General features: G+C 34.5%; 1 protein-coding gene and 2 pseudogenes across 1 annotated transcript; 1 reads left to right on the top strand and 2 right to left on the bottom strand.

Annotated features, from left to right (window-relative positions):
• Positions 1-18,143: 18,143 nt before the first annotated feature.
• LOC149543971 (cis-zeatin O-glucosyltransferase 1-like) lies at positions 18,144-22,842 on the bottom strand (annotated as a pseudogene).
• An 11,118-nt stretch (positions 22,843-33,960) lies between these two features.
• LOC149543970 (zeatin O-xylosyltransferase-like) lies at positions 33,961-35,869 on the bottom strand. Its single transcript, XM_089798605.1, has one exon. It carries the CDS (start codon positions 35,578-35,580, stop codon positions 34,111-34,113), a length of 1,470 nt encoding a protein of 489 aa, XP_089654731.1. The 5' UTR covers positions 35,581-35,869; the 3' UTR covers positions 33,961-34,110.
• Positions 35,870-46,241: 10,372 nt separating this feature from the next.
• On the top strand, positions 46,242-59,521 carry LOC149543969 (zeatin O-glucosyltransferase-like; annotated as a pseudogene).
• Positions 59,522-72,089: the final 12,568 nt, after the last annotated feature.

Here is a 72,089-nt window from a genome sequence, read left to right as displayed (position 1 = left end):
CCTGTCCTGAACTCTGATCAATCCATCTATCACCTCATAGCGATCATCCTATATGGTACCTGAAATCAATCCAGAAGCCCAAGCATCTCCAACATACTCTGCTATAATCCGATCTCTCCGATCTCCTGAAATCTTTGCCAGAGCACATAAGTGAGGTCTCCGAGATAAGGCATCAACCACCACATTTTTCTTACCTTTGACAAACTCTATGTCAAAGTCATAAGCCTGCAATTTAGTCACCCATTTTTGTTGCCGGTCATTAAGATCATGCTGGCTCATGAAGTATTTAATACTGTTGTGATTAGTCTTGATCACAAAATGTCCACCTACCAAATATGATCAAAATTTGGCCAATGCATGCATTATGGCCAACATCTCTTGGTCATAGATAGAATAAATTTTCTCAACTCCCCGGAGCTTCCTACTCTCGAATGCAATGGGATGCTTCTCCTGCATCAATACTACTCCAATCCCATCACCTGATGCATCACAATGAAGCTCAAAAGGCTTTGTGAAATCCGGTAGAGCTAGAATTGGACATGAAGACATTACCTGCTTGAAATGCTCAAAACACCTCTGTGCTGCCCCTGTCCACACGAAGGCTCCTTTCCTGGTAAGATCTATCAAGGGTGTAGCAATCTATGAGAATCCCTTAAAAAACCTCCTATAAAAACCACATAAACCAAAGAATCCCTTAAGCTGTGTAAGGTTTGTGGGAGTAGGCCACTCTACAATAGCTCTAATCTTTTTGGAATCAACCCGAATGCCATCTGCACTAATGATATGCCCAAGGTAAAGGAGCTCAGTCATGCCAAACTCACATTTAGATTCCTTGGCATACAATGACTCTCTCCAGAATAGATAACACCTCCTCCAGATGATGTAAGTGCTCCTCCCAGGTCTTACTGAAGACCAAGATGTCATCAAAGAAGATCAAGACAAATCTCCTCAGCTGCTTCCTGAATACCTGGTTCATACAACTTTGAAATGTAGCAGGTGCATTGGTTAGACCAAATGGCATAACCATGAACACAAAGTGGCCATAGTGACATCGGAAGGCTGTTTTCTCAATGTCCTTTGCTCTCATCCTGATCTGATGGTATCCGGATCACAAATCAATTTTGGTGAAGAAGCATGCCCCATGCAACTCATCAATCAACTCATCAATCCTAGGAATGGGATACCTATTTTTAATTGTTTTCTTATTCAGTGCCCTGTAATCGATGCACATGTGCATCGTCCTATCCTTCTTCTTTACCAATACTACTGCTGAAGCAAAGGGGCCCTTACTAGGCCTAATATGCCCCATCTCCAACAAATCCTTAATCGCCTTCTCTATCTCATCCTTGTGTTTCTTAGGATGACGATAGGGAGTAATCATAACTGGTTTGGCTCCCTCCTCGAGCTCAATAAAATGTTCCATCCCTCTGTCAGGAGGAACCCCATGAGGGATATCGCTAAATACTTTAGCATGTCTATCAAGTATCTTCTGGATATCTGGTGGATGACTCTTTTCTTATGGCTCTGGTGAAATTGGCATAATGTAGCACTCTGCCGCCCACTCTATGTCATCATGACGAAAAAGTCTCTGCATTCTCCTCAAGGATACTACTCTGCAACCTCCATCTAAAAGTCCTCTAAGTACCATAGTTCTGCCCTCATGCTGGAATCTCATCTCCAATTTCGCTAGATTGAGTGTGAACTCAACTAGTGAAGCCATCCATGTCATGCCGAGGATGACATCATAATCTCCCATGTCCACAACATAGAACTCATCCTCCAACTCGTAGCCATCTCCAAACCTGATGCAAAGATTAGATATCTTTTGAGTGCATAATAACTTATCACCGTTAGCCACCATGACTCTAAACCCATCATGTTCCTCTGACTGTTACCCTCTCCTGGCTACCAACTGTGCATCTATGAAGTTATGTGTAGCCCCAGTGTCAATAAGAGATATCACTTTCTGCCCCTGGATAGTACCCCTGACCTTAAATGTGATTGCCTTTTGGGCCCCTATCAAGCGTGCCAACGATCTATCATCCTTAGGAATGTTGCTCTCCTCTATAGTGTTACCCTCATCTGAATCGGAGTGCTCATCCTCCCCTTCTGACTCTGACTCTTCTGCTGAAAAATAGTCCATTTGATTTGCCTTAGCCTTGAGGGAACATTTATGAGATAAGTCCCAAGGCTCTCTACAATGGAAGCATAGCTTCTTCTTTCGAAGTTCATTCAAGGTTTCATTGTCTAGTCCTTTTGATCCTTCTTTGGGTTTGCTATACTCTTTCTGAAATGATTTTTTGTCTTTGTCCTTGCGGTAGGAAGAATCTGTTGAATGGTTTTTTCCTTTGTATACCGAAGGGGCTAAATCTCGTGCCTTTTTAGTTGCTTCAGCTAAGGTGAGTGTATCATGTCCCTTCACCCAACCTCGTAATTGATCAGCAAGACCATCACAAAATAACACCACCAATCTCCTAGGAGAGATATCAGTAACAAGTATAGACAAGCGCTGAAACTCGACAATGTAAGCATCCACAGAACCTGACTGTTTTAACTATGCTAGCTCCTTGAAATGTAACTCAGGATCCCTAGTGTCAAATCTCTCAATCAATGTTTCGGTGAATTCCTCATAGAATGTAATTTGATTATGCCCCAAAGTCACCATGCCATGATGCCACCATTCATGTGCAACGCCATCCAAGTGTATAGCTGCATACTTGATAGCCTCCTCCTCAGGCATAGGATTTAGCTGCAAGTATGTATCTACCTTCTTCACCCAAGCTCATGCAGTCATCTTCCCTGAAGCATCATAATAAGGTAAAGAAAGTTTTCCAACTTTCTTCCTCAGCTCAAAGTTTTGATTCCTCCCTCCTGCTCTAGGCATGTGTCTCATCCTTAAGTCCATATAATCTTTGAGGGAAATATCTGCCTGAAACTCTGGTCCACTAGCCTCCCAGTCGCTCTTGAACTGATCTTGTAACTCGATAATCTGCGGTTCATTTACTGGTTGAATCGGATCTCTGGGTGGGAAAGTGGGTAGAAGAGGTCTTGAGCTCGCAGTTCGCGCTGGGCGTGCAACGTGTCTAAAGTTATCAGCCTCATTCCCATTGTTTCAGTGTCCATTATTACCATTAATGTTATTCTCAAGATCATTGTTGTTGCCTTGGCCTCCATGGTTATTGTTTCCCCCATTATTATTGTTTCCCTTGTTGTTATTTTTTCTGTTGTTGGCATCACCTGGATTAATATTGACACCCATCTGTCTAGCCATGAGCTGCAACATCATGTCCATTCGCCTATTCTACTCCTGTTGCATACACTGCCCCTGCTCTAATGTATCTAATAACTGTTTGAATAGTACCTCCCCCTGATCTAGACTAGCATTTTTGCCTCTGCCTAATCTTGTATTCCTGTCATCTCGATCACCCATATTATTGTCCTGATCAAAGAATATCTCCTCTGTGTCTGTATGGTTGGATTCAATGTCCACCTGCACGGACGTACTAGACTGTTTACTTTGCAAGTTTGAAATCCTATTTTGTCCTGCTCTGGTATCACGAAAATTATAAGACCCCTGTCGCATGCTCAAACATAAAAGCTTAGCCTATGTTTTTACTTATTTCTGATTTTAGTGTTTTGACATTTCATCAAACACTTTTTCCCTCTATCTGGCTGTTCCAAATTCCCTATAAGACCTCCACAGGATGGCAAGACTTATAGCTCTGATACCACTGTAATGAGCACCCCTGGATGTCCCAAAAAAACTAAACCAGATTGCTGAAAGGAATTATGTCAAACAGTTTGCATTCAACTTCTTATTTCTCCGTTTAATGTTTTAAACCCCTTATAACTCCGAAAATCAAACGTTTATTGTTTGTTGTGTTTCGTGCATGGAATTGGTATCATACAACATAAACAAGAAAGAAACTACAATGATATGCAAAGTGGAAATGAACTGCTGCTAATAAAATGTTATTTTCAGAATTCATGAAACCAAATACATGGCAGATTTATCAACTCACTCATTACTTCAGCAGTATTGACATAATACTCCAGCCCATGCTTATGAACTTGCTGCTACAATTCTTTGTCCTTCAATCAGTCCACTACCTTCATAATACCATTCTCTCCAAGTGGCATAAGCGTCAGACAAGTAGTGAAGAAGATATGAGCAAAATACCAAATTTGCCTGTAGCCGAAAATGCAACTAAACTGCTTGATAATGAAGCCAATAACAAAGAATTCCAAAGGCCAAACCCCAAGGGAATGACGTCTAGAATGTTACAAGAGAGGATAGACGTCCTCAAATGCCAAGAACAGAGCTGCAACTCATACACCAATTTCTTCTCATATTCAACCTGCCTAATGAAGCCACAAATGCTTCCTTTTATTCTATTTACAAGGGTCCGCTCAACTCATATGGGCAATGTGGGATAAAAGATGTGTAATATATAAAACATATATTAAAATACCCCTTATGTCTCCCTTGGGTACACATCACCATAAAATAAATATTAAAGTAACACTTTAATATTTTACAATTAAATTAGACATTACTTTAATAAAACTTCAGGCATTAAAATGTATTAGCAATCGGACTCCGAATAATGCGAGTGATAGCTCATCAAAAAGCTCTCACCGAGGAGTATCGAATTCAATCACCAAAATTGACCTGCATTGTGTCCTGCTAACTTACTAAAAATAGTGAGTATGCATGAAACTGAGTAAATCAACTTTGTTTTGGCCCAAACTGGAAATGACTAGGCCAAAACACTCTAGGATCCCATTAAACCCTTCGTTAGCCCTTAGGACCATGTAGAACAAGGCTAATGTGCACACACTTGGTCAACTACTAAAATGGGTACATTACAGTGTCATCAAGTATATTGTCAATACATCATTTTACCATTGTCTTAACTGATCCTTGCACTTCATTACAAAACCATAACTCAACCTTTCCTTTAGGTGTTGTTACATCTTGTTGATTAAATCCTCTTCATCAATCAATCAAGTGATAGTACTTGGATCTTATAAGCACTTGTAATTCCAGCAAATAGCAAGTTTGACATCAATGACAAAATAATGATTGAAAACATTCTTTATCAACAATCTCTTTCTTTGCAACTATCTTCTTCTTTCAATAATCTTTTCAATTAGATTTCCAATAGTTGCTTCTGTAGAACATAATTTTTTCTTAAAGAATAGCATTGTGATAAATGTCCAGAAGCCTTCAAAATCATTACAATATATTTCAAGAATACTTTGGATATTGTGTTCCTTCTCTCCAATTGTGATTTTATAATATCCTTTTCCTAGGTGGGGGAGGAATGCTCTATTTTTCTATTCATGCATGAGTACTACCAAAGGATTGAATGAACTGATATATGGGATAATGGTTTCACTTTTTAGTTAATAAATTTTAATATGTGTTCATTTTAAAAGAAAAAAAGATTTGCAATGTAAAAGGTAAACTCATTCATTAACTATGAACATCCACACTAGCCCCTTTGATTGACTACAAGGGACCCTAAAATGAAACCAACCTACAATGAAAACATTCAAAGCTAGAATTTTTAGTATCTAGCCTTGCATGTCTTAGTAGTAAATTAAATGCTTGCAATGCTCAATGCATTTACAATATTTTGAAAGTCTTCAATAATGTGAAAGACAAAAATAGAAAAAGAATATATATGCCTAGTTGTCATGGCTACACTAAGTTTAGGGAGATTATGAGGAGTGCATTTGATTTGGTGATTTTTTTAATATCATACTGATTGTGTGATGCTAAGAAAATGATCAAATTGATTCTATGAGATAGATGTATTAGAGAAAAAAAATACAAAAGTTTAGAAAACAATCATGGTACAAATATTAGATACATAATATTATAGTACACAAGATATATCCACAACTCTTTAGAAGAAAAAATAAACCTTCTAAAAGAGTTTGTATTTAAAGTGTTATTCAATAATAAAAATATTAGAATTAACTTGCAAACTCTTCATGGGCATTTCTTAAAGATAAATCTTGTTTAATGCATCCTCCATTTGTCCAAAATGTACTCACATTCTTTTTCCCATGGCTTACATATGCACTCAACAAGAATAACAACTTAGCCAAACAAATAAAAAACTACCTAGCAGACACCAACCACTAAAAATGTGTTTGTTTTTGTATATACAAGCATAAAGAACTTATTGAATGGTAAAAATTAACTAAGTACACTTTATTATTGTGAGAAGAATTTTCTAATATTCCCACACGTAAAATATCTAACCAGAGCCAAATACAAACTTTGAAGTAGATAAAAAGAGATTTTTAATGATTTAAGTTAAACACCTAGATAAAGATCAAAATACATTTTCCTCATGCAAGATGTACAAAACCCATGTTGAAAAGTCTACCATTTGTTACTATAAGATTAAATCTATAAAATGAATTGTCACAACCAACTACAAAATCACATTAATCACAAGAAATGACTTGTGTTCCATTAAGATACTTTAAATAATACTCAATGTGAGGTCACCATATCAAAAAAGAAATTATTTAACCCTCCACGTGAAACCCCTTTCAAAAAAATGAATAATAAATATTGGAAATTCATCAATCCAAATATCATAAGCACCAAATCCAAGTGAACAAAAAAGACTGTAATTACCAACAGAGAAAAAATTCCATATGATTAGAAACAAGATCTACAATAAATATTTTTCATTAGAGGAAAATAGGTTTTGAAGGGATTTGAAACCATTTCATAGAAAGAAAAAATTTGCAAAAGAAAACAACAATGAACAAATTAGAGGAAAAAAAAAACATCAAGCAAAGGGGGACCAAGTCTCCAAAACCCTACTGGTTTTCAGTAGACTTTCATTGTTTTGTACTAGTTAATCATTTATGCCATGAACCTTGTTAACAATAGTATCAATTTAGGTGTAGCACCTTTTTATTTTTTGTGGATTCTTGTGGCCAAATAAAGAATAGAACCAGATGCCACCATAGAAAAAATATTCTACTTCTTTGAATTCATATAGTCAAGGATATAGATGCACCCTTTGACAAACCATGGATTGCCTTTGTTGAGGTATTTAACTTTTTTTGTCCAATTTGTATTATTCTTCATAGTAATATGACCGACCACCACTAAAGTGATTGATTTTTCATTAACTTAAAAAATATCATCCTTCAGTGTTTTAATTCTTTGTACATGTCCATGTTTTTGAATCTTTCAACCCTTTTGACGAATCTTCTGTATTGAAACAAATTTTCTTATACACCCTATAAATCAAGGGTTAGGAAACTCCTATCCTTAAAGGCAATAATTTATAAAGCTATCCACATATGATTGAATCAATAACCATTTATTATTTCCTTGAAATTATTACCCATATTTACATTATCATTAAATGATGAGTCCTTTTTCCCAAGATTTCCTTTCTTCACATGGCTTTCAAGATGAAGGTTCATATCATTCTCATTAGTACTTGAAGATTGTATAATGGGATCCTCAACATACTCAATATCCTTTTCAAGGGTTTTCCACATAGGAAAAATCAGAATCCAAAGGGAATTTTCCCTTTTCATTAGGTGAAATAAACAAGGAAAGCCCAACCATCCTTATTCTTTTTATAACACTACTCAAGCCTGAGAAATCAGGGACATAATCCCCATAAGAGGTATAGTTTGAGTCTTCATTAAATAAAATGAAAAAATTAAAGTGGGCCTTAGTGTCTCCATTAGTGTTTTAACATTTATAAAAACCTGTCCCATCCTCATCCTCTAGAACCAAGGAAGGATCCTTTAAAAATAGATCAATATCTGTCTTGACCCAAACCATTTTCAAGTTGTTTTGAAAAAAAAAATTCTTTAGCAAATCTCATATTCATTAGCATTAACGTCTTGTAGAAAACATATGTTTAGGGATTCTTCCTATACATCTTTATACTATTAAAGGAGAGAGAAGGACAAACTAATGCACTTGTTATTCCTAAAGTGATTCATAATGACAAACTTCTAGCTGAATAGTCTATAAAGTTAGTTGTCAAGCATCACATACCTCATGTTGACTATATAAGCTTTTATCCGCAAAGGATTTAAGAAAGCACTTCCATATCTGCCATTAGAGATTTTTTTTAAAATTTCATCCCTCTCATCCTTTTCAAAGAATTTTTCCATTGCCTAATCTAGGATCTTTTATTATGTAAGAATGTCCTTAGATGTCAACTACAGTATATGAAACCTTTACAACTAACTCTTTAGAAATCATATCTTTATGGGAAAGACCTTAAGTATCCCTTCCTCCTAGTATTACATACAAATTATTTTCACCTAATGATCTAACCTATGACGTTTCTCATTATAGGGAGTAAGTACCCTACTAACATTCCATGAACATCTTTTTTTCCTATGTATCTAGACCATGAAGTTTCTTAATATAGGGAGTAAGTACCCCTACATATAATTATCTCTACACTTTGTCACTCACATGCTAATTTTGATAGTTAATAGGTTCCACATGGTTCGTATCTCCACTCATAATACTAAAAATGAAAAAAGAGGAGCCTAACCACCATGAAATTGAGCCATCATATTATATAGAGTTCATAAATTTGTCTATATGGACGATATTTTTATCATGCTACTTTGCATGTGTTTGGATTTCAAATCCATAATTTCTAATTAACACTAAGGTAAATTAGTAACCTTTACAATCATTTTGGGGGATGATGGTGTTTACTTTCATCTTTTCTAAATAGTTTGATTGAAGTTTGCAAACCAATAAATGGAAACAATCCCTTCTCTATAAATATGCAAAATCTTATATATTTGGAAGAAATTCTATAGGCCTTAAAAATCAAGTATCAAGGTTCTAATGCTCTATGTAGGGAATTGATTACCTTTTAGAAAATTTGTAATATTCAATTAATTAGACTCATGTTAGACATTATTATTCCCTAAGAAGTCACCAATGTTAGAGTTATGTAAGATGTATAAGCCTCGGCATAATCGTTTACCTATGAACTAAATGAGAGGGCCACCACCTTGATAACTTAGAATTGTGGTCACAAAAAATCCACTCTCCTATAGCTAGTACGTCCAAAATCTCCTTTCTCACACCCATTAGTATTTTTTTTTGAGCCACCCTTTAGGAGGTTATTTTCAGGTCACACCCTCTCTAATTTGTTGTTTTTAGTCAAATAAAGCTCAACATGTTGAATAATTATGATAATATTACCATTCTTGTCATTAATAATTGACATTGATGTCAACATATCCTATGCTTGGACTTGATTTAATTAATTTGGTGATTTAGTATAAGTGTTCTCTAGATGACGTGTCATAAAGATCCATCTTTAGCTATGTTCACGATAGTCACATTTATCTTGAAATATAATATAGTTATGTTTATGTTGTTTATGTCTTTAGGTTTTGTCCTTTTGGGAATATGTCATTGTGATTTGATTCAAGTATTTTAATTAGAATATACAGATCTTATCTGTTGGTTATGAACATCTCATTCATTTTATAGAGTTTTGTCATGATTGAGGCTAGTGTATTAAGTGACAGTGTATATGTTCCATTCCTAACCATAATGGAAATGCTTCAATGTGACCTATTTAAGAAAAACCCTATCGTTGGAATGACATGGTAGAAGAGATCAATGAATATATTTGATGAGGTATGCACCATGTAAGAAATATGTGAAGTGTATGCATATATGACAAGAAAAGATGTATGTTATGATGTATTTGCAAATATGGGCAATTAGTAATAGATTGTAATATAATTTCTATCAATGCTATTTTTTTGGTGACAAAGATTTTAGCAGCAAAATATTTTTACTTCTTATATTTTAATAGTGAATCCTATTATATTTTTAGTGAGCCTTATTATATCTAGGTAGCAATCTCAACTAGCTATGATCCTATCAACAGTGATGTTGGTGATGGTGAACCTTACCCACAATGTGAAAATTAATAATGATCCTTTGTAAAAATGACCTTAATTAGTGTGAGGTTCACCAGTATTCTGTTCCCACTATTATTATATTCATGAGAATTATAACATTTTTGCATGACTTTTACCATCTTGGATTTCTATGTAAATTCAAGTGTTCATGGTTTTTTTTGTTTTATGATTTCGTGTTCACATCTAGTTCGAGTTTTTGATTGCTTAATTATTCACTAGATAAAAAATAGAAAAAATATGTTATGATAGATAATTTAGCACCCCCTTTTAGTTATTTGTGTCATTTAATAGTTGGTATTAGAGCTTTCATGTTTATTTAATAAGAGCTTAACTACGACGTAGATCTTATGGTACATATATAGACTATTCCTATGTTTGACCCTATTTATGGTTACTGGGTTTCGTGTATATGAGAGGCTATACAAATTCTATTAGTGCACTATATGGAAATTTATGCTGATGGATGTTGTGCCTTGGAATTTGATCCTACTACTCAAGATGAAGTTTCTTGCTATGAGGATAATGAAAGATCAAGGCATATGAGGGGTAAAATGGGAAGTAATTTAAATACATAACCTTACTTTTCACAATTTTCACATTTGAAAGGAAGATTCCCTTAGTAGGACCAAGAGAAAAATCATATTCTAAATGGGGAAAATGATTCCTTTACTAAATATATAATGTAAAAGTGGAAATAATAGGATGATGTAATGTAGATTATTGACTAGGAAATTACTAAAATACTATTCAAAATAGATAGTTTTTATTAATGAGAAAAGGTGGATTAATGAGTAAAAACATACTATTATAAGTAAATAGTGAAAATAAATTCATAGAAATGGAAACTAGAATAAAAATCTACCACGTTGTTGAAATCTAAGCTCAAAATAGTAGGGAGATGATGATAATTACAATATTTTCCCAAGACATGATTATAATGGTTATGTGCTCTTGGTGTTTTCGTCTACCCAAAAAAAAAATCATAGATTTTTTGGTTTCTCCTAATCTACCATGATCTTGTAACAGATTTCTACATAGAAAAAATGGAGTTGAAGGTTGAAAAAAGGATTTTCTTGAGCCAACCCCTATTTAGAAATCAAACTTGAAATAAAATACAATAAACAAAAATGTATTTTAATATAGTACAAGTTAGATCTAGAAAATGTAGCATATCATACCTTATAGATGTAAACAATTCTCTATATATGATCTAATATGTTGATACAATAACTTTATTAAACACAAAAAACCTAAAGGAAATCATGAAAGACATAACCTTATGGAATAGACTTTGTAATTTACCACAATGTTTGATTGAGGAGAAGAGAGAGAAGACTTGAATGAGGGTAAATGGATATGGATATCCTTGATATAAAAATCTTTTTCTTGTCCTCTAAGTTGCAACAATCTACATCTATGAAAAAATACATGTTGAATTTCTTGAATAATTGAACTTGATGGTTCTTTTCTTCTTGATTTCCTTTCCTGCTCTTGATAACTTGACCTCAATAATGATGTGCACTTGATAGTAGATCATATATTGATAATAATGGAAAATGGATGAAAAAATAAGGAGAGATAATGGGTTTTTGTATATCTTACATAATTTTGAGGGTTAAGAATTAGGAAAGCTAAAAACAAGGCTAGATCTCCCCCTCAAATATTGGCATAGGCCTCCAAACCAAATTTGGTCCCCATTCTCCTAGGGCATGTCATCGATGGTGACATGTCCTTGGAAAAAATAGATCAAATTAGATCTAAGATCCAATAACATAATGTACATGTAGGATTTTTGTGCACAACTCAATCTAGAGTTGCAACATATCACAAAGGCCAAAAATAACTATATAGGGCCTAGGCGAAGAAATAAGATATGAGATTGGATAAATAATATAGGAGAACACATATAAATAAGGTCTAGCCTTGGTTTAAAGAAATATTTAAGGAAATAAAGGACCTATACTTGAATCTAAGTATCCTTCAAGTGTCATATGAGGTCCCAACCTAGAAAATGTACTAAAGTAGGCACAAAATAATCCTTAAACTATACAAAAAATTGGTACTTAAAATTTAGGATATGAGGATCTTTTGAAAAACTTCATCCTCTATTATGGTTTCTCCTATTCTCTCTATCCCTTTGGTAAGTTTTATAATCCTCTGCACATATTCTCTAACACTCTCATCTTCTTGCATTTTGGCATTCCATCTTTGCAACTTTGTTTTCTTTGTAAAATGACCACCTTCACAAAATTCTCTAACTTAATCCAAATATTATTTGCTAGGTGAAGTTCCTTTAAATCAATGAATTTTGATTTAGATAGGGAAATAATCAATGCCTCCCTTGAAATCATATTGTATCGGAATATCTTGTTCTCCTCATCTATGTATGTAAATAGATCTCTCTATTTTGACATTAACTTTACCCTTTGTAAGATCAATTAGTAGTTAATTCCCATATAGATAATATGTGTTTGCATCTTGTTCTTCCAGCTATCATAGTTGTCACCATCAAATTAAGGACTCTCCTTTCTATAATCCATAGTAGATATCATCAAGATATTAATCTTCCTTCTCAAAGAGGACCTGCTACTATGATACCAATATTTAAGAAGTAAAGTACACACACAACTGGGTAGGGGGGTGAATTAGTTGTGAAAAAATATAATTAAAACTCTAAACTTATAAATATAATATTCAATAATTAAAGTAATGACATGCAATGACAAGAAATCATAGACTATAACATAATGATTTTTTTATTAGGGCAAACCTTTATTAGAAGGAAAATCTTGGTGGGGATGTTACCCATAAGATAATATACTAATATATAAGTTCCTTCTGAAAGGATATGACCCCTTTAGGCATCAATTATAATCTATTTAGTACAATAGTCCACGTTAGAGGAAATATCCCTGTTAGGAGATGTTGAACACTTGTTAGAAGGTTCTCACCATACTAAAGGATAATAGGAAACAAATAGATCCACTGCCTAAATATTCCTATAAGTGCGAAAGATAATCTTTTAGGATAACATATCCAAAAACATGAATTGACTAATATGCAACTTGCTTGCCAAAATAGTTTCTTTCAAGTCCACTTCAATCAACCAACATCATCTCTACTATGCTTTGATTATCCAACATAAAATATCACACAATATCAATGCATACATCATACCATCTATTCTCAACTAATACCCTACCAAGGAAAACATCTTTCCTTTATACCATTTACAAATAACTAATTAGGTCATCCTGTTAGAGCTTCCCCACTATAAATTTAATTAAATAAGATCAAACTAAGGGATACACACCTCCATAAGAATAATTATAACTATTACAATAAGGTTCCCACACTTTGTAGCATTAATATTGCATTTTCCAATGATAAAATACACACTTCCTCAATACAATCTATTATCGATAAGAAATCATACATATTACATAATGGTGACCTTTCTCAAATAATCCAAATGTTTTGCACTCTCATACATACACACATGAAGTTCATTATTCTACCATATCCCAAGCTCATTGACATTAGTTCTTTCTCACTAATAAGATATATAAAAAATGCTAACAACTATCTCTGTCGTGATTCCTTACTCACTGGTTTGCTACCAATCTTCATCAAACAAATTATAACCCATCCAAAACACAAAATAAAGCATACCGATCATAGACATGATATCTATACTCATTCAGATGTACAAAAGTAAGCTCACATATATAATAATATCACCAACTTACCTCGCTAAATAAATAATCAACTTGCTATATACATGATCTTGTCTACCATGAACATACAAGTATGTTATTTTTAATGAAAAGAGTATTCATTGATACAACATCTTAGATGCTCATCCAAGTACCAACAAAGATCTCAATTCCTAGCAAATCCACTTTGTGGAAAATAGGAAGATTTTTAAACTATTGATTAGATATGTCAAATGATTGAGCACACCCAAAATGATATGGCTTTTTGGTGTATTGTGTGATGAAAACTTTAGTTTATGTATTTACTTATAAAATAGGGCTAATGTCTCCTTTAATGTCTATCCAACTAGCCCCAGTTTTACCATTCAATGATGTAACCCAAATCTAATTATGGACTATGTTGTGTATCATAGAAAGGGGTATTTGAGATTTAAAACTTTTTATACCCTTTTATGGGAGGTATGCGAGTTGAAGTCATATTTTTATAAATATAGGGATACAAGAGTTAGGACCTTTTCAAAGTAAGTACCTAAAGAGCTCATTGTGGGTCTATTCAAAGTGTTCATTTTTTGTGATCTTAAGTCCAATAAGATATCTTTGGGGTCAACATGTCATGATGCAAGATTCTCATAGATCAAGTGTTGGTATCCATATGTAGCCTAAATAAGAGTCATATATTCTCAAGTTGTCATTAAAGGGAATTTGATGTGAGAAGTTGTGTCGTCCATGGTTGGGAGTAGTAGTGAATTATAAGAGGGTCAAATGTATATCCAAGAACTTGCTCCTTTGTACAAAAGGGCTTTGAAGTCCACATAAAATATTTGAGTCTCCAGGGTTAAGTGCTAGGATTTAAAGAGATAAACATAACAATTACATGAAAATATAACCAATATTAGAAGATAATAAATTGCACAAAAATTGAAACGTGGAACAAAGATTTAATGTAATTCACCCAATCCCTCAGGAGGTCCACCAAACAATGAGTCCAATATTCTTATTATCTAACAATAACAACCTGATTGCAATCTGCAACATGCCTTATGACTCACTACCACCGCAAGAAACTACTCAATCATACATTGTGAAATCCCTAACCCTAAGCCATTTAAACAAGATTTTTGACCCTTACAAAATTAGACCTAGAATAAATTGTCTAATAGAAAAATAGTAGCTAATGCCTTTTACAAAAATAATGTCAGTTGAGCTTTCAAGGGAATTTCCCCCCGAAACTCCCACGGGTGCATTTCCCCCCAATCCCACCCAATATCATAATAGAAAGTGTACCTAGGGCCTTTCCCCAGGACCCTAGAAGGGGTGTTGTCCCTTGACCTCGTCTTGTGGGTGTTGTCCCCAAACTCCCATACAATAATCTGGGGGAAATTGCACAGAATGAAGTAGGGAAAAATTAACCTCTTAATTTGATTAGGCTCCATATCACAATAGTAATGTTGAGTAAAACCTTGAACAAGGGATTCTGAAGAGCTTGTAGACCATTTCTCCAATCTCTACATCAAAAGGACATTAGGCTATTTTCTCAAATTCTAGTGTTCAAAGGATTCAAATTAGGAAGGTTATACAAATGATCAAAATTCTAGTTGTAGTTGTATGTTATCCTTAATTTTTCATTATTCTCTTACAATTTTTAAAGAAACAGCCAATTATATCACTTTCTATATCCAAGGTATAATATGAAGTTGCAACATTGGTGACTTATCAAAATATATGGTTAACTACTAGAAGACTTGCACCAAAAATAGCATGGATAGAACTTATTGTATTGAGCCACCAAGGGTGGTATAAGAATGATAAAGAGCCCAATATTTAATAGTGGAGCTGAACATAACAAGATACATCATCACTACACTAGAGAATTGATTCAATAAAGATTGATCAAAATCATGTTATATTGTATAGAGAATCATATTATTTAACATATCTTTAGAAAGACTTTGGCTTGTGGAACTCTCTAAAATATCAAAGATCTACTTCATGTTCTTTCAGCTAGTTATTATAGGGGATAGTCACATTAATAATTCCAATTAGGGCTATCTTTATTGACTTTGTAGTCTTTTATTAATATTGAAAATATATGTATTTTCTCTTATTATATATAGTTGGTGATATAATTGAACTTCGTGATGTCACCTCTCTTCTATTGTTCTATTTTTTATATTCCATCTATCTCATTTTTTAAAGATAAGATGTGCATTATATACCACATCATTGAGTACAAAAAAATTCTCATTTCTTATGATAATCAAAGTATAGAGTTTGAAATTATTTTAAAGATAATATTCCTACCTAGAAGCATTTTAATTGATGTCTACCAATACTACCATATTTTTCTTATAAAAATATGCACTCTCATATCTTTTCATCTTCAAATTCATTTATTTATGGTTGCATAAGTACATCGTAAATCTCAAGTTGCTATAAGTAATTAAGCAAGAATAAGATCCTTTATCTACTCACCCAAGTTTAAAACCATATAATCTACTATGTAATACCATAAAAGTTCTCTGTGTTGCATATTCATTATATAAAGATAACATAGAGTGTAAAAGTTGACCTTTGATGAATGAGTGTAAAATTGTTTTTCAATTAATATAAAGGGAGTTTACCCCTTGCCAATACTCACCCTTCTAAGAAATAAGTTATGAGCTTTCATGAACATGAAATTCGAGAAAAGTATAGAAAAATAAATGCCTAACGCATACCAGTACACAATGTTTGGAGAAACTTTTTCATGACTATTAAGAAGGAAAACATCTAATATCATGGGTAGAGGTTAAGGATTGAAAAAAGAAGAAGCTATATTATGCTATAAGATGGCCAAAGGATGTCTATTCATATGTAGAGTATCATTATTAGTATTAATGAAGAACATCAATGACACTCAGATCACATAGGGATGCTAAGATGGCAATTTATTGGCAATGCACAAGAAAATTTGGTAGAGAATTATAAAGAATTTTTAATCATTTAAACTATGCAGATTATACATAGAACTTCACTTAAATGGAAGTTGTTATTAAAGATGTAAGTTTTATTAGTTATAAATTGATTATTAGTAGCCAACTATTTTTTTTAATGATTGACAACCTTAGACTAAATGTTATGAGTCAATATTAAATTATAAAATATAGGAGGTCTATAATTTATTCATCCATCTGTATAACATAAAGAAGCATATACCTATTTATCAATGTGAGACACTTATTTAAACAAGCAAACATTTCAATGAAATTAATCCCTAAGGGCTCGCTTGGCAATGGGAATTAGATAGGAATAGGCACCCTTAAATTCAAAAAAATTCATATCCTCTATTTGGGTGAGCCAAATTGGAATTGAGAATAAGAATACATATTCTAATTTTGGACCAAAAATTAGCATTTTCTATTCCACTTAAATAGGTGGAATTGGAATATGTATTCCTATTCCAATTTACTATTTAACTATTTGATAAAAATTTCAGTTCCAATGAGAGCCAGAGATCTGATGAGCCTATGCACAAACATAACATACGACAGGGCCAACATTGATAATCATCCGCAACCACACATTGTGTAAAAATCCAGCAGCTAGAGGCTGCGTAGAGAGCCTATACTCTCAAAGCAGTGATGGGTATTCAATGAAGATTAGTCTGGGAATACCCCTAGAAGAATTGACTATGGTTATGGACATTGGCAATGATCTTGTGTGGGTTTCTTACACTGGCACCTATGATTGCGATCGCTGTAAGAACAACATTGATCTACAATTTTTGCCAAGAAATTCCTTGTCAAAAATGCTCATATCTTGCTCATATCCAAGCTGTGAAAACCTCTATGGAAACATGAAAGCGAGCCTATGTTTCAACTATGACAACTGCTGGGGAAGCTTGAGCAATTGCTCCCATGCCATTTGCTCCATTTATGTGGTTCAGTACGACAAGGGAAGCACTGTCAAGTTTCTTCTCTTTGAAACCTTCACATTCATGGGGAGCGAAAGAGAAATAAGGGAATTTGTAGTGGATTGTTCATTGGTTCATCTGAGCAGTCGAACATGGGAACAAGGATTCCAAGATTTGGTAGGGGAAGTACTTCTCTACCATCTTAGATAGGAAATAAGGACAACAATTTCATCTACTGTCTCTAGAGCCATAACTTCAATGAGGATAATATCAATAGCACAGAGACGCAATGTGAAATCCATGAAGGTAGTGAGTCAATTTGAGCCTCTTGTGACTGCACCTTTATAGTGGCCAAAAATAAAAAAGTAAGAACTAGTCTTAACAAAATTGAAATTTCACAATTCAAATTCAAATTTCATTATTATACAAACAAACAAGGTGGAGAATAACAAATCCAAAATACTAGATACCTATTCCTAATTCCTAATCTCGTAGCCAAACACACGTAGCTCATATGGCCACTAATATTCTGCATAACGAATATATTCTCGCAACGCTTACCACTAAAGCGGTCACAAAGTACGATCCCCTAAACACACGGAGCCCGTTGATCTAGTCGGCAATTGATGCAGAAAAGTGACGGAGAAGAGAATCCGTATCCTTCCACGAAGACCCTCCATCCCCTACGGCCCTCTCAGCCTCGCCTCTCAATTCTTGCGCCCTCTTTCTCACTTTCATTCCCTCAACACTCCTCATCAGTCGTTTCACCGCTTTGTCAACCTCCTCCGCACTCACCAACTCAATTTCCTCAGCGTTCTGCCATTCTTTCACTTTCACTCCTGCTTTCAACTGCCGTGTGATCAAAGCCGAATTGGTAAACTGATCGGAATGCAGAGGCCAGCGCTGATGCTCTCCACTGTAGAATTCCATCCGCAGTGGGTTAAAAACCCACCTGTCGACTTGTGTGGCAGGATGTCAAGCTGAGGCGCCCAATTCCTCACAATAAAACCCCGTCCCTCTAATCGCTTCTCGAATTCTTGTTCCAGAAACTTCCAAGCCGAATCAAACTGCGATTGGGTCGATGACTGGGCCCCGTCGGCAACCATGACTTTCAATCCCTCGGCCAGTTCTCCGATCTGTGTCGCCGAGAAACAAGATGTACTCCCTAACGAAACGTAGACAACGGACGCCGGAGCCTGTGAATCTAACCACCTCATCATGCACTCTGTCTCCGCTGTCAATCTCAACTGCCGTACCTCATCATTGAAGAAGGCCTGCGGAAGAAGAGGGCCCACACTCCACACAGGCTTCACGCCGAAGACGGATTCCTGTGTTTCTTGCTGAATGAATTCTGATTCCAGTGCGCTGAATGTGTTCATGATATATCCCTTTGCAGCCCCTAACAGAGTCCTTTGACGCCTCCAGCTATTTAGAAATCTTTCGGAAAGCAACGTTTCACTGATACGTTAACAGGGGACGAGACCGTTGTCTGATCACGTGTCCGCTTCATCCAGAGGTTACAGTAAGAGCTAGTGGGTCTGAACACATAGGCGGGGATAGAGTATTTGGCAGCCACAGTCTGAATCCATCCCATGGTCACGTCGTGGACAAGAACCACTGATCTATTACTCTTCTCCGAGCAGATTGTGCGCAATACCTGATCAATATGAGGGCCTAGCTGATCCTCCACGGCTTCAAACAAAGGAATTATGTGAAGCGGAAACAGATTAGTGCTGTGAGCATCGATATCTCCAGCTGAGACCCCAGGCGTGGCTAGTTCTGATGCGGAGCAATCATAATAATGACAATAAAATAATGGTAATAAGAATTGACAAGAAAACTAAATCACCATTAAAAAAACACATATTTTCACTACATATAACTATCTGCAGATCACAAAGTGGATGGCTCTCTGGCTGCCGTCAAAGAGCCATTTGCACTTCCTCTATTCATGCACTCTCTATCAAACTATTATCTTTTCACCCTTATCGATTCTCTGTCTTGATCACATTATGAAATGATTTATTTAAAGATCATCTTTAACGGTTACAAACCATTCTTCAACTACTCAGTCCGTTTTTGTTCCTTTTGGAATTTCGGGAGGTGCCCTTGCGTCATATTGCCAGACTTCAAATGTTTCCATGTCCCATGGAAACGAGGTGGAAGACAAATATGGGCCTTGTCACTCGAATCACTGCATCGACGCCTCTGCTGATTCCTTTTCACTATCAACCAACTCCCATCTACGGAGTTATGCTGGTCGCCTCCATGGTGCTTCCCATTCCTCTGTCCACTCCTCCATGCTGCATCACAACCTCTGTCCCTCACTTGGGAGTCCATCATGCCTCTCTCCCCAGTCTATTGGCGACACACAAGACTATTTCCTATGGCCTTTGGTAGACCTTCATGTCCACCACCTGCAGCTGAGCGAACTGGCACCAATCTGCAACCACAAACTTCATACCAAGAATCCAAAACAACCACAATACTGCCTGGTGTAGATCACCTTCCACCTACATGCTCAGAATCTTCTGAGCTTTGATACCAATCTGATGCGGAGCAATCATAATAATGACAATAAAATAATGGAAATAAGAATTGACAAGAAAACTAAATCACCATTAAAAAAACACATATTTTCACTACATATAACTATCTGTAGATTACAAAGTGGATGGCTCTCTAGCTGCCGCCAAAGAGCCATTTGCACTTCCTCTATTCACGCACTCTCTATCAAACTATTATCTTTTCACCCTTATCGATTCTCTGTCTTGATCACATTATGAAATGATTTATTTAAAGATCATCTTTAACGATTACAAACCATTCTTCAACTAGTCGAATTTTTTTTTGTTCCTTTTAGAATTTCGGGAGGTGCCCTTGATGAAAATTATAGCACAACACAACAAAGAAACCAAACAAGAGAGAAAGCCATAGAGAGGAGAAGCCATGGAGAAACCCAGAAAATGGGCTCTACTAAACACAGGCCCAATCCATTATATTTATAGAGAAATATATATTAAATGCCATTTACACTGTAGGAGGAGTTAGCTAGAATATTAATGAAAGGCAGTTGGAATGGACGGTGGATGACGGCTGCACATGTTGCATGTGTGTTTTTAAAGAGTTCTTTGGTCTATGCTAACCAAGCCTGAGATAATTAATTTAACATCTAACATCCCCCCATAAATTAATTATCATATTTTTTGTTTCTTAGAAATCCCTCCATAATCTAGAGATGATGGGTCCTGGCCTTAAGCCTTGTTAGGTACCCATTTACAATCAATTATCAAATGCTTTCATTCATCTTGTTTCCCTCATCATAATCACTCTAGGTTTTGTATGGATTACCCATAACCGATGCAATATCAAAGTGGTTTTAAGTTCACCAAAACTTCTCAAACATCACACAAGTGGTTTTAAGATCACCACAAACTTCAAGCACTCAAGCGGTTTTGGATTACCACAAACCAAGCACTCACTAGTTCTAATGACCACGAATCATCACTACGGAGAAACTATCATCACTCTGGGCCTTTCTCTTTTTGTACCTACATCAAACTAATTATTGAGTCCATATAAAAAGAAATCCATCTGTCGAGATACATGGGTACCCAGCCGCTGTACTCGCCAGTTCTATAGGAATCTTTTTCACATATATGGTTCATCAATATGTCAAACCAAAAATATTTGGGGTGTCGGGCACAACCAATAATGCACCTCATACATTCACATAGCCCATTAACAATCATTACTAATTCAATTTTCATCACTTGATTGGGGGATATCAATGCAATCAACTTCTATTACATGACCACTATCAAGAACATCATATCCTTCACAATTAGACAAACAAATTCTCACTTCCAATCCCAATACTTTTATCCAATCAGCACACACACAGACCTTTGCACCTTGACAACAATTCTAGCATGCCATCTCTTTTCATAATGAATGCTAACTCCTACAAATGACTTATAATACTCTACACATATTTCAAATAAAAACACATAATAAAGTACTATTAATAATAACAAAATTAGCTTTCACTTTCAACTTTAGCTTCTTTTTTTTCATGGCTTCTCTCTTTCTCATAGCACTCCCTTGATATTTTCTTGTCACATTAGAAATATGTATGCAATCTTTGGCTCTCCTGCTTGCACAAAGTTGCTCCACATCCCACAAACATATGAATAACAACTTGACATTCCCGCATTAATAGCAATCCAACACTCTTGAGTTGCTTCAAATCAGCAATACTTCTTTATTTTTGATTATCCACTCCAATTTCACACATTACCAACAATATCATACTTTCAATTTCTCTTCCTTCTAGCAATATCTTTCTTTGGCACAAGTTATCCTTTAACACAATATGCTGTCTCGTTAACTGACTACATCACAAATCACATTCTTTGCCCAAATACAACACCAACCATCTTCCATTCAAAGACAATATCAATCATCTTTCACAATGGCTTGAACATTCAATCTCACACATGATAACAATCTCTTTTGAGGAAATTTCTTTGGATCTCCTTTGCAACACTTTTTTTCTCTTACAGCTCACTTAACAAATTAACATTCACGGAACTTCAATCCAGCTCCATAATGGGCAGCCTTCTCACAACAGCAGCCTTCTTCACAAGACATTAGCAATCATGTCACAATCTTTCACTCCACATCTTTCAATCACAATATTTCAGTCATTGCTCTCTCAAGACTTTTGGATCATTTACCATAAGCTCTGATACCATGATGAAAATTACAGCACAACACAACAAAGAAACCAAACAAGAGAGAAAGCCATAGAGAGGAGAAGCCATGGAGAAACTCAGAAAATGGGCTCTGCTGAACACAGGCCCAGTCCATTATATTTATAGAGAAATATATATTAAATGCCATTTACACTGTAGGAGGAGTTAGCTGGAATATTAATGAAAGGCAGTTGGAATGGACGGTGGATGACGGCTGCACATGTTGCATGTGTGTTTCTAAAGAGTTCTTTGGTCTGTGCCGACGAAGCCTGAGATAATTAATTTAACATCTAACAGCCCTTGCGTCAAGTTCCTCGAAGCGAATATCGAAGCTGTGAAGATCCCATCCCTCGGCACGGCGACGGACTTGGTGAATATGAGCGCATGGGGCAACGAAGGAGACGATCGTTCCTCGTTGGGCGATAACTCCGGAGAAATGGAGGAGCGAATTGAAGCGGCTCTGTGCAGGGAGTGCCACCACCACCACATGGATTCCATCTCCAGCCATCGCTCCCAAAGCAATTTCAATAAAATGAACGCGGCACGATGACGTTACAGAGCTGGGCCGTCCAGCTCTCATGTGCACTTCTCTGTCTTTTTCGTAAAAAGTAGTCCCAGCCCTGTGTTCTTTTGTCCTGGCGGGTTATTAAAAGAACTGCCCCTCCAATGCATAAAGGGCAGGTGAGGGGAACTCTATTAAATGCACTAGGGAGCGGCTTTTCGTTGCAAATATGCTGCAGAAGTTGTACACTGCGGCTCTGTATATTTTTTGGAGTCGTATTGATTTTAAAATTTTACTTTATTTGGGAGGTTTATGATTGAGGGACCACATGGACAATTGGATCTATAATAAGAATATTCGTAATTGGATTATTATGTCAAATGGACATGCTGTTTCTTTTTAGCTATATTTTAATTTTATTTTTTTGATGAATAGTTCCTTTTTATTAATAAAGTAATATACTTGTTACATATATTTTAATTTTACTTTTATTTAAATGGTATGTAAATATAATAAGAAGTTTTGTCAACTATAAATTATATTGCTGACATGAAGTAGATCTTTTTTTTCCTTTTAAATTGTAGGACACTGTTCATGTTTAAGTTCCATCACTTTAAAATATGTTACAAAAGTAAGTAATAATTTTAATCAATGTAATTAGATTTTTACAATCTATTAGAAATGTAAAACAATTTTCTGAATTTTTTTCTTTTTATTAATTGTATAGAACTATTAATTATTTTACTATAAAATGCTCAGTTGATAAAACATTTAGGTTCATGTTCCTAACTATATCTTAATGCTATTGTCTTAAATCAATAGAGTGCATACAATTACCTCAACCATGAAAGGAGTTTTGTGAGATAAGCATTTCCTCCAAATTTTCTCATAAGGTTGCACATTAGTGTAAAACATACCATAATAACATGTAAACATATTTAGACAAGGATAATATACAAAAGAAATTATTGATTCCAATAATGTTTAAAATTCAAGAGAATGAAAAAAACCAAGGTTAAAGTATAATAATCTAATTGATTATAATAAAGAAGTGTATTTTAAAAATAATTCTATGATGATACAATGCATTTGCTTAAAGTGCCTAGATATGTATGTTAACTTATTATTTTGGTAATTACAAGTAATTAATTTTAGATTTTTTATTATTATTATTTTTTTAAAGCAATAAAATGATAGTAGATAAGAGGGTAATATTTCAATAAGCATGAATAAATTTGTGTTAATATATAATTAAGAAATTAAATCAATTTTATTATTCATAAAAGGTCAATAATTCAAAATATTAAACATTAGAAATCTAATACAAAGGATTGGGACCATGTTTCAAATGATTTTGATTGAATAGATACCTCTTGTTAATGAATCAAAATTATTGTCTAGGAAAATGTGTATTTTTATTTGGTTCACATTTCTAGAAATATTAATAAAGGATGGGGCTAGTATTGGAGTAGATACCCCATAGGCATTAACTCTAGTAGTAAAATTCTCTTTTTATTTATTTACTATTATATACACTAATTTTTGTTAGTCCATTTAATATTATTTTGAAGTTAATCCATCAAATATTTTTAATTATTATACATGTATATGTAAAGTCGATTTACATTTTTAAAAAAACATTATTTTTTCACATGTCAAATAAAGTTAGATGGATGATAAATTGTGTGTTTTAGAGCATAACCTTTATCAAATCTTGGGTTTATGTTCTTTCACTTTATCACTTCATTGAGTGATTCTCTCTTCCTATTGACTCATTTATGGCCTTTTAATTTTCCTAATGCATACACCATGGTTTATTGTAGAACTCTATTAATCAATCAATATTTACCCCCCACCCAACCTCTAGTGTCTAGAATTGTACTTTTGATTTATACATGCACACAAGAGAGAAGGAGAAATTTTTGGGGGCAAGGAGATTTCCTCGGTCAAACCCCAATATAGGAATTGACCTTGAAATATAATTGAAAATGCATGAGAAAATGCAATCTAGATCAATGGTTTTATGTCACTTTGGAGATGATCATAAGTGTTGATGTTGTAGCTTGGACTCCACAAAAATCCAATGAGAAATCATGAAACCAAACCCTCGAATGTGGAATCTTCTATTTTTCCACAATGTTGAATTGAATAATAAAGAGAATTGGAAGTCTTGATAGATAAATGTGGATTGTCTCCCTTGATGGCTAACTCATTTTTCTCCAATGAAGAATGAAGCTAGATCTATGACAGGAAATACATGGAGGCTTGATGGATGATGGATGAATGCTTCTTTTCTTACTTGAAATCCTTGAATAAACAATATGATTCTTATAGGAATTCTTGTGAACTTGATATGTTGAAATGAGAAAAAGAGGTCTCCTTTTATAGTGATCTTGGAGTTAATTTTCACAAAGGTCAACTATAGGAGGGAAAATTAAAATACTTTGCATCAAGCCATGAAATACTTAAGAATTAGTTCTTTAGAGCATAGTTCACCCCAGAAGGTGACCTAAACCTAGTGTTGGTCTCCCTAAGTTGACTTATATCTAAAATGTATGATTTTGAGGTGAAATAAGAAAGATTTGAAATTTTGGACAAAAATAATGAGGTGAGAAGCAAAATCAATCCTAAAAGATAAAATAGGTCCAAGAGGGATTGTGAATTACGTAAATGGATAGATACATGAGAAAGTGTGCATATATATTAAAGCCATTCATGTGTTTTTGCAAATAATGTTTATTTTGAGGATGCAAAAGGGATAGAAAGATGTGAATTCAACATGGGAATTTTTAAATGCAAAAATGGGGCTAAAAGTTAGCACCTAACATGGCAATTAATTTTAAGATGATACATATATTATTGATTATGGAGAGAGCCAAAGCTCTACACATTAAGAAAAACCCTCTTGCAAATACTAGGTTGGAGTTTAAAAAGGACATCTAGATTCATTACAATGAATTGGGAACCAACCATGATAGTGTTGATTCTAAGGGAGATGCATGTTACTATGTGTATTAAAAAAAGAGGAAAGCTTCCTTTCCTACCAAGGCTATTCCCTCTCCCTCTCATCCAAAAAATAGTGTTTCTTTATATGATAAAGATCTAGATTAATCCCCTCCCAAGACTTTGTTCTAGATTCTAGTGACAAGTCTGATGGATCCCCTCCTATCACTTTTAAATCCCCACCTAGAAAGAATTTCCCCCCTTCTTCTAATGAGAATATTTTTCTAATCATGTTTGAAATATTAGGGAGACAGATATTCATATTCACACCTCACTTTAGGTTGAATAGTGCACCCCAATTGTAAAAGGTTACTCTTCTAAGGATGAGGCCCCTATTGGTAAATTCTTTAGTTATATCCCTATAAGACAAGGGGATTTGTTTAATTGGGTAATTTTAAAGCTTTTGTTCACTAAAAATGGGTCCCCAACTGATAAAAATAATGATGAGATTCCTTCGAGTAAATGCAATTTGGCTAAGACAATTAATTATCTTAAATGTTTCACTCTTCTAGATACTAATGTTTTACCTAATAATAAAAATGTCTAGGCAAGGAAGGAAAAAAGTAGTGGTCCAAGAGTTGTGGAGGAGGTGAACTTGTATTTTGATCCTAAGAGTAGTTCTGGTCCATCAATGCACATGAGAAAAAAAAATGATTCTTATCCTTTAGATATCATTTTAAAATAGGTTAGTGACATTAAAGCTAATATAATTAGGAAGAACTAGTCTTTGGCCATGTGTCTGTAGGGATTTTTTAAATCTTGTTTATACAATGTCTTTTTCATCTTTTGAACAAGATATCCATTTTTATTTTGTATGATTTAGTGTTTTGATCCCTCTAGAATGAATTTCTTTCTTATAAAAAATTAATGTTAGTGTTAGCACCAACTAATGATGCATCTAAGAATGTTATGAATGCATGTAAAAGAGCCATATCTAGTGTTATTTTGTCATCTATGTCAAGTCTTAGTTGATTAGACATTATGCTAACTCAGTAGAGTGTTATACCAATTTGATTGATGAAGAGTATATGAAGAAAGTGTATGTTGAAGACAGAGTTGATAAGTGATATTCAATGGGCACTTGAATGAGTTGGACAATTATAATGTAACATTGGTTTGATTGCTTTTAAATCAAGTAATATTATAATGTACTTTGTGTTATACAAGTTACACCACGTAAAAAGGTTAAAGAAGGAAGACATTGTTCACCAAGTGATTATAATGTTTGCCAAGTGTTTGACTAATCAAGTTAAATTTTAGTGTTACTCAATCAAGTTCAGTATTGACCAAGTGATATATTGCTCGAGTAAAATATTGTGTTCATTGAGTAATAGAATGAAGAACTAGTTTGTAAAAATGGAATATGAAGATAATTTTAATTTTCCCTTGACCTACTTTCTCCTCTTTCTCATCTTCATAGTCATCATTTTCCTTGTTATCTAAAACCAAATTTGCATTGATTTTAATTTTATTCTTTTTGCTAGACCCAAGGGTTTCAAGCCCTAATCCCCCTAAACTTAGTTTCCCCTTCCTCAGTTTTTCCCCCAAGGTTGTCCTTTTATCACTTTAGTCATCGATTTTCTTTGGGAGTGGGTTAGAAACAAATATTTTCACATAACTGTGAATCAACCCCATCAATCCCTCATTCACAATAGGTTTGTTAGGGTTAGACCTCTTGGTACTGAGAGATAATGAGCACAATGGGTAAAAAGGGAAACATGTCTTTTTCTTATATCTAAAGTGATTTAATAACACAAAATGGTAGGTATGGGTCTTGTGATATTTCCTATCTAGGGTTACATACACCATCACCGTAATAAGAACATAGTTCACGATAATTATTTAATAGAATATGTAACCAAAATCCCACCCTCCCCTTTAATAAGCTAACCATCATTTTTAATAGGGAATTTATTCATAGCCAATTCAGAATACTTGAAATCTTGAAAGAAGAGCTTACCTTTTTTCGCTAAGCTCTGCTATTTTTGTAATTACAATAATGTCAAGCTTTAACTTCCTCTCTCCAAGATTGACCTCACCATTGTTCTAGCCTTTGATGAACCTATCAGTCACATTTGGTTTCAAAGATTTCATCCTTTCCATGTAAGGCATAAGACCTTCCAATTGTTCCCAAAATTATTTTTCCTTCTTCTATTTCTCATAGCTTTTAGGTTCCCTTTTCCTCACCTTTCCACCCATTCTCACAATTTGTAGAGCATAAGTCATAGAGAAAAATTTTTGAATAAGAAAATTGAAATGAAACTTCACAAAGAAGAGAGAACTCTAAAACAACCCATAAAATGTGTGACTTAATTATTAACACACAACTCTAGCTCAAGCTTATCCCAAAATTATTACAATTAATTTCCAAAAAATATTCCATCCTAGACTAAATTAAATATTTAATATTTCCACTTTTGCTAAATGTCTTATCATAGTAAATAAGTGCTTTGTCTTATGATTAATACTATCCCCATGACTCCAAAATGAGGTAATACTCTTAGTAACTGCCATATTCACAAATCAGTTAGGTACCTTATTTGCTTCTCTATACAAATAATAAATATACACTTTCTCAATAAACAATAAGAAGGATTTTATATTCCTTCATTATATTTTTGATTGTCCATGAAGGGATAACACCTTGAGAAAGGTAGTTGATAATATTGAGGGAGTCTCCTGCTATGAATATTCCCTTAGTATTGATATTACTTGCTATCATGATCCCATGGAGAATACCCATTGTTTTCACCACATGGTTGGTTTGCATACCTAGAAAAATAGCCATAGCTCTAACCATATTACCCTCTTCATCCCTAATAATAACACCACACCCACCAGGTCTAGAATTTCCCTTAGTGGCACTAACGAAATCCATTTTGATTCAGCCTAGTAGAAGATAGTCCTATCTTGTTTTTTTTTTTTTTTCTCTTTCGCCTCATCTTCATAATCCTTCTTTCAATTAAGGTTTCGTTCAGTGTCAAAATCCACCATCACTACATTTTGTTGAAATTTTCTATCACACTATGCTTTATATGATTAGCCAGAATTTGGAAGGGTTGGAATTTCTCCCCAAAGAGCCTATTATTCCATTCCTTCTAGAGGAACCAAATGACGTGAGGGAACACAAGTAACCAAAGGTTTTACTCAATGCTCCCTTCAAAATCCTTCCACAACCTCCACAAGTCTAATATTTTCTTTGGCATTGTCCAACTCAAATGCCAAGCTTTAAAGATTTCCATCCAAGTGTTCCAAGAAATAGGGAAAGCAATAAAGATGTGGTTAATTGATTTTTCTTGGGTCGCACATAGAAAAAACCTTTTAGGAAAACACATACCTCTCTTCGTAAGGTTGTTCAGAGCCAAAATTTTTTCTTGTAGGGCTATCCACTAAAAAATGTCTTTTTTTGGGAATAAGATTTTTGTTCCAAACTAAAGCCCAAATAGGAGGTGGACTTTAAGTATCTTGCATTGCTTGTGCTACTAGAGAATGGAGAAGACCCAAGAGGAGGCTCCATCCCAAATCACAGAATCATCGGTTCCTAGCTAAATAATAGTGGCATTGAGTTTGACTTGAACAGAGTTCTAAACAGGGTTGATATCGAAAACTCTCACCCATTGATCACCTCTCTAGTAGTCGTGCAACTTAGTACCTAGAAGTTGGATACATCTATCTATGAGTTAATTTTTATCCACTACAAAAATTAAAGGTTTATCTAGAATCCATCAGTCTTTCCAAAAGTCAATAGTTTGTCCATCTCCCAATTTCCATCTAGCATTAAGATTGATAATTACTTTAGCTAGTTGCATACCCATCCAGAAGGCAGAGCCTACCATCCTTTCATGACTGTTGAGAAAATTTTCCATAGAAGGGAAGCCTTTTAAGTATTTACTCCTCATAATAGTATTCCAATGTTTTTTTTTCCATAAATGTGCCAAATTTCTTAGCCATGAGAGCAAGATTCATGGATTTAATAGATTTGAGACCTAGACCTCCAGTCTTTTTGGGCCTACAAACTAGATCCCATGACATAAGAGCTAGTCTTTTCTTTTCTTCCACTCTTGACCAAAGAATTTTTTTTGGATTCTTTCTATAGATTCTTAAAAATTTTCCAAAATTTTGAACAAACTTAAGGTGTAAACTAGAAGACTTTGAAGAGTGGACTTTATCAATTGTAATTTACCACCTTGGCTAAGAAGTGAAACTTTCCATCCAACCAATTTTCTTTGAAATCTATCCACCAAGGAAGCCCACAAGGAATCGTGGGGTTTAATTCTAAGAGGAAGACCAAAATAGGTCATAGGTAAGGTCCTAATTCTATCTATTATTTCTTGTCTTTTAATTGGAATATTTAAGAAGAAAACAATGATTTTTTCCTAGTAAATTAGTTGACCCGAGGTTGAAGTGTAGGAATGAAGGAGTTTTTTACACTCAATAGCCTCCTTTATAGTTGATTCACACATAATCATTGTGTCATCAAAAAATTCTCATGAGAGCATACTAGATCCTCAAAAGAAGGTTTCATGCCCTTAAGAAAACCTAAAGTGACTCCTACTTTCCAAAGGAAACCTAGAGATTTAGCCATAAGATCAAACAGGATTGGAGAAATGGGGTCTCCTTGCCTCAGATCCCTTGTAGGCTTTAAAAAAACTAGAAGAAGAACCATTCACAAGAACTACAACCGAAGAGGTCGAGATAAGTTAAAAAAGAAGTTGGATAAATCAAACACAAATACCAAACAATCTAAGGATTTTGAGCAAAAAATCTCTATCCAATTGGTCATAAGGCTTGGATAGATCCAGATTGAGGAGGAAACCATTTGTTTTAGAACTATCAATTAAGTGGATAACTTCATGGACTTTAATAATAGAATCCTTGAAAATTTGACAACTTGGTACAAAGGTATTTTCCTCTCGAGAAATGAGAGAGGGCAAAAGAACTAGAAGGTGCAAAATCAACACTTTAGAGAACACTTTGTACACTGAGTTTCACAAGTTGATAGGTTTGAAATCATTAACAAAAGAGGCCCCAAGTTTTTTTTTGAATTAAGGCAATGAAAGTGGAATTAATTTCCTTGAAAAAATGTCTAGATCAAAAGAATTTGTTGTTAACATTATAGAGATCTTGCCCCACAACATCCAAAATATCCTAGAAAAAGAACATAGGAAAACCATCTTTCCCCAGAACCTTATCCCCTTCAAGAGAAAAGACCACTTTCTTGATTTCCATCATAGATGAAATAGCCACCAGAGCCTTGTTCTACTGCTCTTTCAAGATGCTAGGAATAGACTCCATTAGCTTTTCTTGGTCATTGAAGGAAAGAAAGTTTTCTTTAGAAAGGAGGGAAAAGAAAAAGCCAATAGACTATTCCAATATCTCTTTATCTAACGTTCTCATTCTAGAGTCATAAATGATTCTAGAGATTCTCTTGACCACCTTATATTTAGATGGAGTAATATGAAATAATCTCAAATTTCTATTTGTTGAGTAATAGTGTCATGATATTTTGACAAGGTGATATTTTCTTTATTCCTAAATCCTTGAAGATCCCCTGAATCTTGAATATACTCCTAAATCACATCTAGCTCCAATTTTATATCATTTTTTTGTTGGAATATATCCCCAAAGACCTCTTTGTTCAATCTTTCACCTTACCTTTAGTAAAACTCAATTTTTTCATCAACTTGAACATAGAAGATCCATCAATCTAGATATCCCATCACTCCTAGATTTTACCTCTTGAATCAAGATGTTCCGACCACATCTTTTCAAGCCTAAAAGGAGAATTTCTTTTAATAGTTGAAGGTTTCACTATCAAAGAAATAGGAAAATGATTAGAACCTATTTTAGGAAGGGCCACCAGGGAGGAACATAACATGTTTAGCCAGTTAAATGAGAGAAGAGCCCTATCCAACTTAACTTGAACAGGGTCATCCCCTATTCTATGGTTTGACCACATAAAATCTAGCCCTTGAATCTCTACATACGCTAAGGCTTGAAAATCAATGAACCTCATTAGACCAATCTTGCCCTCTAAATTGCTTTGGGTTAGAATGCCCCCAACCTTCTATGAATCACTTAGGGCAGTATCAAAGTCGCCTAAATGAGCCAAGGTTCTAAAGGAATAGAGTCTCTAAAGGTAGCCAATCTCTCCTTGAAACCCAATCTACCCACATTTTTGATGGGGGCATACCCATTAGAGAGAATACAAGAGAATTTATTTCTAATATGCATAAACTAGATACAAAAAAGGTTGTTCTCATACAAGATCAACTCACCTTGAACAATAGGCTTGTTCCAATAGATAGATAATGCTCCATACAGTCCTTGGGAACTATAACACAACACTTTACCACTATTGAAAAAAGAGAGCAATTTGACTTTTTCACTTGGCATCTTTATTTCTTGAACCAAAACAATATCTAGTTTATGATCTCAAACCACATTTCTCAAAATGTTCTAATTTTGAGAAGTATTAAAGCCTCTTATGTTCCAATACATAATATTCATTTAGAAAATTTAGTATAGCTCTCTTGGATGGTCAATTATTTTCCATCTACAATATCAGCTTTACATGTCATTTCTCTAGTTTCTTTATTGTTCTTCATTCCCAAGCCAGGCTTCTTCCCTCTACATTAGGTTTGGACTTTGTCTTAGAGACCATATTGAAGAATTGGTTGGAGGCTAGGGATTTCTTCTTCATCCTATTAACCTCTACCGATTGACTTTGAGCTTCATCTACCATTTTCAAGATTTTCTCATAAATACAAAAGAAATTAGGTTTTTAAAGTGAATGAAGGTAGAGGGTCCAAGAAATATAAGGAATCTCTAACCCCTTTGAAAAAGACATTTCAACTTGCTCAAACATCCCCCATTGCTTTGAATTAACCAAACCTCACAACACCATGTGGATGGAATTCTGGCCTTCCTCAACACGAATCTTCTTAACCTCTCCTTCTTCAAGATCTTCTATTAGAACTTCATTGACCCTTAAGCCTTTCAAAATCCCAATCTCAAAGAAAGGCTTCTCAACCAAAGGAATCAGCAGATCTAGTTCCTTAGGAGAAAGAGCTAGTGGATCCATTTTCCTAGTGACTAGATGGAAAATTGGGGAAACCATCACAATCAGTTGTGGATCTATAGACTAGGAGGGAATAAGACTTTCCCCCTATGTCTGGGATTCTACCAGAGCATTAATATCTTCTTTTTATTCTACTGACAATTTTTTCTATCGAAAACTATTTGGAAAAGGGAACAGAGGAGGGAGGCGCCAAAGAAGAAGGGTCACCCTGCTGAGCAACTTTCTTCTTCTTAGGGAAATTTTTAGCCCAACGACCAGTTTTGTTACAAACAAAACATGAGAAAGGGAGGGAACCAAACTCCACTTCGTGCTTTGAAATCTCTTGCTTTAAGTTAATGACAATAGCTAAGGGAAGATTCTCTAGTCTCATAGTGTTCACACATACTCTAGCATAGAGAAGTCTAGATTTAGCATAATCCGTATATAGTTGATTATACACATGAATCATATTTTCTTTTACAATTGTATGTTGGTTGTGTGTGTTTCCCTAAAGTTTTTCGAATTGTATGTTAACTTGTGTTTCTTTAAAATACATATAATTTTTCTAATAATTAGATTCCACCTTAATGACTATTTGATTGCACAAATAGTAATTTTTTTGTATCAATTGCAAGTTATTAATTTTGTATGATTGAAATTTTTGTAGATAATTTTTAATCTCAAAGCAATAAAATGATATTAGATAAGAAGATATTATTTCAATAAGTACAAATCATTTTTACAAATATATAATCAAGCTTATTTAGTCAAAATCTTGTAAAAAAGATCAATAATATAAAATTCAACAAAATATTTTTGTAGAAGATAATTTCGTTAAAGATAATTAATATAACTTAATAACTCCCAACATATAAACATTATTTTAATAACTGTAAAATATGTCAATTATCATTCAAACAATAACAAATATTAATATTTGAATAAAACTTGAAAATTTTAATTTTATAATTTGTTTCATTAGGGACTAATAAATTATCAAATAAGAAATTGATGGTAAACTATACAATTATTGTCTATTTCTAATTTTATATAAAAATAAATAAATAAATAAAGTACAACTGCTCAAATTTCATATATATAGCAATTATAAGAAAGTAAACGTCACATGAACCAGATTTTTAATTTTTAAACAAAGAGTCTCGTGGCGTGAGGCTGGCCCTAATTTTGATACAGTTCTTGTAAAACGAGAATTAATTAGGGCAGACGCTACCAATATTGCAGGGGCTGCTCGCAAGGTTCTCTAATCGGAAAAAGTACTCAGAGAAGTGATGGAGAAGAGAATCCAGATCCTTCCCCGAAGACCCTTCATCGCCAACAGCCTTCCGACCCTCGCCTCTCAATTCCTGCGCCTTCTTTCTCACTTCCATTCCCTCCTCACTCCTCATCAATCGTTTCACCGCTTTCTCAACCTCTTCCGCACTCACAACCTCACTTTCCTCTGTGTTTCCCCAATCTTTCACATCAATGCCGGCTTTTAACTCTCGTGTTATTAGAGCGGCATTGGCAAACTGATCGGTGTGCAGAGGCCACGCCAGCATACCCACTCCGGCGCTGATGCTCTCCACTGTCGAATTCCACCCACAGTGGGTTAAAAACCCACCAGTCGACTTGTGAAATAGAATGTCAAGCTGCGGCGCCCAATTCTTCACAATGAAACCCCGTCCCTCTAATCGCCTCTCGTACCCTTCACGTTCCAGAAACTCGCAAGCCGAATCGAACTGCGCTTCTTTGGAGGGATGAGCCCCGTCGGAAATCCTGAGCACCCACAAGAAAGGATGTCCGCTGCGTTCCAATCCCTCGGCCAGCTCTCGGATCTGTGTCCCCGAAAGAGAAGATAAACTGCCGAATGAAACGTAGATAACAGATGCAGGAGCCTGTGTGTCTAACCATCTCATGCACTCCGTCTCCGCCTGCAATCGCAACCGCTGCTCGTCATTGAAGAAGGCCTGTGGAAGAAGAGGGCCCACACTCCACACGGGCTTCCCACCGTATACTGATTCCTCTCTTCCCTGCTCAATGAATTCGGATTCCAGTGCGGTGAAGGTGTTAATGATATATCCCCTGGAAGCCCCTGAGAGAGCCCTTTGCCGCCTCGAGTATTTTAGCAATCTTTCAGGAAAGCAACGCCCCAGTGACACTCGGGCAACAGGGAGCACAACCCTTGCCTCGTCACATACCCGCTTCATCCACAGATTATAATAAGCACCTGTGGGTTTGAACGCATAGGCAGGGATTGAGTACCTTGTGGCCACACTCTGAACCCATCCGATAACTGCATCGTAGACTATAACCACTTTATTACCGTTCTCGGAGCAGATTGTGCGCAGCAGCTCATCAACGTGAGGGCCTAGCTGATCCTCCACGGCTTCGAACAAAGAAATCAAATGAGGCGGAAACATATGAGAGCTCTGCGCATCTTGCTCTTCAGGTGAGACATTCGGCATGGGCAGCTCGTGAAAACGAATATCGAAGTTGTGAAGCTCCCATCCCTCAACTCGGTGGCGGACTTGGTGAATATGGGCAGAGGTGGAAACGAAGGAGACGACTGCTCCTCGTTGGGCGATAGCTCTGGAAAAATGGAGGAGTTGATTGAGGTGCCCCTGCGTGGGGAGTGGGACCACCACCACTCGGATTCTTGTACAACTTCCATCTCCAGACATTGGTCCGAAAGCAATTTCAGCTCAGGGGTTCACAACAATAGAAACTTGAATCCCCTATTCAGAGCAGGGAAGACACTATGCCTAGGGCATCGAACGTTAAGACGGACTCTATGCCCTTGAAAACAAAGACAACCATCTAAGGAAAATATTGAAAGGTTGGAAGGGTATGAAGCGAAGTTGGGGATTATGAGGGATCAGGTATCACAAACGCACCGAATTTCATGTCAGTTCGTAAGGGTTCGTTTGGTTCCAAGCGTAGGAATTGAGAATTAGAATAGAAAATTTGAATGAGAATGGAGAATGAAGAATAGGAATGGAAAAATGCAATCCAATCTTGTCTATTCCTTGTTTGGTTATGTAAGCTTAAATTGGAATAGGGTTAACTTGCAATCAGCGCCATTTGAAAATATTTTTGAAAATGCAATCGGCACCATTGGAAAATCGCTAAAATATTTGAAAATATTGAAAACAAAGTTCCAGCGCTCACCCCAGGTCAAAGTGGATTTGAAAATTTAATCAAATTTGAAAAAGTTAAAATGAATGCAAGAATAGCAATTCCAATTACAGGGATTTTTTGGAATGGACAAAAGCTCATTTTGGGGCTAAAATGAGAATACGTATTCCTATTCCACACACCAAACAAAGAATACAAATCATCTTCTAATTTTCTATTCCTATTCCGGTTGTATTCTAGCAACCAAACGGGCCCTAAGGGAAGATCGATAAATGAAGGTATCGAGAATAGCAAATATTATTAACCTTTTTGTCATCTAGCTTCCTAATGTTGTAATATTGGATTATTTCTAATATTGGATTTGATTCTTTCTTAAACTATTTTTTTCTAAATTGATTCTTTCCTTTCCTGTAGGTTTCCTTTCCTATAGCTTTATGTATATGGCACACAATTATATATGTACATGTACAATTTTATGTGAATACAAGAATGGAAAATATTCTTCTTGATTTCTGAGTTTCAAGTTGGTATCAAAGCTTTGAAGCTTGAATCATTTGTATCCCTTCATTGAACCATGGCCAATTTAGATGTAGAAGTATTTGAGAGCAAATCTACTCCCATTATTATTCAATTTGAAGGTTCATCGTTTAAGGCAGAGATTACACTCGATGAAACAAACTAAGATTTGCAGTCCCAAATCATGGAGATGCATATTGTTGAGAAGGAGAAACTCTTTTTCATTCATGGTAACTCACAACCGCCTACCGAGAAGGATGATGGATATAAGAAGTGGTATGCAAAAGGTCAAAAGATGGTTGTTGATATCTATGTCCCAAAAAATTATGAAGCAATACATTCACTTACCCACTGCTCGAGACATTTGTAAAGCTCTTTCTAAGGCTTTTTATAATGGAGCAGATGAATTTCAACTATTTTTCTTGAATCAGAGGGCTTTCTCTACCAAATAGAATGGTAGAACACTCTCTGTGTATTATACAGAATTAACCGAGATCTTTGGTGAGTTGGATCATTGTGATAAAGTGATCATGGAAAGTGAAAACGATGTTGAATCTTACTGAAAATTAGTTTAGTGACAAAGGGTGCATATTTTTCTTGTTGGATTAGATGGTGACTTCAAACAAGTTCATGGTGAAATTTGGAGAAAGGATCTTATTCTCGAATTAGAAGCATGTTATGTATTGGTCTTCTGTGAATTTGTTTGATGCACAACAATGATTGGAGAATTAGAAAAGACTAATGCTTCAGCCATGGTGACTCGAAATTGATCTAATTAGAATGGGCCTCCTCAAAATCCACCCAAGATCACTAATGGTGCTAATAAATCCACCTACAAATGCACCCATTGCAATCAAACTGGTCATACCAAAAGTCACTGCTTTGAACTTGCTGGGTATCCAAAATGGTGGGGTTGTAGCCATGATTCACGAAAGAAGAATTCCAAGAAGACCTCTAGTGTAGTATTTGTTGAAACAAAGATAGAGGATAATATTGCTGGATAGATCTCGACATTAGCAGCAATGACAAGTAATGGTGGTAAGTCTTTAAATATCTCTACACTTGTTTCTAATAGTGCATGGATAATTGATTCCAGTGCTACATATCATATGATGTTTGATTCTAGACAGGTCTCATCCCTTAAACCGTCCTCAAAAAAATTTGTTTCCACTGCCAATGGCTCTCTGGCCCTAGTTATTGGAGAAGGATCCTTACCTCTCACTGATACTTTGAATCTAGATTTTGTTTTAGTGGTTTCATCTTTGGATTACAATTTGTTGTCAGTTTCCCAAATCACCACTACTTTACTTTGTGTTGTAATTTTTTGGCCTAATTTTTGTGTGTTTAAGGAAATTCAAACGAGGCAAATGATTGGTTGTGGTGTTAGGCAAGGGAAGCTATATTACTTGGACTTGGTGTCAAAGAGTTCAGACAAGCTGTGTCAAGCTCTAGCGATGGATGACCTTGAGGGGGACAAGCATAAATTTGAAATTTGGTTATGGCATCGATGTCTAGGACATGCTTCGTATGGTTACCTAAAAAAATTATTTCCTAGTTTATTTGCAAAATTTGATGTTTTTAGCTTCCGGTGTGAAGTTTTTGAACTTGCAAAAAGCCATCGTGCTTCTTTTCCATTAACTTTGAATAAAAGTCTAGTTACATTTATGATCATACATTTTGATGTTTGGGGTCTATCCAAAGTCACTACCTTGGATGGATCATGTTGGTTTGTTACTTTTATTGATGATTGTACTAGGATGACTTGGGTATGCTTAATGAAGTCTAAAAGTGATGTGAACTTGTTATTTCAAAATTTTCAACATGATTCATACTTAGTACAATGCACAAGTTCAAGTTCTTCATAGTGACAATAAAGACAAATATTTGAGTTCTAAACTTCAGCAGTATCTGGAAGCATGCAAAACTATTCATCAAACTACTTGTTCCAATACATCTCAATAGAATGGGGTAGCTAAGAGAAATTTTTTTCACTTTTTGGAGGTTGTTCATGCTTCAATGATTGAAGCCTATATGCCATTATCCTATTTAGACACAACACTTACCTCTGCAACATATTTGATCAACTGGGTACCCTCTAGCACTATTGATTTCTAGACACCATCCTAGGGTCTCGTTGAGGCGGTTGTTGCTCCAACTGTCCCAAATTTACCTCCTCATGTCTTTGGTTGTGTAGCTTTTGTACACCTCCATAAGCATCAGCACAACATGTTATCTCCACGAGCACTGCGATGTGTCTTTCTAGGATAGGCTTCTTATCAAAAGGGGTATCGATGCTATCATCCTCCAACCCAATGAATTTTTATTACATTGGATGTAGTTTTTCATGAAGACTTGATGTTTCTTCTAAGCCTAAACTTCAGGGGGAGTACAAAAAGGAAATTCAGAATCTAGACTATGATGATCACATCTCTAAGGATGTGGATGTTCACATCTCTGAAGGTGCAAGTAGCTTGGACATCTTTGAAGATGTGGATAACACCTTTGAAGATGGGTGTTCACATCCTTGAAGATGTGGGTGCCTTGGACATCTTTGAAGAAGGGGAACTCTCTAAAACTATTAATCAAGAAGTAGGTGAAACTTTGGATCAAAGTAGTGATGAACACCCAAAAACTAAAGCTATGGGTCCACCTCTATCCGAGTCCCTCACACCACACCAATTGCTTACCAAGGATGTTCCTACACGATCAAGAAAACAACTACCTTAGCATCTCACCAGAGGTATCCCTAAATCCACATATGAACCCAATCTTTCTACTAAAGTTAAATCTCCTATTAATCATTATGTGTCTAACCATTTTTTGTCAGAATCAAATCAGTCATTTGTAAATCAATTATCTACTATATCTATTCCTAACAATGTGTAAGAAGCCTTAGCTGATCCAAGGTGGAAAGCAGCTAGGAATGAGGAGATGAAATCATTATAGGAAAATAATACCTAGGAACTTCTTGATTGTCCACCAGGAAAGAAACTAGTTAAATGTCAGTGGGTTTATATTGTTAAGTACAAAGAAGATGGTACAATTGAATGCTTTAAGGTGAGACTACTAGCAAAAGGGTACACCCAAACCTGTGGGATAAATTATACAGAGACATTTGCACCTATAGCTAAAATCAATATAGTATGAGTCTTGTTGTCTCTAGCTACGAACTTAGGTTGGCCATTACAACAATTTGATGTGAAGAACACCTTTCTACATGGAAAGTTGTTTGAAGAAGTCTACATGGAACTCCCACTTGGCTGCATGATACTAGAAATACATAGTCTGAAGGTGTGCAAATTAAAGAATTCACTATATGGGTTGAAACAATCTTTGAGAGTATGGTTTGGAAGAATTCACTATATGGGTTGAAACAATCTTTGAAATCCTTTAGTTATTGTTAGAGCAATTCAGACCATGCTTTATTCATAAAGAATTAGCAGGGTAAGATCACTGCACTTATTGTGTGTGTGGATGACATAGTTATAGGAAATGATCTTGACAAAAGGAGGGCTCTATAGGATTACTTGTTTAGACAACTTGAATGAAAGACCCTGGTTCCTTGAAATATTTCCTTGGGATTAAAGTGTCTTGATTTGATAAAGGGATCTTTCTATCTCAAAGAAAGTATGCCTTAGACTTGTTACGAGAAACCAGTATGTCAGCATGTCAACCCGATGATACACCAGTGGAAGAAGGATTGGAGTTATGTATTGAGTCTAATCAGGTACCAATTGATAAAGGAAGATACCATAGACTTGTAGGAAGATTGATGTACTTAGCACACATAAGGCCAGACCTTACCTATGCATTAAGTATTGTTTGCCAATTTACGCAAAATCCTAGAAAGTAACATATGAATGCAGTTATGCGCATTTTGAGGTATCTGAAGTCTACTCCTGGAAAAGAAATTTTATTCACTAAAAATGAGGATTATCAAAGTGTGGATGCATATATTGATGCTAACTAGGCTGGAGCAATAGATGACAGGCATTCTACTTAAGGTTATTTCACCTTTGTAGGAGGTAATCTCATTACATGGAGAAGAAAAAAATAGAATTTTGTTGCACGATCAAGTACTGAGGCAGAATTTAGAGGTATGGCACTTGGAGTATGTGAAGCATTGTGGCTAAGATTTCTCCTAAGATATTTGGGTTGTCCACCTAGGTGGCCAATTCAATTATATTGTGACAATAAAGCAACATGTGATATTGCTCATAGTCTGGTTCAACATGATCGTACAAAGCATGTGGATGTAGAAAAATTCTTTATTAATGAGAAGTTGGATGAGAAGATTGTGAAGCTACCTAAGATTCAATTAGAAGATCAGTTGGCCAATCTTCTTACCAAAGTAGTTTCAAGTCGAGTGTTCTCAAAGTTTTTGGGCAAGTTGGGCATGTGGGATATCTATGCACTAACTTGAGGGGGAGTGTTGCAATATTGGATTGTTCCTAATATTGGATTGATTCTTTCCTGAACTATTCTTTCCTAAATTGATTCTTTCCTTTCCTGTAGTTGTTTCCTTTCTTATAGCTTTATGCATATGACACACAACTATGTATGTACCTATATAGTTTTATGTGAATACAAGAATGAATAATATTCTTCTTGATTTCTAATTTTCAAGTACAACCACAATCATAAAACAAAGGGCACAAGCACCAAAGTTCCTACCTCTAGTTGAATCAAATTGTACACTAAACTATGAACATGAAATAGATTACCAAATGCCATGGTTTAGGTTATGTTCTATTAAATAGAAAAATGAACCAAAAAATATGTATGATGCATAAATTATAAATTTTTATATCTTTACACATGTCTTATTTGTTGAAGTCAAATAGTAGTAAGGATTTTGTTAAGTATTTATTTTTGTAAAACTTTGAAGACTTTTCCTTTGTCATTTGCATAGAATATAACACTAAAGTAAGGACCCCTAGGGACATATTAGAATCATTTATATGGGTCGAAAGGGGCCATAGGACGACCTATGAGCCCTTTCAACACATTTTATTACAACATATGTCTCTAAGGGTCCTAGGACCCCTAGGGACATATTACAATTGTTTATATGGGTTGAAAGGGGCCATAGGATGACCTATGACCCCTTTTGACACATTTTATTACAACATATGTTTATAAGTACAGAACTTATATACAACTTCTTATCCTTAAAAGCATGAATGAGAACACTTCTCCTTGTAATCTAAATTCCAATAAGTATATGTTTCTTGAAACCTACTTTTCCTATAAGTATTATTCAAGATACAATTTAGAAAAGGCATGACGTTTTGATGTCTTTTGTAAGATTCTTATTTAGTTCATCAAAATAGGAAACAAAAATATTAGCAATGGAAATCACATGAATATATACATACCTTGACTTCTATAAAGTTTTTTTTAATGGAGTTTGAAAAAAGTGTTAACTTTTAGGATTGATTTTTCTGTTTTCCAAAAACTGGGTGATCTCTGAATTGTGGAATCCATAAGGAAGAGTAGATGCGTTATAGCTAATCTATGGAGCTAGCATTTTCTTCTTCTGTTACTACAGCCTAAGTATTCATCATTTTACTTTTACAAGTTCAAAGATGCTATAGGCTCATATGTCTATTTTGGTTGTGGATGTGGTAGTTGGAGAAATCTTGTAAGCTCTATTAAAAACTTATCAATTTAAATTTATTCTAGCATATACATTTTTCCACATTACAACACCCTTTTTTTTTTTTCACACATGCAATATTATAATAAGAAAGTCCTTCAAAAATTAATTTGACCAGCACATTATGGCAGCCAATAATAAGCAACTAAGAATAGTGACAACCATGTAGAAAGCATGACTTGAAAAATTATGGGCAATGAGTAGAAACATATTTTCAATGGTATTTGCATTGATTCACTTCAATTTTTAGCTCTAAATTTTAAGAGCATATACACATGGATCTCAAATCATGGTGAAGGTGGGAAATGTGTCATACTCCTAGGTTTTGTAGGCTCATATGAAGGGCACGTTCATATGCACATGGTAGTTGTTCCAACATTTCTAGAGCACCATAATCAACTGAAAAATCAGGTATGTCGTTGTCTTGCTGATTGCACATGTGATAGGATAGATGAGGCGAAGTCCAACATCATGCCAAACATTCTTATGGAGTGAAGCTCTTTGATTTAACTATGGCAAAGTTGTTGGAGGAAGGGGAGAGCAGCTTGTGACTAGTTATATCAAAGACATGCATGGTTCATTGTCCAATAGTGGTGCAGAGATAGCTTCTTAATATTGTTATTTACTTCTATTGGTGGTAGTTTAGCTTTTATACCATAGAAAGTATCATATCTTTCTAGGTGTGCCTCAATAAGAGAAAGTAGATTTCCATGATCAGTTGGATCATCTAAAGTTTCTTGCTTCAATCATGTAACAAAGTTTACTTCACATACTTGTGATCCACCATCAGGATGAATGATTTATGTCTCAATTTTATATTGTTCATAGGGTTGTGGTCATCCCCACTACAACCCTAAGATTAAAGGGTTTTTTTATACCAATCTCATGTCTTAGTGAGGCCACATCTCTGACATGCATATCCACTATTATGGAGTTTTAAAAAAATCTATTTGTAGTGTTCAAACTTGCTTTATTTTAGCCTGGATTGAATTCCCTACTTATTTTCTTTATTCTCTGTAGGATTATATAGCTAAGCTATCTAATTTTACACTTTCCAAAGATGGACCTCAAGGAGATGAAACCCATGTCTTCACTCATGTTATGGGAACATATGGTTATGCTACTCCTGAATATGTTATGACCGATAAGTTTCAAAATGTTAAGTGTTTGTGTACATTAGGCACTTTCAATGCATTCCCTTACCTACCTTGCCTCAAAAAAGAATGACATTTTTTAGATTACTGATTTGCATTTGGCATCAGGCTTTATGTCTGAAATCTTGTGATCAATTGATGACTATGCTAGAAACATTTGTAGAATCAATGAAGGGGATTCATATGATGGAGATTGAGTTTTCACATCATTCTATTTTGGTTGCAGAGGGGTCGAATTGGAAGAAAATTACAAAGTTTTTAAAATATATTTTATTGATGGTGTAAGGGTTTTTCTTTGACATTTTCAAATCAAATTTCTTGACCATGATTATATTGATAAATAGTGGCAAAATTGATGAACACAGGATTAACAAGAGATAACCATCTTGTTTTGGTTACAGCCAGGTGAAATTGAAAGAAAATTACAAAAATATTCTTCATAGCATTTAGTTTTTGACCCTCAAGTTTCTTCCACATTTCAGATCAAATCAAATATCATGGCTATGTTAATTATAGTTGTGGAATCAATGAAAAGGGGATTTGTATGATAGTGACTAGATCTTCATGCCAACATCTTGTTTTGGTTGCAGAGCAATGAAATTGAAAGAAAATTACAGTTTTTTTTAATAGCCTCTACTTTTTTTAATCTTTGATAAGGTAATTTTTCCTTCCACATTTCAGCAATCAATTGAATGGCTTTGTGAATGAGAATAGGTCATTGGTCACTCTTCATCAGCATCGCTTCCCTGGTGTTGAAATATAGAAAATCTAAGCAGAAGAATTTGATTTCCTCTACAAGAGGATTGAAAGATGAAAGAAAGATGTGGTGAAGAATTTAGAGCTTTTTAGGTTTGTAAAAATAGATGAAAATGTCCTAATTATGTATCTAGGAATATTGTTTCAGAAGATCCCAGAACTTTCAAGAATTATGGGATGTAACTCATGATCTACCGAAGGTGGGTTTCTAATGTCGCTTTTAAATTTCATTAACTTTTGGTTCACAAAATTATTTTTTGTCCTTGCTATTTTCCGATTGAACCAATAATGTTATAGATAAATAGTATATATATATATATATATATATATATATATTAAAAATTAAAACATTAGAAAAGTTTAAAGCTCGAAAAAATTCTTTGATATCATTGGTTAGTTAAGAGTTTTTAATAGTTTTTAATAGTTTTTAATTGAATTCAACGATTACGTAAGTATTCCTAGCTGTCAGCAGGAACTAATAATTTTATAAAGTAAAAGTGAAAAATGAAGCTTCTTTAGGGTTGTCTATCTCTACCTTTAGGGTCCATTTGGCTGTGGGAATAGGAATAACTATTCTGCAATATGTATTCTGGAATAGAAAATGGGGCTACATATTCCTGTTCTTTGTTTAGTTCAGCCAATATTTGATGGGGAATTCACGGTATTTGATGGGGAATTCACGGACCCCAAAATTTATGTTTTCTAAAATAAATAAAAGTGGAATAGGAATACGTATTCCAATAACACCTATTTGAGTGGAATTGCAAAACCTTATTTTTGGGCCAAAATTGGAATATGTATTCCTATTTTACTTCGTATTCCAATTCCGATTTAGTGCATCCAAGCAAAGAATTCAAAATTTTAAGAATTTACATATTCCTATTCCGCTTGTATTCTTGTTGCCAAACGGACCCTTAGGACTGTCTATTTCTAATAAAAAGTAATTTCTAATAAAACATATACAGCATCTCTATAACTAAAAGCCGCTCACTCTTGGATTTAATTCATGTCCAATCATGTCCAGTCACATGACATTGCCATATCTTTACACTCCTTCCACATATTTAATTCATGTCCAGACAGACGACATTTTCATTTCTGCTCTGACTGGTTGTTCCTCTATCCTATTTTTTGTTTTTCATGTCCACGCACATGCCATTCCTGCACAGTGGTAGGCCCTTCAACGTTAAAAAGTGCAAACAGAAAAGGACTCAATCCATACTATTCAAAAGGCATCACGACCTGTAGCAGCTCTGTAATGTCATTCGCCCATAGAAATCAGTGCTCAATATTATTATTATTATCTCAATAAGGGATTCAAGCTCCTTTCATTGTAGACCCGTGAATTGAAATTGATGCGAGGGGCGCAATGGCTGGAGATATTGGAAGTTGCACAAGAATGCAAGTGGTTGTCGTGCCACCCCTCGCGCAGGGGCACCTCAATCAACTCCATTTTTACAGAGCTATCGCCCAACGAGGGGTAGTCATCTCCTTTGCTTCCACCTCCACACTACAACATCAAGGGAGGTTTTAAGACAATATTTGCTAGAATTTTTAAGACAAAATTAGAACATTAGAAAAGTTTAAAGCTCGAAAAAATTCTTTGATATCATTGGTTAGTTAAGAGTTTTTAATAGTTTTTAATTGAACTCAACGATTGCGTAAGTATTCCTGGCTGTCGGCAGGAACTAATAATTTTATAAAATGGAAGTGAAAAATGAAGCTTCTTTAGGGCTGTCTATCTCTACCTTTAGGGCTGTCTATTTCTAATAAAACATATACAACGTCTCTATAACTAAAAGCCGCTCACTCTTGGATTTAATTCATGTCCAGTCATGTCCAGTCACATGACATTGTCATATCTTTACACTCCTTCCACATATTTAATTCATGTCCAGACAGACGACATTTTCATTTCTGCTCTGACTGGTTGTTCCTCTATCCTATTTTTTGTTTTTCATGTCCACGCACATGCCGTTCCTGCACAGTAATAGGCCCTTCAACGTTAAAATGTGCAAACAGAAAAGGACTCAATCCATACCATTCAAAAGGCATCACGACCTGTAGCAGCTCTGTGATGTCATTCGCCCATGGAAATCAGTGTTCAATATTATTATTACTATCTCAATAAAGGATTCAAGCTCCTTTCATTGTAGACCCGTGAATTGAAATTGATGCGGGGGGCGCAATGGCTGGAGATATTGGAAGTTGCACAAGAATGCAAGTGGTTATCGTGCCACTCCCCGCGCAGGGGCACCTCAATCAACTCCTCCATTTTTACAGAGCTATCGCCCAACGCGGGGTAGTCATCTCCTTTGCTTCCACCTCCACACTACAACGTCAAGGGAGGTTTTAAGATAATATTTGTTAGAATTTTTAAGTTATTTGTCTTAATTTGAGACAAAAATAAAGTTGTGTATTCTCGCAAATATTGTCTCTAAGCGAGTATCTTAAACTATTGTCTAAAATTTTTGTCATATAAAGACAATAAGAAACAACAATATAATTGTCTCTTACACACAATTTTAATTTTGTCTTTATAGAAATTAATGTCTTTAATCTCACTTATTATATTGCTTAAGATGATTAGAGAGAAGATGGTATAAAATAATATATAAAAAAATTATTAAATATAATCTACAATATAATTAATTAATTCATGTTAAGGCATGATGGATTCGAACCATCATTCCCTTGCTTCTAGTGCAGGTGCTCTTCCATTGAGCCAGCACCTTTTAAAATAAGGAAAACTAAAAGTCTAAGGTTTTGCAAATATGAGCTATAAGAGAGGGGCAAGATAAACTAAGTCAATGAGTACGGACATTGGTGGAGAGTTGAGACTTGCATGGATAGATGGTGCAAGGTTTAGGCACATACAAATCTCGTACTAAAGCTGTAATAAAACATTATATGAAAAAAATTTATAACAAAATAGAATCTATATCAACACAAATATGATACATGGGCTATCACTATTAAGCTAGTGTTTATGTTCTCTTTATAGAAGAGTTTCCTTGACTTCTAGACTGCTATGAATGAACAATCTCAGAACATGTATTTTCACTAGTTTTGAAGATCATGATCATGTTTAAGTTTATATACATAGGCTCAGATATTTTATTCCTAGAGATGACAAAAGTTTGTCATTTTAGATGATAGTGTTAACAACACAAAAGTATACATTGTGTTTAACTATTTATACTAGACTTGAAATACTTCAAATACATCGATGAGGTCAAACATCAGACTCTGTGTTTGGTTGTCAAGATCAGAGCATACACAACCTAAGATCTCGCATTTGGATCATAAATCTGATGAAAAGAGAGTTTTAAGGATAGCCATCTAGACCATGAAACTCAATATTGAACTCATGCATTCTATCATTTATCAATTTCATTTTGTAGATTAAGGTCAAGCTTGTCTAATTCTAGATGTTATGGGTCAATATGAAATCAAATTTATATGACCTTCATAGTATTTGTATTGGATTCCATTTTCATTTGATCCCTTACATCAAAACATTTGGCCTTATCATTCCTTAAAACACATGCTCACTAATTCATGATGTCTTCCTTATCACTTACATAAGTTCATTGTCCTCTTATCAAGATATCACTTCCATTCTGAAATGCACTTGGATTCTTTTGACAACCATTAACCACTACTATGATTACATGTTTATAATTGTTTTTTGTATTTAAACCCAATTTTAGTGAGAAAATGTGGGATCAATTGTATGTATTGATTGACAAAAGAACTCACTTAAGAACTCTATGATATATAGTTTAGTTACAAGTATAAACTCACGACACAAAAAGGGGGATTTAATAGCCAAAAAATAGAAAAAAATGAAGTTGTAGAAGATACTTGGCAGTAAAGGGCATGATGGTGAACTTTTGGTTTATTTCACTAAAAACAAGCCTTGAGGATTTCATCTTCAAATGAATTTTTTTATTGACAACCCTCTTATTTATAGTTGTCTCCTTTTCATCAAGCAACTTTAGCTAAACATGCATTTTAAAGTACAGAATATTCAAAAGAAATCAATATCCCAACTTAAATTTAAGTTCATTATTCCCTATATAGAGCACCCATTCTATCACTACTGCCACAAGAAAAAGGCAGTGATTTGTATAGTTCAAATATTTTAATTTGTTAAAATCACAAAAAAGATCTTCAAATTTTGATCCCTTACTCCTATTTGAAAGATTTCTTTTTTTAGCATTCATCTCCCTCTTGCCACTGAACTGACTTAAAATATAAAAGAACAAAAATGCAGTCATATTCACTAAACATGTTGCTTTAGACTTGCTCTATGAATAACAAGGATGAATTAGAAAAGACAAGAATATACTGTGGTTTTCCCTTTCACAAAAAATAGCTCGCCATCTTTCAAAATGACATAAAATACATTGATAACTTCAAGTTGAGGTGTAAAATATATTAGTCCTAGCAAGATTACCAATCTTGATAATATTCCCTCATCTTCCCATCCCCTATGCTTGTGACAATTTCAATGGCATAAGCTTCATTTTCCTCATACTCAGCATCATCAATTCAAGTACTTGGGTTGATTACACTTGAGATTACTTTGTTCCCATCAATAAAAAATTGCTTCATTTGATCGCTCAATACACTTTGAGAAATTTTATAATCATATGCCACTACAACTCTCTATATAGCTTAGACAACATCTTTATTCTGTGTGAAAAAACAATAATACAATCTCATTTTGTTAAGGAAGTCATCCAAAAAAAAGAAGTAAATCTTTTGAACTAAAGCACTTCTAAAACATAAAGAAATAAATCTTTTGAACTAAAGCACTTCTAAAGAATATTGTCTAGTATAAATCATATTCTTTGTTCACAGATCCAATAGAGAAGCAATGAAATCAGACATTGAATACATGATCTGTGTACATTGATTTTGGCTATTGAGATGCCAAAAGAAACATAGCTCAATTAATAAAGGATAAAGGTTCATCTTAAAAACAAGAAACTCCCATTGTTTCTCTCATTGACTCAAAAAAGCATATTGATTCAAGTCTAGTACAATTATACTAGTATTTTAAACTGTATTAAGCTTTACCAAAAGGTTGCCTAGATTTACTTATTTGACATTTAGAAATCTACATATCTACATGGAACATAACTACTTAAATAGAATAAAATATGATCTTTGAACAAAGAAATCATTGACATTCTTAATTCTAAAGTTGAATGGATATACATATGGATATGAATATAGGTAAATTCAATAACCTTGTCCAACATATCTGCTAAATAATAATAAAAAGGGAAAAGTCAATATCCTTGTCCCAAATGTTACCTCTATCAAATGTGTATAATTTATAACTAGTACTTGTTCCTGGTAGACCCAAGGGTTATGTTGATTTTTGATCCATTATAATGATCACTTTCTATAATAAATAACTAGGCTTTTATATGAACAATTGTAAACTTGCTACAATTTACATAACTAGAAGTTGTTATATGAACAATAGACAACTTAAGGTTTTGTTGCTCTATCATTCTACTTCTAATTCATTTTATTTTGATTATGAATGATGTGAGAGGAATGTACTTGACAATTCTATTATATAATTTTTCCACTCTCAATGCTATTTACCATTTGGCCTTTTATCAATTTTAAAGTTTGAGTAGAATTAAATTAATAAATTAATCTCAAGATATGTCTATGGATGTGAAATTGTGTAGAATCCTTATGTGCTCTCAAATGATCCATGTGGATCAAGAACTAGATCAATAGTTGGAGTGTCAAAAAATATGGGACCAATTTCATTATGCATAAAGACAACTAGTTTCATTTTGTGCTTATCTAGTGTGATTCTAGCCATATAATTACAATTCTATAGGCTGCTAACTCTTTCATTCTAACATTTTTGTATTTCATAGTTCACTATTTTTGTTGTTTGATGCAGTCCAAAGGAACTCTAAAATGAAGCATAAAATTGGGTTAGTATAAACTCTTGACTGGTAGCCAATCAAACATTCTATTGTAGCACAGAGTAAGAAAGCATATGATATATCTAGGTAGGAATAATATTATCACTAAGGTTATGTAGTCGGAGAAAGCTTGTAGCAAAAACACTCCACCAGTGAAAGAGGGAAAGTGTATTATGTATTATTCAAGATGGAAAGATCAAAATCTATGACTGGTATTTTAAAGCATCCTATACCATGTCAGCTAGCTAGTGTCATGTCAAGGAAAAGCACAACATAGCATTCCCTAAGTTATAAAACTAAAAGAAACATGGATGGATAATAATCTTATCACTTGTTTGAGCAGAAAATAGTACACACTTAGACCACAATTACAACCCAACTAAAGATGCAAAATAAGCATCACATGTATGTAGTATAGATGGCACACACAAGAGTGGATCACCTAAAATTGGGACCAAGATTGTAAAAAAAATCTAGGTGAGACACAAACACATTATTCAAGCAAGAGCTAGAACTTTAATCCAACCAAACATGGAAAAAAAATTGTCACATATTTGCAACACAACTTAAGAATGACAGAATGAAAATTGTCCATTACTAGAGGGATCAACAACTTTGTATTAATAAAAAGAAACAATTCTTACAAAATAAACAAGGATCAAATTAGTTCCTTTAAACTAATCTTAGAGATGATAATAAAGTCAAATCAGCAAGTTCGGAATTACTTATCCTATTGCCAACACTACTAACACCAAATCCATGCCCATTGCTGAATGCACTCTTCATAATAACATACCTATTTACCCATACATAGAAGAGTGGAATCCTCCATCCCTCAACCTTCCTTTACAAACCTAGACCAATTAAGAACTCCACCAAAACCACCAAATATTTTGGATAATATACAACAAATAAGTTTATCCATGTACAGGTCTACTTGTGTATGTTTCAAAGTATGCAATTACTGTCAGGAAAAAGAAAATAAGAGGCAATGAATTGTATATAATTATTACTTCTACCAAGGGAATTAAAATTGAACCACTTAAACCTATTCCTTTAGTGTAATATCATAGGAAAGTTTCATACAACTTCAATGTAATCTATATAGATACATTATTCTGCATAACGAAAGGCACACTTAACTATTAGGCACAAAAATATAGAATCAAATCAGTTCTTTAAAATCAATCATAGAGACAACATTGATTCCAAATTATCAAGTTAAAGATTTTTTTAATCCTTCACCCACAATTAGAAGTTGCAAATTTTAATTACCAAAAACACCAAATCTATAACCACTGTGGAGCACTCTTTGTCCTATAATATAACTATCATCCCAAATACTAAACTCTCTTATATGAAACTAGAGGAATCGAGTAATACAAAAAATCCCCAATAAATGTTTGGATAGTACCTAAAAAATAGTTTCTTCTGTACAAATCTACTTGTGCATTGTTCATTGTAGTGACTACAATTAAGTAGGAAGGAAAGAAAATAGGTGTCGTAAGAGAGACATTGCACCTAAATATTACTGCTAGCAAGAGAATAAAAATTGTACCACTTTTTCTTGTTAGTTCAATGTAATAACATAGGTATGGCCAAAAAACTCCAACACCATATCAAAGTTTCTACAAACCATCTGCATAGAGAAATTACATTGTTTTTCTTAAACAGAGGTACAATTATGACAAAAATAAATAAAGATCAAACCAGTTCTTTAAAACCAATCATAGATGCAGCATTGAATCCAAATTAGAGTCACATAATTTCTTATCCTCCTACTAGAAATTTCAAATCAATGTCTTCTATAGAGAGCTCTCTCTTAATCATGTTGCTTCACTGCAGTAACTTTGGTCACTATCATATAAGTTAAATACTCTTAGCATAATTATTCTCATTGAACTAAAAGAACATATCATTTTTTCAACTAATTTAAAAGACAACACTCAACTTAAATAAAAAAAAAGAATTTGACATCTTGCTGACAAAATTTGGCGATTTGTTTCCATGTACACTAAAGCACTCTCTTACTTGAAGGAAATCAAATCAAGTCTTCAATTATTCAATAAATGAAAGATGTACCAAATATTAGGGTCTCCAAGAGTCCCATTTCTAAAGAAGTAGGTGTCAATAATAAAATTTCACATCTTTTGCCATGCCATGTGTCATAGCCACAAATTTTAGTTCCCTTGAATCTACCAAAACACCCTTCAATAAATGATTTTTATAAATCAGCCAATATATAGTAGTGAAAAATGAGGGAGAGAGTACTCATATGGGACATATAATTAATTCAAAATGTCTTCACCTCTAATGAATGTTCCTCCCTTTGACCTAGTCTCTTCAGGCAAGCATCACTACTACCATAGCTCCCCCCTCCATAACATAGAACCCACAAGCTCTTTGCAAGGGATGGTGCCCAAAACAACAAAATCTCTTTAAAAGAAGGTTTACGAGAGAAGAAGAACTAAGAAAAAAAATATTAGCAAATTGCAGTAATGAAAGTTGCATAAAGTAGAGGATGAGAAAGATATTTAGCTTGCAGTGCATTCCATTTGTCCATGTGATTATATAATTTATAATAGGGGAATAAAAATTGTCCCACTTATTCTTGATAATAGTCATAGCATAGGTGCAAATCACACAACTCCTATTCAATGCCATGCTTAAGTTTCCTACTCAACATCTGTACAAAAAGAGTACATTTTTTCACACAAAACAAAGACAATTCTAACAAAACTAAGATAAATTCTATTATAACACTTATTCCTCTAGTCACAACATAGGTTCAAAACACACAACACCCACCCTGATTTAATGTTCAAGTTTCTTACTTAGCATCTATATAGAAAGAGAACAATGTTTTACATAAGTGAGGACAATTATTACAAAACTAAGATCAAATCAAAGCATGAGAAAATGCTTATCCTACTACCATTAAAAATCATTCAAGCTCCATAATTGAAAACAAACCATGCGTATTAGTTGTAAATTTAAAATATATGATCTTTGAGCACCTAAAGGGCCTAAAAGAATTGCATTAGAGTGTGAAGAGCTTGGGATTTAAATATTAGTACTGCAATTGAAGATGGAAAAAAGCTAAGTTCAACTTGTGGAAAACAACATTTTTATTTAGTGGATATGCTTGAAGAAACTAGAAGGTCTTCAACTTTGGCAGAAAGAATTTTAGTTTGTTGTGTTTCTTCATTGGTAGAAAGAATCTAAGCTTATTAAATTTCTTCAAAGATCATAAAATAAACTATCAGGAAATGTGACTTTTACTAGTGTAGATTTAGGATAAACAGTCAATATTTTGGGCACAACTTTATCATATGATATCAGAACTCAGTGATTCAAATTGTTCTAAGAACTAGATTCATATGATACTATGTCTTGGAACCAAATTTTAAATATTCAACAATTTGATCATACAAAAATGGATTGCCCTAACTCTGTTACCACTCTCACCCTGAGTTTCTTGCATGACATCTACTAGATATTTTGGCCACATCTTTTTTGTTTGATATCCGAACTAAAAAATTCAAATTGGGTTAGAAACTATGTTTTGAGGGCTCCTTTGGAAAGAAACATATTTTAAAAATGTGCCAACATGGACCCCCAAAATAGGACTATATTAGCCATGATTTTAATAAAGTAAATATACTAAATTGTTCAAAGAGTCTTAATAAAAATAATTGTGCACCATGACTAATACAAGTTTTATAATGAATCAAAATCTCCCAACATCAATATAGTGAAAGATGACTAAATCTTCAAATCAATGCTAACATGATAATACGATCTTGACACAACCTCATGGGTGTTCAAGAGATCCTATAAAGTGTCCTGTTATTAAAAATATAAGAAAGTGAGAATCTGACATCATCTCCATTAAAATTGAATAAAGTCCAACAAGTGTGTCACTATCCATGAAATAAATTCCACACCTTTCTCATTATAATGATAATATTAAATGATGTCATTGAATAATTGCTTATGAATCTTCATGAAGAAATCTAAAATGCCTCTCTCAAAAAGGGTTAGATATGGGACATATATGATAAAGGTTTCTAACGAGCAAGAACTGCCAGGTAAAAAAGCTACCAAAAATTCTTTTGGGGAGGAGCACCAAAGATGAGAGGAAATACATTCAAATCTTAAAAATAAAAGGTTGATTTGCCATACGTTGTGTAGTTACTCCCAAAAAAACACAGTACACACAACAAGTCTAGAATCTAAATACTCAATGATAAATTGCATGTGCTAGTAATTGAGCAATCTCTTCCTTTTTATATGTATCAAAAAAAAAGCGGAGCCTCTAAACAGGCCAAAAAAATATATCCAAGCCTCCAACATCTGCTTGCAAAACTGTGTTTGTTAGAAGTCAGATGCCCAAGATAGTTAAGGTAAAAACTCTTCAAATGTTTTTAATCATTGTGCTTACCTTCTTCCTTACCTTCTTCTTTGTAAAAAAATATCATCATCCATTTCTAAATGAGGAATTATGAATAACTTTCTTTGAAAATTTGTCTGTGCTTTTAGTTTTAACTACTTTTGAGCTTTGTAAAGCTTGTGCCTCTAGTTTTAATACTTTGGGCTTAGCTTTCTTACATCAGATAGCATAAAATAAATATTCAATAATATAATGCAAAAGAAAAAGATTTTAATTAAGAAAGACTTTGTGCAAAATTAAATAATTTTTCTCTTGGGAAAGCTGAAGGTGGAAACCTAGAAATGGAGAATTAATCATTAACTTCATAGTAGTGAAAATGTCACTAGAAATCTCTGTTCATATGCAATATTTAATTTTGTATTTCCTTTTTTGGTTTATATTATATACCAAGAACGTGCCTTGTAATTAAACATTATGGTATAAATGTCTAGACTTCAATCTCAATCCCACCTCAGATAATCTAATTAGGATTAATTTATTTTATTAACGTAGGATAACAATACAAGTCATATCCTTGACATTCAATTATAGAAGTTACAACTGCCAAATGATAGATAAGAAAAGCATAGCACTTACATATTTTGCAACATCACCAATTCTTGTAAATACAAAAGAGAAAAAACTTATTTTCACAGTTCTGTGTGGGCAATCCATACATTAATTAATCATAAGCCAATTCCTCCCTTCAATATGGATTTCAGATTACTATCAATCTTTCCCTACCACACCAGTACTTCTAGCCAAGTAGTAACTATAATCAAGAAATGCATGCACTAACAAACAAATGGATGGATAGAGGTACAATGAGTATCTTAAATGGATATGTCAATTGTCAAAGCAATCTTTTAAGATAGACCAACTATTTATCTATGGCTTCTCAAGAAGGAAAAAGCAATCTTTTAAGATAGACCAACTATTTATCTATGGCTTCTCAAGAAGAAAAATGCAGGGATGAAATTTTTTTCTCAAACAATTTATCTGTCAAATATATGCCTTTACATTCCAAGGCATGCTTCTAAGCACACTTTAAAAAAAAAGTTACTGACAAGTCAGTGGACATCAAATAACCATTAGGTAATGAATGCATTGAGAAATAAATGGTAAACCAATTGTTTATTCCAAGAATATTGAAGAGAAAAACTGAAAGCCTCGAGTATACGTAGGATTTAATTTAATGATTGACAAAAATGTAATCCGTATCTACTACAATGCAATTACATACCTGGGTCTTCCCAGAGAACTAAGTGGTTGGTCAGGACTAAAAACAGGGTCAAACGTTGTTGGATAAAAAGGCTTCCTAGCTTCAAGCCATCCAATCTCCAGGACTGAATCAGCAGGTTTTTCCTCTTGAATCTCATCCAAAAACTGAACAAATGCCTCAAATATTAGATAGCCAAACTGTTTGAGAAACTAAAGTTTTTAGGATGAAACCAATCAGGTTTGTTAAAAAACATTTTATAAGAACAATAATAGGGTGGTTCTAGTCTACGACGTGGCTATGGGATGGATTCAGACTGTAGCTACCAAATACTCAATCCCTGCCTATGTCTTCAGACCCACTGGCTCTTATTATTATCTGTGGATGAATTGGGCAAGCGATGAGACAACGGCTGCCTCCCTTGTGAGCGTAACATTGAAGCATTGTTTACTTGAAAGATATATAAAACACTCTTTCCGCCAAAGGTCTTTGTCAGAGCCTTCCAAGGGATATATCATAAAACACATTCACCTCACTGGAATCAGAATTCATTAACCAGGGAAGAGAGGAATTAGTGTACATTGGGAAGCCAGTGTGGTATGTGGGTTCTCTTATTCTGTAGGCTTTCTTCAATGATGGAGTAAATCGGTAGAGATTACCAACGGACGCGGAGTGCATTAGGTGGTTAGATTCACAGGCTCCGGCCTCCGTTCTCTATGTTTCGTTCGGAAGTGTATCTTCCCTTTTGACAACGCAGATCCGAGAATTGCCCGAGGGATTGGAATGCAGCGGGCAGCCTTTCTTGTGGGTACTCAGGATTTTCGACAGAGCCCATTTTTCGACAGAAGCTCAGTTCGAACCGGCTTGCAAGTTTCTAGAAGAAGGGTACGAGAGGCGATTGGAGGGGCAGAGTTTTATAGTGAGGAATTGGACGCCTCATCTTGATATCCTTTTTCACGAGTCGACGGGTGGGTTTTTAACGCACTGCGAATGGAATTCGACCATGGAGAGCATCAGTGCTGGAGTGGGTATGTTGACCTGGCCATTACATTCTGATCAATTTGCCAATTCGATTCAAGCCACACGGGAGTTGAAAGTGGAAGAGGTGGATGGAGTGCATCAAAGACAAACATCAACTAAAAGATAAGTATTTAGGGTCTCTGTGTGTGTGACACATACACACAGACACACACACACACGGGAATATATAGGTATTTGTATATTCTTAAAATTTTGAATTCGTTGTTTGGATGTACAAAGGCAGAATTGGAATAGGAATAAAATTGGAATACGTATTCCAATTTTGACCCAAAAATTAGGATTTGTTATTCCACCTAAATAGGTGGAATAGGAATATGTATTCCTATTCCAAATTTTTTATATTTTAGAAAACATAATTTTTTGAGTCTATGAATTCCAAATCAAATTTTGGGTGAACCAAACAAGAATAGGAATACACAAACCCATTTTCTATTCGAGAATAAGTATTCCTATTCCCACTTTTATATTCCCGTAGCCAAACGAACCCTTAATTCAATATGTAAAATACAAAGACTTATCACAATGTGCTATAATACTTCATGCATAACTAAAATCTATGGTGAGTCCTTAGAATGCTACAACACTCTATCCACTCATGATCCACAATGATCAGATAATATATGATACTCAAATCCTTACATAATGCCTCTATTTATAGAGATCTAAGAACTCTCTAGAATATCAAACACATCTATTACATGACATATAATATTAATATATATCAATAAATATAGGCAACTATTAGTAGTTGAAGACTGATTCTGAAATGATGTTGGGCAGCTGAATGCAACATTTTGTTTGATGTTGACAGCGGGTTGTTGGCTATGGACGGTTCAGTAATAGCAGGCTGGTGGAGAAATTGATATCCGCCAACACTCCCCCTTTATTTCTTCCACTAATGTTTCTGCATTTATATTGTTTTCCCTCATCATAATCACTTTGGGTCTTATGACATAACCCTAACAATCAGAATACAAATGGTTTCTAGTTGACCAAAAACTTTGCATTTGAATGGTTTTAGCTAACCACGAACCTTACATAATAGTGGTTACAATAGACCACCAAACATCACAAATTATTTTAGATTACCACAAACTTACATGATGTGGAACCATCACTAATGGTTTCAGATTACCAAAAAATCACATGATGGGAAAACTATTATCACTTTGGCTTTTCTCCTTCTTGACCTACATCAAACTGATTATTGAGTCTATATAAAAAGAAATCCATCGACTGAGATACATGGGTGCCTAAACGCTATACTCACTAGTTCTATAGGAATCCTTTTCAGATACATGGTTCATCAATACATTCAGTGAAACTCTAGGGTGTCAGATACAACCAATAATGCACCCCTTACAACACCTTAGGTACAATACAATGTCTAAATTCTCCTTTAACAAACGCAACTCACATGTAACAAATTTGTCCAAAATACATAGCCCTTGAGGATAGAAAATTGTCACACTTTTAGTCTACGACCAACTTTGATCTTCCTCATACACAACTGCTTACAAAACACCTTCTTTGACCATTTACATCAACACAACTAGCATTATACATCTTCCAAACAAAGTTCAACCTCAACTTCATTCTCTACTTACAATTGCACTCCTTTGGAAAAATAGATTAACAACAAGTAATACTAACCTTCACACATTTCATTAACAAATAAAATAGAAACTTTAATCTTCATAAAACACTTCAAACGTACACACATAACACACCACTTCTAATCTCAATAAAATAAACTTCCATCTTTAACTTTATCATCCCATTTTTTATGTCTTCTCTTTTTTTCTATGTTGGCAGTGATCTATCTTCACATGCTTGAGATCCTCCACGTAGTGACTAGCATGAATCTCTTTTGTGCTTTCTCTGTTTCCAGCTTTTGTCTTTGCAGATCTAATGACACAAAAGATAACTTCAAATTCCATTTCCTATTGGGATACGTTGCCTTAGCCTTAGCAACAAAATACTTAATGGCTAGCACTTCTCATTCCAACCAATCTATTCAAAAAATTTCAAGATCATTTTTCCATTGACTTTGATACCACTTGTAAGAGGTGGATGGAGTGGATCAAAGACAAATACCAACTAAAAGATAAACATTCAATTCAATATGTAAAATACAAAGACTTATCACAATGTGCTACAACACTTCATGCATAATAAAATCTATTAGAAGTTCTTAGAATGCTACAACACTCTATCCACTCATGATCCACAATGATTAGATAATATCTGATACTCAAATCCTTACACAATGCCTCTATTTATAGAGATTTAAGAACTCTCTAGAATATCAAACACATGTATTGCATGACGTATAATATTAATATATATCAATAAATATAGACAACTAATGGTAGTTGAAGACTAATTTTGAAACAATGTTGGGGGACTGAATGCAACATTTTGTTTGATGTTTATGGTGGGTTGTTGGCTATTGTGGGCTTTGGATGGTTCAATAATGGTGGGCTAGTGGAGAAATTAATATCCACCAACAGAAAGTAGGTATGGAAGTGAAAGAATCAAAAAATGAAGAGGAAAATGAGGTGGTGAGGGCCTAGGAGGTAGAGAAAGTGGTGAAGTAGTTGATGAGAAGTGAAGAGGGAATGTGAGTGAGAAGGAGAGTGGAGGAATTGAGGGGCAAGGCTTGAAGGGTGGTTGGCGATGGATGCTCTTCTTTGAAATCCTTAGATTCTCTTCTCCGTCAATTCTCTCCATCATTTGCATAGTAGGCCAATGGTCTTTGTGTCCTAGGTGGACTTGAAGGCAAGCGATGTCTATTTTTAAAAGTTCTTTCCTTCTGATGTCTCTTGTTTCCATCACTTTCTTTAATTCACTTTATAGGATTGGTTGCAGCTCCTAGTTCAATCTAATTTTCGTATAGGATTAAATCATTCATGGACTCACTAGCATTTGAATCCAAAACCTTTTATTTCATATTTGTATATCTCATCACTAATCATATGGCCTATATAAGGTTAGTCGTCTTCTCTTTGGATGTATATTATTCTTAATATTCTTGAAAAATCTATTAAAACTTGATGTTTGAGTTGTGAGAAGTATGATCATCTGATATTTGTTTATATTTGATTCAATTATATGTATATACTAATGTTTATATGATGGTAAATTTTTTTCAAATGCAAATAGTTGATGTATTCTTAGTTGCAAATAGTTAGTAATATTTCTAACTTTCTAGCATGTGAGGTATCTAATTGACATTCTATTAATATTTTAACAAAATTAAATATAATAATTTTTCTATTTAAAAAAAAAATCTATTAAATTGTTATTAATAATAAAATGTAAAGATGTTATAAAAAATTACAAGTTGATAAGTATAGGAGAGGGATGAGACCTATTACAAATCAGTCGTTAATGCAAAAAATAAAAGCACCCTAAAATGTAAGAACAATTAGCCTCACTAAGAATGAAAATTAAAAAGTCAAGACTTTTGATAAAAGCAATATTGACTAAAATAAATCTTCCAATTGAAAATTTATATTATATTCTCATTATCTTCATGTTCAACATGGACCCTAAATCTTTTGATATGTACCTTGGGTTGTAGCCTCAACAACCCAAAACAAGGCCCAATAAAAAACCTATTACAAATGAGGAAAAAACTAGCTTCCACTAGTAGTAATATTAGAAGAAACAAAACCGTGGAGGAAGGAAGAAGGCAACAAAGAATAGTAGAGAAGTAAGGAACTTGCTGATGAAAACAAGAGTAGGGTAATCATTAATCTTAAATGAGGAGGATTTTTATTAACAATAAGCATGCTACTTTCAAAGCATTTCTAGTTGATTTTTTTGAAGTATTAGATAGTAGCCAAAAAGATGAGGGGTTGACCTTGAAGTACAAAAAGGTTGAAAAGTCAGCCAGAGGTCACCTCCAAGTCATCTAACCAATACCAAATTTAAAATTCAAAAAACACATAATGTTCATAGTTGAATCAATAGTACCATTAGTCTTGAAACTAGCAGAAAGAAAACATTGAAAAAAAAATTAGCAACACTTAAACAAATTACTACTACTAGTCCTACATATTGACATAAGCATATAATGTAAAACCCAAAAAGGAAAAAAACTAGACCCATGGCTAGCTACCCTCCTTTCTAGGATTCTCATCCTTCTTCTCCTCAGGCACATCCTTGTTCAGATTCTTCCCCTCCACCTTGACAAGTTTGTCCAAGATTGTCTTCAACCAGTCCTCTGTCAAGAACCCATAAATGGATCAAGTAGTTTCGCTCACCTTGCTTAGGTCCTTCTCATCTTTATTCACCTGCAAAAAGTAAAGGGTGGTATCTGTGTAATACATGAATTTGATGGAGAATTCCACCAAAGTGTCAAATTTCTTATAGATACCAATGTGATTGTCTACCAAATCCTTCATCAACTGCTCAAGCCTATCTAGTCAAGCCTTGTTGCTGCTCTATCCATGGCTATGCTTACCATTTCCCCCCCATCTTTAGGAGTATCATTTTTGGGGGAGGTGATGTCTTCCCCCAACTTCTTTCTAGGGTAACTTTGAGGGTGTCAAAAATGTGAGAGGGGCTAAGGGGGTAGGGGACAAGCTTCATTTCCTGAGGTAGTCTCTTCTTTTTGGTAGGTTTAACATCACTTTCAGTAGATTCAGAGTTGGAATCATGTTTGGGGGGGTGACTTATGTCTGTTTGATGTTAGAAACATTGCACAATTTCCTTTTGATGCTGTCTTAATAGGATCAACAATCTATAATCCTCAAAAGGTCCATATTGATAGGACTAGAAGTGAAGCTCAACACATAACCACCTATATAGGACTTGTATCTATAAATCATACCAAAAATTCCACCTACATATGACTTATAATAAAATACACATGAAAATAAGGAGACAAAATATCCTTCAACAAACTTAATTAGTAAGAACATACATACCTCACAAGCACCTAATGTAATTGAAATGTTTATGAAAACTCATGAACTTTGTATGAGAGAGGGATATTTCACATGTGCCATAGAAAGAGATTTTTTGGGCTTCATGAAACCTTATGGCCTTATGATGGCTTTCTACTACCTCTAAATTTTCATCTTGAGTATATTTTATTCAACTTCCAAAAACTATCTTTCCTGCAACTTTGCAATGTTGGAAAATCTAGAGGAGGTTGTGGAAAAATTTGAAGAGTTGGTGATTGATTTGGGTGGTAGTATGGGCACATGTGATTGTACTGAACCTGATGGAGTGGTGGAGTACATTCATAAGAGTGAAGTAGTGATTGTTTATCTGAGGGAGGGTAGCCTATTACCCTTTATTGGAGGGATGATAAAACACGAGGAAAACATCTCTATGCAATACTTCAATTTGTGGAATGACAAAACTATGGCCATCAATGGCATGACTTTTGAAATTAATGAGGATCTTATTGCTAGGGTCAGTGGGTTTCCCATGGGTGGAAAAAATTGGTGCAAAAAAGCTTGCGTGAATGATGAAACCATCCTATGGAAATTCTTCAAGTTTAATGAGGAACCGGTTCAATTATGTAGTGGGTTTTCTAGGGAACACCTCCCTAAGCTTTGGGACATCATCTACTATGCTATTATGAGATACATAACTCTGGAAGATTTGTTTTAGGTACTTTATTTTTACCATTTCCCCATCCTCAACCATTTTATAAATTTGGATCAAATCTCTTTTCTATTTCTTTTGCTGAATTCTTTGGAAGATAGTATTTTCAAGGCAAGGAGAAAGGAGGGAAAATCCTTTTACCTCATCCACTAGGATTTTATGAATAAGTTGTATACCCATCACCTTGCCCAAAATCCACCACTCCTAGTTGTAGGAGTTGATGATTTTCAATTCCACAGTCGCCAAGATCACCTACATGCAAAATAACCCATCGAAGGGAAACCAAGAAGGAAGAGGCGGAGCTTGGAAAAACCATAAACAAACATGAGATAGAAATAATGCAAAATAATAAAATTGTATTTACAATGAGAATGGAATGTGATTTGTGTTTACAATGAGAGAGAGAGAGAGAGACCTCTTATAAAGGCCTCAAGGAAGCTTGTAGAAAAATCTTGGAAGGTGGTAGAATATAAGGTTGACAACTAAGCACACTTTCTACAAAAAGGTGGAACATGCTAAAAGGGAACAAACTCCCATGTTGTCAACAACTCATCACTACAACTATTAACTATTAAATATTAAATAAATGCATTAACCTAAGGAAGCTTAAGTAAATAGAATAAATAATACATAATAAATTATTTACTTTAACACCCCCCCTTAAGTGCAACATAGGGGAATGCCTTAAGCTCACAAAACTAAGATGAAAATGCAGAATGGGTCTCGAAAATGAGGCCATGTTAGGTACCCATGTACAATGCAAAGATATGCAACCTCTGTAAATAGGGAAAGAGAGAAAACCACATGGGCAAAACCCTCCCCCAAAAAGAGGTAAGAACCTAGTGAAGAATTGAAGAAGCCTCCAACTAGGGGAATGTCCTCTAAAATAGGAACAAGGAGTGATCATGAAGAGCATCACTGAAGCAAGAAGTGTTAGATTATGGTGACTGATTAGGAAAGTACTGTACATACTTCATAAATAGTGGCCGACATATTATGGCCAACATATGGCCGACATGTTATAACCCTAAAGCGGTTTAATACTTGTATAAAACGGTTTAGGGTTAGGTATTTTCATTATGTTGTGATGTGAAATTGCTTCTTGCGGCAGTATTGGGTTGTAAGGGATTACAGATTGTGATCAGGTTGTAATCACTAGATTGTAATAAGATCAGACTTTCTGTTTGGTGGACGTAGCCCAAGGATTGGGTGAACCACATTAAATCTTGATGCCTTGTGTTCATTTCTATGTGATCTATTATTTTCTGTTATTGGTTATATTTGCATGTATTTTTTTTATTTCTGTCTGTGGTTTATCCTAACAAGAAGAAGCCACAAAATCTGCCATTAGAAAGAAACTGTTGAACTGAAGAACCTCCATGGAAGAAGAAGGCATGAACTGAGTGTGTCTATATGGTAGATGATCCATCTCACCAAAATGCATAGGTAGCCAGCCACTGCAGTCATCTCATATATAGCATCAACCACTGAATACATAGTTCACACTATTGAACCATCGAACCAAGGATGCATTAGAAAAATAGCATAACCCCCCCTTAATGTAGATGGGGTGAGATGACAGGCAACTGACAAGGTGGGCCAAATATCTCCTGCAGAGAAACCAAGAATGACGAGAGAGGAAGAGGTACAAACACCTATAAAGACACGATCACAATGATGCTACATGGGGCTAATGTCATGGAAGGGACACTCACTTGATAAAGGGAGAAGGCCTAAAATAAGAAACAACTATCCCCCTGATGGTGCTTTATGAAAATAGTGCATGTACAACTGACTCAAAAACAACATTCATGAACTTGAAATGCAAAAGTGACACTTTATCTCAGTACATATATAAAGGAGCTTACAAATGATGTCTACAATGATCAAAATAGGAAAAAATCTGACACAAAAGATAGGACAGCCAAAAATGAAAGAAACCATGCCAAGAAAATGATCCTCAGACCTAAAACATATAGCAAAAATGCAAAAAATATGATAGAAAGAGCATGGGCTAAAATCTAAGAAAAAAGACTACATTTTTGAAAAGATGACAAAACCATCTTTCCAAAAATATAATGTTTTCAAAAAATTGACATGGGACGCAAAAGATATGCATGTTGGAGTCAAAAATAGAACTTCAAGCTTCAACTAAAAAAATGGGCAACAAAACTACATAAACACTTAAAAATACCTACATCAATATCTCCATCTCAGAACTAGCTTTCCAATGCTTCTTTTGGATTGGAAAAATACCTCTGTATGCTCAAGTTATGGCCAAAAAACTGAAGGTAGGTCAAAAAGGACCTCAAAGATGTGCAAGAGGTGATGCAGCACTGACATCATGTTGATGTCAGCATTTCATGAGGTAAAATTTGATAGCTTGCGACCTGTTGCAACAAGAAAGAGGCTACGTGGCTACCACATGGCAGTGCCATGTGGATGCCATGTTGTGGTATGGCTGATGTGGCAGGGGCCACGTGGCAAAGTGGCACATGGTAGCCCTGCCACGTGTCACACACTGATGAGGCAGAAGATGTGTCCACCGACTGTTGATGGAGCAGGTGACTAAGCAGAACAATTGACTGAGCGAAGAAATAGAATGCTGCATCAGTGGAGGAATAGGAACCATTGGCTGAGTGTCATCAAGAGTAATGAAGACTAGAGGCACCGACAATAGAGAGGTGTAGTGAGGTGGTGGCTTGGATTTAGTGGGGCCCGGGAGGAGCTCGAGCGGTGTTGGTAGGCATAGGTGGCACTTTGGCTGAGTGTGGGTGGCCCTGCGGTGGCCGCTGGGTGGTGTCATGGTGGCATGGCCCTAAATTTTTTTAATGTACAAATTGTTTGTACGACCATACGGAAGCCCCTTGATCTAATTTTTTGGCCTCCCGAAGCCCTGTCTCCAAAATCAACAAGTTTTATATGAATCCTAACTACAAATGGCCTTCCAGATCCAATGGCGGTGTCCATTTGGGTCCAAAGTGCTCCGAAAAATTCTTTTTCCTTGAATTGAAGAAAAATGCATAAACAAACTAGGGTTTGTGTCTCCAAATCATGACATCAAAAATCCTTCAACGAACCAGTAACAAGGAGGCTCTGATACCATGTAGGAGTTGATGGAATCCAATTCCATAGTCATCAAGATCACCTACATGCAAAATAACCTGTCGAAGGGAAACCAAGAAGGAAAAGGTAGAGCTTGGAAAAACCCTAAACGGACATGAGAGAGAAATAATGCAAAAAAATGAAATTGTATTTACAATGAGAATGGAATGTGATTTGTGTTTACAATGTGTGTGTGTGTGTGTGTGTGTGTGAGAGAGAGAGAGAGAGAGAGAGAGAGAGAGAGAGAGAGAGAGAGAGAGCACTTATAATGGCCTCAAGGAAGCTTGTAGAACAAGATTGGAAGGTGGTAGAAGATAAGGTTGACAACTAAGCACACTTTCCACAAAAAGGTGGAACATGCTAGAAGGGAACAAACTCCTATGTTGTCAACAACTCATCACTACAACTATTAACTATAAAATATTAAATAAATTCATTAACCTAAGTAAGCATAAGTAAATAGAATAAATAATAATTAATTAATTATTTACTCTAACACCATTTAACCATCTAGCTACTGCTACTCTCCAAGTCTCTCTTGACCCTAGTCCTAGGCCTAATCATAAAAAAATCAAGAAAATCCCCCAATCCTAAGGCCAAAATTAGTCTCATAGACTCTGACATGGATACTAGGAAGAAAAGATAGAGTACTTATAGATCCAACAAACACTTTCAATTGGAGAAGTTTAAGTCACCTACCAAACAAGTCCTCATCTCGGAGTCTACTGAAAGTGACATTAAACCCCCTAGGAGGAAGAAACCCTAATAATAAATAGGCAAGAAGTCTGGCTCCAATACTCCTAGCCCCTCCCATATTTTTGATACCTTGGAAGCTAACCCTTCCTTGACTAGAAGCAGTTGCGAGGACATTACTTCCCCCATGAAGGACACTCCTAAGGGTAGGGCGAGAGTGGGGGGGGGGAAGGAAAGAAAAACCATGACTAGACTTATTGCAAAGCTCAACTTGATAGGCTTGAACATTTAATGAAGGATTTGCTAGATAATCATACTGCCATCTGCCAAAGATTTGAAACCTTGGCTGACTTCTCCACTAAGGTGATTCATTTTGCAGGTACTACTCTTTACTTTCTATAGGTGAATAAGGATGGGAAGGACTTAGGAAAGGAGAGTGAGACTTCTCACTCCATATATAGCTTCCTGACAAAGGACTGGATGAGGACTCTCTTGGACAAACCTATCAAGGAGGAGGGGGTGATTGTGGACAAGGATCAACCTAAGGAGAAGGATGTTAAGGAACCATATAAGAAGGAGGGCAATTAGCCTAGTTTGGTTGTTTTTCTTTTTGCTTTAATGATATCATATAATATGAATTTGATGACCTACAAGGATTTTTGTCATTTGTATAAGTTTAATTGCTAGACTAATAATAGAATTTACTTGTTTATCTACTTGATCACAATATGATTGATGTTGTTAGGGCTGTTATGGATTATGTTAGTTTTTTGAAGTATAAAATTGGTATTGGCTAGATGATAGGGAGGTAATCTCCATCTGATCTTTTAGCCTTTTTGTACTCTAGAGTTAGCCCCCCATCTCTCTTGGTTGCTATCTATATACTTCAAAAACACCTACAACCTATTTACACAAGAAGAAAATATAAAAGGAAGCCCTATCATCCATCCACTACAAGATAACCTTACCAAGGGTCAACATCCACTCCAGCAAAAAGAAAAAAATGCTCAAAGGGACCACTAAAATACCATAGCTCTACCTAAAACAAATAACTATGGTAGGAAAATCTTTGTGCACCAAAATGAGACCATGAAGAGTTAAAGACACACTCATTTTTTAAAACTAGGGTTAGCCACTTAAGTAACATAAGGAATCTAAACTTTAAAAGTGTAATTATAAAGTTATTATAGTGAAATTTGAAATAATTGCAATATGTAGGGAACCTTAGAGGTGTTCTACACTACAATATTTGGGGTTAAATTATGATGATAATTTGTATGTAATATTTTATGTTTTTGTTATTGCAACACCTGCATGATTATAAACCAAAAAAAAGAATGGCTCATTTTTCATTTATCAAGCTAGGGTGAAGTTGTGGAGCTAAAGTTAATCCAGGTAAGGAGTGTATCTCCATATATTTTTGTACTTCTAATCTTGGCCAGTTAAATATTTTGCATTTTCCATTTTTGCATTAAAGCTTGAGAGTCTCCAATTAGTTGTTGGATCAAGTCTCATTTCTTCATGACTAAAAGAGGTTCCAGGTAGCTAAACATTGAGCAATCATGATAGTATGGATTATCATTTATCCTTGCCTGAACCAAAAGCTAATTTTCTATTTGACCTAGATGCTCACTCCTCTTCCACACTCTCTCTTAGGGACCCGCCCTCTTCCTCACCATTATTCCTCACATAGGTATAACAACTACTAGTAATACCAACTCCAATATGCTATACACTTGCTACTCTAATCAATCAGCAGGCAAGCTACCCATCTTGATAGAAGCTCCAATAGAAAGTTAGCATCACCCTGCTAGAAAGAGATATAGTTCTAGTTCCCTACTCTTCTAATAGGGATTCATGGGCTATGATTATAATGAATAGAATTATATTTTCTCAGGACCCCTTTATGTGTCAAGGAATACTCTTTTGTAAACTTTCTTTATCATCATTCAAGTTTGTAAGGAAGTATATAGAATACTAGAGGGCAATGACCTAAAAGTATTGATGTCTATGTGGATCACATTATGAACCCAAGTGCACATCCTAAACATTGAAGAAGTACAACATAATCCTAGTAGGTGATGCCTGGTTGTGTACAATGGCAATGAGAGGGACATGATTCTTATGGAATATGATAATCCAATAATAAACTTCATACTTACTAATTAATCACTAATATATATGAAATATGCATAAGCTTTAAATATTTATGAAGCCTTCCTGGAAAAAGTTGTCATAAGAACCCCAAAAAATTTCCCCCTCATAGGGAAGAGCCAAGCCCCATAATGTTTCATAAAGATGATTCTTCAAACCCCACTATTGTATATCCTTCAAAAAAAAGGTAAATTATTAAGAATTTTAGGTTTCCACAATTGATTTGATTTACACTTAGTATTTTTGATTTTGATTGTGTGAATTCTTTTGAATCAGTATTTGGATTATTTTGTATTACAATGTGATCCATCATCAAAGTGATTCAAAATATTCCACATAATCCAAACCAAAAATACTAAACTCAAACATTGACACATATTAAGAAAAAATAAATTTTATTTTAAAATAACTTCTTGGACTATTTATAGCCACCTAATCAGTAGCTTTAGGTGTGTGATTTCTTAGCTACTCAAAATAGGGATGACTAATACTTTGACAAAGATACCATTAACCAACTAAAATGTTGCTATGTTAGATTCACACAATAAACATGATCACACTTTTATATGACTCAACTAGTAAAACCACAAGTGTTGGGCTAAGTTTGATTTATCCCCACAACACTTGACAAGAAATATCCCAATAGACAGGTTGTTGTGAAGAAAATTTTAAATACCTTTTCCAAACAAAAACATGGGTTTAAATTTATATCCTCCATGATAGAATTGTTTATGAGGATCTCTGCTAGTTTTAAGAGTTCTAGTCTTATTAGAACTTGCCAGTCTCAAGCTTCAATTCTATAACACTAGCTATAATGTGTACCCCTATATGATATTTGATAATTTTATGGAAAATATAAAAGATATTTGGCCATTATTTGGGATGTGTATGGAAATTGTATCCTACATTAAATATCTCTATGTGTTATAACTTATGCCCCCACCTAGTTTTCCCATTCATTGATTCATTTAGGATTCATAAGTGAATATTAATTTTGTCTCTTGTGGTGCCCTTGTGATCTATGTCTCTCCATTGATCTTTTTTAGTGGAGAAGGAAGAAAGGGAAAATGAAAATAAAGGGTCTTGTATACATATTGTAGTATAAGTGGGTTACATACAACTACATTAATGGCTATTAGGAGCAAGAAGAGGCTAAGTCGATCAATAGTAGTGGTAGTACTAGTAGTAATAGTACTAACTATACCATAGTATACTATGCAGAGACAAACTATACTATGATCATAAATAATAAATATACCTAGGCTTGTTTATGCCCATTATATGATTATGCAATAGGCAATCCAAACAGTCATTTATTGATCTTAGTTGCAACCTCACAAACTCCTTTATGTTCCCATATGACCTAATTTTTCATTAACTTACTTTCTACCATTACTCTTTATCGGAAGCATCTTCTATTTTTTTTTTAGTACTAAAAAATTTCCAAACATCATCAATAATAACAAAAAGTGGTGTGTTCCTCCTTCTAGTAGACTATAAATTGTCATTGTGAGTAACATAAACCAAATTCTATGATATGTGTGCTAATCAAAGCTAATGGACTAGTATTATTTCATATAAGTGATACCGCTAACAAATGAAGCAAGAGCATAGAAAAAGAAAGGTTATCAATATGTAGACCAATTGATAGCCAAAGACAATTTTGAATTTGTTAAACCAATAATACATTTCACTTTGATTCCAAGGAAAATAGTAGGAGTACAATAAAGAATAAAATAAATATTAAAAGATCTTTGTATGGAGATAAGCTAAGACACTAGTGCCAACACTAAGTTTTCCATGCCATGCCTTTGAAGGTCTTGCTATGTCATTGTGAGCTACATCATGCCCTTGCCTTCTTGCATTGGGTATTTTTGTTTTCCTTTTCATACCCTACCATTTATTTCTTTTGATTCTTAACATTTTTCTAATTTAGCATTTTTTGTGTTCCTTTTCATTCCATGTAGTTGATTCATCCTCCTTTCGTGTGCAATACTAGGTTTTCAATGGTGAGTGTCTGCAATATAAGTTCTCAATATAATAGCAGTGAGTTTCATACCTTCATCTATACACAATGTCCTAGTTTTTTTCTACTCACATGCCCATTTCAATTCATATGATCATTTGAATACTGTGTTGATTTAAGCTCTCAATATCTGAATATTGTGTAAAGTATTTGATGTCATTTGTATTAAAGTTTCTCAATGTCTCCAATTCTCCCACTATGAATTTTGGCATTTCCTATGCATCTCTAAAGGAAAAAAAAAATATCAATAAGAAAATTGCAAATTCTAGTTTGAGAAGGTAGAAACAAACTCCAAACACAAAGAAAAAGGATTTTAGAAAACATAATGAGAAATAATAAATATTTTGTAGAGTGAAAACTTTATCGCAAGCTCATACATGACACAAACAAACAATGCCCAAAGATCCTGACAACAACATTTGAAAATATAGAAAGAACATAAAATGTCTTATACACATGCAATAAAACATAGGTGGGAAACTTTGCATTCATAGGAATAACCATGAATTATTTTGTCGTATGCAAATAAAATGTGAAAGTTACATCTTTACATAAGGTCATGGCATGTGCAAAAGGAATCCTCAAGCTAGACCACATATGAACAACTCAGAGTTTCATAAAATGCTAGAACACAAACCAATGTAAAAATAAAATTGATGGAGATCCTAGAGGAAATCTTAATAATGTCTAGGAAGATGCTCAAAATCCCTCAATTAATAGAAAAGATGGGAGCATACTAAAAAACCCACAATTCTACAGAGCCTGAGACTCACATACATTCACCCAAAACTTATTTTTTTTATGCTTGAAGTGGAACTGAACAATTTTCTTCATAAATTACTGAAAAAATCTTAATGATTAAAAACCTTCGAAAAAATTTAACTAACAAAATTCAATGAATTTTTTTTAGGATTATAAGGAAATTCAAAAATTTTACTCTTTCTTTGATACCATCTTATGAAAATCACTTGATATTATTGAAAGAATGAAAATGTATATATTTAGAGACAATTACATTGTTGATATTTCCTAAGGAAACAATCAAACATTAAAGAGTAAATTGAAAAGAACACATTGATAAAATATAATAGAATATTTGTTATTTGTTTGCGGTCTATGTTTTGAACCATTCAATTCTATATGACATAATATTGAATGATTAAATGACATTACTATTAGTAAATTGAATTTGAGATTTATATTTTGATTCAATGGTTTTAATGTTCATATTTAAAATTCTCCAATGTTCTTGCTTTCAAAGCTTTACATTATGAATTAGTAGTTATGCCAGTCCTTTATAGTTTTTACAAATTTTTAGCTTTCAGAATCTATATTATTTGAGGAATTGTATTTCTATTAGGTATAATCTTAATATTGCTTTTATGAATCAATTTGTTGAAGGGAGGCAACACTATAGTTTAGAGGCATTGGTTTTTATATCCATGAGAATGTGATAACAATTATTGAGCAAAGAATCTATAGATCTTTTTCTTGAACCTTATGTTGTGTATTGTAGCAATTTCATTTAAACTCATGACATTGAGTTTGCTGCTCTATTCGATATAGTGGTAGTTAGATTAGAGCTTTCAATTGTAGCAACATAGGCTCTTTACATCAGTTTTGGTCACAAAAGAATCTACAATGGTCTAGACTAGATTCTACATGGACTAGGGAAGAAGAGGTAGGAGGAATGAAGGCCCTCAAAGAAA

This window comes from Cupressus sempervirens, chromosome 8 (genome assembly GCF_028749045.1).
Source record: "Cupressus sempervirens isolate cs-2001-9-10 chromosome 8, ASM2874904v1, whole genome shotgun sequence".
NCBI lineage: Eukaryota > Viridiplantae > Streptophyta > Pinopsida > Cupressales > Cupressaceae > Cupressus > Cupressus sempervirens.
The sequence above is the reverse complement of the archived record's forward strand: the minus strand, read 5'-3'. Positions and strand labels throughout refer to the sequence as shown.

Excerpts from the sequence above, each read along its gene's own strand:
- LOC149543970 (XM_089798605.1), bottom strand. The coding sequence starts at position 35,580 with ATGTCTGGAGATGGAAGTTGTACAAGAATCCGAGTGGTGGTGGTCCCA.